The sequence below is a fragment of the Rhinolophus sinicus genome, chromosome 15, assembly GCF_057876585.1.
Source record: "Rhinolophus sinicus isolate RSI-liver-muscle chromosome 15, RSI-T2T, whole genome shotgun sequence".
In the NCBI taxonomy this organism is placed as follows: Eukaryota; Metazoa; Chordata; class Mammalia; order Chiroptera; family Rhinolophidae; genus Rhinolophus; species Rhinolophus sinicus.
This window is the reverse complement of record NC_142515.1, coordinates 74,775,563-74,832,297: the sequence shown is the minus strand read 5'-3', so window position 1 is coordinate 74,832,297 and position 56,735 is coordinate 74,775,563. Positions and strand designations below refer to the sequence as shown.

The window sequence follows — 56,735 nt, the reverse complement described above, 5'->3', positions numbered from 1 at the left end:
AGTGGCTGGGAAGCAGGGCTCTCTGGGCATCTTGATTCATAGCCCTCCAAGGTCACTTCATCCTTGTCTGCGCGGACTCTGCCATTAGAAGCAGTGGAGTCATGGCTGGGGTCCAGGCCCAGTGCGTGGCCATTCAGTGCTCATCCAGCTGTCCTCTGTGGCGAGGCCCGTGTTGCCCAGCCCTTCAAAGGAGGAAACGGAGGTCAAGAGTGGGGCAGTACTGACTCTGGCACAGCTGGGTTGGCTCCCGCCTCAGGACCCACCATTATTCTCCAAAGGAGGGCTGCTCCGCCAGGAGGCTTCCAGTTCCACACGATTTTTTCCCTTGTGGCCCCAATTTTCCCTTAATGATAATGATGACGATACTGGCAGCGGTTGACATTTTGGGGGTGTTTTCTTTGTGCCAGGCACCAACAGCCCTCTACAGCAACAGGTAATTAAATGAGCTCCCGTTGGCAGAGGAGGTGACAGGACGTTGGAATGGCAGAGTCCGAAGGGCCCACTTTGTCGTCTGGGCTCTGCCGCCTGCTTATCTACCCGACCGGCAGCTCATTCACTCCACTCCGCGCGCGCGCGCGCGGTGTGGCACCTGCTCCACACTCCAAGGCCTCCGCTTCTCCGGATGAGCTCGGGTACGCGCCCCGCAGCACCAGGCCAGGGAGAGGCGTGGAGCCGGTGAGAGCCTCCAGCGCCCCCCGCGTCGCGCGGGAGGTGCCGGGGACCGCGGAGGCAGGGCGGGGAGGGACCCGCGGCGGCGCGCAGAGCAGACCGCAGTGCAGCCGGCGCTAGGACCCGCGGGATCCTCCCTGGCCGCGGCACCTCCCGCTTCGCCGCCACCCTACCTCTCCGCCACCCCAAAAATGAGGAAACGGAGGAACTTGCTCCAAGTTGTGCAGCGGGGCCCGCCTTGGGGGTGCGCAGCTGGCACGCGGGGGCCCTCCTGGGGGCGGGGGCGGGGCGCGTCCCGGGGACGCCCCCTGAGCAGGTGAGCGCGGCGACGGGATTGGGGGTAGACACCGCAAGGGCAGTGGAAGCGAACCAGAGGGCTCCATGGGGGCCCGGGCGTTCGCGGGAGGGGCCGGTGTGCGCTCGAGTGTGCACGTCCGGGACGCGCGACGGGTACGCTGCTGAGGTGGGGGTGGTTAGAGGCGATCAAGCGTGGGGTGGGGAGTATTCTGGGTGGGGGTGTGCGCGTCTGCGAGTCCCCAGGTGTGTGTATCAGCGCGTCCACGTGGAGGCATGTGCGCGTGTGGCGGAGATGCGTGTGCGCGGCCCTATGTGTGGCTCTGCGTGCCTGGGTGGCCCAGCGTTTGGCGCCCAGCTGTTCAAGTGTGGGTCTGTGTGTGTTAGTGGGTGGGCAGATACACACGTTTCCAGATGTCCCAGCACCTGTGCATGTGTACACACATGTAGAGGCGTGTGCACACCTGTCTCTGGGGGGCATGCCTTTGCTTACACACCTGGGTGCCTGTGGGTACCTGTGTCCACCTGTGTCCAAGCCCTGTGTGTTTCTGTGTATGCTCGTGTGTACATGGATCAGTATAGGTGTGAGTACACATAGGGTGAAGATTTATGGGGGTGCACATTGGAGGAACCAAGATTCACCCCCCAACTTGCCCCACTGTCCAGCCAGTTGCGGTAGGGTAGATGGGGGTGGCAAGGGGTGGAAAAGTCCCCAACCAAGCAGCAATGAAGGAGTGTGTGTGTCAGTCCTGGGTTGGGGTGGGGCAGTCAGAGAGGTTCGGCTGGTGGCCAGAGGAGCCCAGCAGGGCTGCACAGCCTCCGCCCCACCTCCGGGTCAGAGTTTCTTAGGAATGACCTTGAATCATTCTGTATTTGCCTGCCCTGTTCCTGCCCACTCACAAGAAAAGAGGAAGAACCAGGGTCGATTAGGTGGCACCAAGCTCCCCATGTGCTGTGTGGGCTGCTGGGGCCTGAGCTAGGCACCTGTCCCCTCCCCAGCCCGTGGCCACTAGCTCTGTGCCCACCTTGTGCCTGTTTCCCTTCGGGAACCATGGTGGGACGTGGTGCCACGGTTTCCTTGCTGGTGTTTCATGGCTGTGACTCTGCTAAGGAACTCCCCTGGGTAAAGGCCACCTTCCCAAAGGGCCTTCGGGAACCCATACCTGAGCCCCCTGCCCCCGGCTGTCCTTCCGACCTGGCTTGGGCTGGAAGTGGTAGTGATGGGTTGAATCTGGGCTCTCCAGCTGGTCTTTGCTTCCTCCCCAGGTGAGCCCTCGCTTCCTCTGTGCCTAGCACTCCTCTACCCATCTTAGCCAGGATGCCCACGGTGAGTACCCTCGACCTGGGTGCCTGTGGCCTCGGCCCTTCCTCAGCTCAGTCCATGCCCACAGGACCTGAGCTCCACAGGGAGGAGGACTATACTCTGACCTGCGTCCCTGTAGCTGCTGTCTCCCAGGCTTTCTGTTGTTTGGTGTTGCATTTCTTTCAGCTTTTCTTCCTGACCTGTGCTGAGCACCTGGTGTTTGGGACGCTAATAAATCTCTGTTGGCAGCTCCCTTGTCCTTTCTCCTCCTCTCGCTCTTTCTTTCTGTTTTCTCTGTCTCGATCCAATCTTTCTCTCTCCGGGGCATCTCCCTCATCTCCCCTTTGCCCCTCTCCCTCACCCCCTCACCCAGAGGCGCTGGGCCCCAGGTACCCAATGCATCACCAAGTGTGAGCACATGCGCCCCAAGCCTGGAGAGCTGGCCTTTCGCAAGGGTGACGTGGTCACCATCCTGGAGGCTTGTGAGGTGAGCAGTAGCTGGAGGGCCTGGGTGTGTTTGGGGACAGGACCCACAAACACACACATACGGACCCCTGGCTCCCTCCCTGGCAGAGCAAGAGCTGGTACCGCGCCAAGCACCACAGCAGCGGGCAGGAGGGGCTGCTGGCAGCCGGCGCACTACGGGAGCGTGAGGCCCTCTCCACTGACCCCAAGCTCAGCCTCATGCCGTGAGTTGTGGGGCGTCCTGGCATGGGGGGCCAGGAGGGCCTGGCCAGCCCAGTCCAGCCTGCCCTTCTGCCCCCACAGGTGGTTCCATGGGAAGATCTCAGGCCAGGAGGCGGTGCAGCTGCTGCAGCCGCCTGAGGACGGGCTGTTCCTGGTGCGTGAGTCAGTGCGACATCCAGGTGACTACGTGCTATGTGTGAGCTTCGGCCGAGATGTCATCCACTATCGCGTGCTGCACCGCGATGGCCACCTGACCATTGACGAGGCCGTCTGCTTCTGCAACCTCATGGATATGGTGGAGGTGCGCCCCACACCCCAGAGCCACATGCTCCCCAGTGCAGAGAAGCAGCTGGTCCCCATGGACCACCAACTCTCTAGGGGGTCTAAGTCCTCTAGGTCCCACCTCCAAGGACTGGGGTGGCTCCTTCGGGGACCTTCAGGAACCTCCAAGTTGACACCAATCCAGAGACCTCCCCATCTTCCCTGTTTCCCCCCTAGCCTCCATCCTTTTCTGTTTCCATGCAAACCAGCCCAACACATCCTGTGAGACCCAAACCCCTCTCCTTCTCATCAGCTCCTGCCCACCCCATCCAGACCACCCCTCAGGAAGGGGACAGGATGCAGGGGTTCCCCACACCCCAGGGTTGGACTCACGACCACCTCTGCCCTGTCCTGCCCTGCAGCATTACAGCAGGGACAAGGGGGCCATTTGCACAAAACTCGTGAAACCCAAGAGGAAGCCGGGGGCCAAATCTGCGGAGGAGGAGCTGGCCAAGGGTAGGTGTCTGCGCCCTCTCCACCCACATTCTCCCCCCTGGGGAGTCAGGGCCCTGGGGCCTGGCATGGGGCCAATGCCACAGCACTTGAGTATGGCGCCGTGCCTGGCACTGCGGGTGGAAGGCCTGGGCTGCCCCGGGGTTGGGCAAAGGGCACTCACAGACACTGATCATCTCAAGATTGAGCGGGTTCCCACACCTGCTGCTTCCCACACCCATGTCCTTATCACGCTCTGTCATCTGAGCTGGAAACTTGGCCCGAAATCTCAACCCACCGACCCTCCCACATCCCCTTCATGGTCAGGTTCTAACATCACTTAACACCCTGCCTGACCTCACACCTTTCCATCAGACCACATTCTTCCAGGTGGGCAGTCCCCCTTACTCCCAACTCTTACGTTTGTACCCCCAGAGGCAGCTTTCTACCATGATAGCCCACCCACATTGCTCCCCTGCTTAAAGGAGGGAGGCCCTGCAGCTCTTCCGCCTTCTAGAACATTCTCTTGTGGCTGAGCCTTCTTTCCTGCCTCATCTACAGGACCCTTCCTCCATTCACAAGCTCCCCCCCCCCCCCCGGCTGTGACTCATTTCCTCTCATGCCTCTGTGCTGTTGTGCGTTCTGTTACCTTCATCCGAAATGCTTTTTCAGCCTCTGTGTAGTGAAATCATCAATATTCAAGGCCCAAAGCAAATGCCCCCAACCACAGCCACCCCTACAGTCTGTGGAACCTGACACCCGTGGCTGTCTCCTTGAAAACACGAGTATCTCCTGGGGAGATCTGGCCGCCTTGGGGATGGCACGGCGTGGAGGCGGTGTCACCATTCCTGATGTACCTAAGGGGCTCCTGGTTTGGACGGGGTGCGGGGGGGACGCCCACAGAAGCTGCTAGGGGGGGAGGCGGGGAGGACACTGGCCTGCTTGTGACAAGGGTCAGGGAGGCGAGCACAGACCATGACGTACAGCACTGGAAGGGTCTAGAAGCTTTGCTGGTCTCCCTGTCTGTTGTGTTTTTTTGCTCTGTGTATATTCCTGGGTGGCCAGAGGTAAAGGACGATAAGGTGAAGAGCATTTGGGGTATTTGGAGGGACACAGTCTCCAGGTAGAAGAGAGATAGGCAGCCCTGAATCGGAGGCTCTGTTGCCTTCAACCACATGATAAAATGGTACCAGGAGTGGGTACATCAGACATGCCCTTGGACCATTGCTGGGAAAAGCGGCCACCTGAATGTGTGCCCGGGTGTGTCTCACCAGGTAGTACCCCCGAGGGGAGGGACTTGGGGAGCTTGTTACCCCTCTGACCAGGTCTTCATCCCACAGCCGGCTGGTTACTAAACCTGCAGCATTTGACTCTGGGAGCGCAGATTGGAGAGGGGGAGTTTGGAGGTGAGTGGGGGTGTGGCCTGAGGGGCATGTTCAGGTTTTGGGGTCACAGAGATGATTCACATCCATATTTAATACCTACTTGCTGGGTGTCTAAAGACAAACCACACCTCTCTATGCCTCAGTTTCCCCCTCTATGAAAGGGGGTTGACAACAGCTGTCGTGAGGAGTAAATTAACTCAGGCAGGTACCCAGGGAACGTAAATGAGTCCCTCACACCTCTAGGCTCTTGCACACGCTCGTCCCTCTACTCGGAATGCCATTCCCTGAAATGATTATTCTGGAAGGCTCTGTGGCTTAGGTCAGGGGTCTGCAGACCTTCTCTGGAAAGGGCCAGAGTGCAAATATTTTGTGGGCCAGATGGTCCCTGTCACATCTGCTCAGCTCTGCGTTTGTAGCAGGAAAGCAGCCCCAGATGACAGGTAAACCGATGGGCCTGACCATGTGCCAATAAAACTTTATTTATGGACACTGAATTTTGAATTTTGTATAATTTTCACATGTCACAAAAAAGCATTCTTTCGGTTTTTTTAAACCGTTGTAAGAATGTAAAAACCACTCTGAGATTGTGGGCCTTGCAAAAACATGACGGGACTGGATTTGGCTCAAGGGATTTTGGGTTTTGCTGACTCCTGGCTTAGATGATTCTCCTTGAGCAGGAGGTGTGGAGCTTGTAGGGGGAGGGGTTTTCCAGTCCTGGGGACCCGAGGCTCTGTGGGTGTACGTGGGGGTCAATGGGAGTGGTGTGTCCCGTGTCTGTCCCCACCTCTGTGGGTCCTGATCTCTGTCCCACCTGCCAGCCGTCCTGCAGGGTGAGTACCTGGGCCAGAAAGTGGCCGTGAAGAACATCAAGTGTGACGTGACGGCCCAGGCATTCCTGGATGAGACGGCGGTCATGACGTGAGTCCCAGCTGGGGCTCAGGCACCTGGGCTGGGGGTTCTGGCTGCACTCTCACCCCAGGCCCACCGCCCCACCACATCCTACCCCCAGGAAAATGCAGCATAAGAACCTAGTGCGTCTGCTGGGCGTGATTCTGCACCAGGGGCTCTATATCGTCATGGAGCACGTGAGCAAGGTGCAGTGGGGCCCAGGTGCAGCAGGGCGGGGGGTGGGGGAGCCAAGAGGCCTGGAACCCAACCCCCCGTCCTCCCCACAGGGCAACCTGGTGAACTTTCTACGGACTCGGGGCCGGGCCCTTGTGAACACCCCTCAGCTCCTGCAGTTTTCCCTGTGAGTGGGGACCCCTGGGGGACAGGGAGGAGGCTCTTCAAGGTCAAGGGGAAAGCGAGGCACAGAGAGGGAGGAGCCCCAGCCCCGGTGCCCCTGCTCTTCCCCAGGCATGTGGCCGAGGGCATGGAATACCTGGAGAGCAAGAAGCTGGTGCACCGAGACCTCGCCGCCCGCAACATCCTTGTCTCTGAAGACCTCGTGGCCAAGGTCAGTGACTTCGGCCTGGCCAAAGCTGAGCGAAAGGGACTGGACTCCAGCCGGCTGCCCGTCAAGTGGACGGCACCTGAGGCACTCAAACACGGGGTGAGCGCTCCTCTGTCTCCGGGTCCCTTGGAGCCCCAGCTCCACTGTGTGACCCTGGGCAGGTGTCTTGATCTCTCTGAACCTCCAAGGGAAATGGCTCTGCCTCCCCAGTGAACACTTGCCCTTAGTTGTTTTTTTTAGCCCCTATGTGGCCTCTCCTGTGTGTGACCCTGTCTGGGCCTCAGTTTCCCCATTTCTGGGCTCAGTGCTGAGGGCACGAATAGTCAACCTCCTTCCTGCACTGACTCTGACCTCCACTTGGTTGAGGGTGGGGGAACTCAGGGAGGAAAAAACCGGAGAGTAAAAATCAATCTAGGGGGACTTTTTTGAGGAAGCATGGGCTGGAGCAGACACCCTGAGGGGTCCTCCCTCACCCTAGTCTTGGGCCCACAGAAATTCTCCAGCAAGTCCGATGTCTGGAGTTTCGGGGTACTGCTGTGGGAGGTCTTCTCATATGGCCGGGCTCCATACCCCAAGATGGTGAGCATGGTCTGGGGGTGCGGAGGTACTGGGTTCCATGCGGGTCTGGGGCTGTGGCCCTGACCTCCAGCCCACATCGGTGTGTCCTCTCCCACAGTCGCTGAAGGAGGTGACAGAGGCCGTGGAGAAGGGGTACCGCATGGAGCCCCCTGAGGGCTGCCCAGGCCCTGTCCACACCCTCATGGGCAGCTGCTGGGAGGCGGAGCCCGCCCGCCGGCCACCCTTTCGAAAACTGGCTGAGAAGCTGGCCCGGGAGCTGCGCAGTGTGGGAGCCACTGGCCCTGTTGACGGACAGGACGCTGATGGCCCCACCTTGCCCTGTGGCCAGGACCCCTGACACTACCCAGCGGGGCTGTAGGCCCCAGAGAACCGAGGGGGGGGGGCTCCGGGTGGGTGGGGCATGGGCCAGGCCTGTGGAAGGTCAGGGCAAGCAAGCTGCCCACCTGGCTCAGAGCACAGACGCAGGCCCACATGGGTGCTTGGGGCAGCCCCTGGATACCACGGACCCAGGGAAGAGAAGGATTGGTGCCTGGATAAAGACTGGTTCCAAGGACTGTGGCCGTCTAAGTCTCTCTGCGTCCCCCGGCGTCCCCTCAGCCCAGGGCATTCGTACCACCCCCCCCACCCCCCACCCCCGATCACTCAGCCTGGAGTGATCCACCTGCCAGTCATCTGCCCACTGAGGGGTGTGCCCAGCTGGGACCCACTGACAGCCACTGTGGGAATACAGACCTCTGGGATGGAGCCACTCCATGGAACCACTTGCCATCACCCATAGGTCCCCACTGTGGTCCATCTGTGGGTGCCATATTCAACCCTCGAAGTCCCAACCCTTGGGTCGGTGCCCAATCCTCTGAGTTCTGGGCTCATGGGATCATGGGAGACTTGCCCCTCAGAGCTGCAGCAGGCATACAGGAGCCCAGGGAGGGTCTGCCACTGCGGCTGTGTCCCTACCTGGGGATGCTCCTGTGGGGCCACCCACATCCTCCACCTGTCACAATCCAACAGCCTAACCCAGTGACTTCAGGGAAGACTCAAGAAAAACTGACTGAGCAGCCTGTCCCGAAGCCCTGCCCCTCTTGTTCATTCTGGGGAGGGGTCGATCTCCAGGCTTCCTTCCCTGGGTCAAATCCCGACTTACCCCTAGCTGTGTAACCCCAGTGCAGTCCCAGACAAACTGGAGGGTTGGCATCTTTTGGGGGTATAAGGACCTTGAGGGCTCATATCAGTGAAGGGCTGAGCATACACAGTTGGTGCTGTTATTGCTGTGTCAACCACCCAATCTCAGTTGACGTTCCCATCCAGACAGCCTCTAGGCTGCCTGGAAGGGGTCTTGGGCCAGTCTGGGCTCCGTCCTACTCCAGGACTCCCCAAGTGGGGGAAGGGACACCAGGCCCGAGCATACATTCCCACCTCAGCCGACCCACCCCTTCCTGAGTTGAGCCTGGCTAAGAAATACTCCCAGGTCATGCTGACCTCCTGAGGTGCCCAGTGAAGCCCGGCCCACCTCCTAGCCTCAGTTTCCTCACCAGCACCTGAAGGGGTTTAGTGATTCTTCCTAGGGGAGAAGTGAAGGGTGGGAGGCCAGGGGGCAGAGTGGCCTGTCCTGTCCCTGCCTAATTCAGCTAAAGGGCACCACCTGTCCCTGCTCCCCCCCCCCCCCCAATCCGGCCTCTAAGCTGACTCAGTGTCTGCACTGTCAGCCACATCCCGCTAACTCTCCGAAAGCCCCTGCACCTGATGCTGGAGCCCTGCTGCAGCCTCTTCACCCACCCTGCCGATGAGCTAACTGGGGCCTGAGACCAGAGTCACTCGTTAGTGTTTTAAAGTGATGGAGCAATTAAGGGAATCATCTGCCCACCCCACAGGCCTGGCCCTCCCTGGCCACATATCTCACCTTACAGATGGGGCAGCTGAGGCCTGGAAGGGCCCCAGGAAGCACTAGCTGCCCCTCTGGCCTGCGCTCAGGGCACCTGGGGCCTCCCTTTGCCTCCCTACGTCAGCCCTCCCTCCTGGGACAATGGGAGCCACAGCTGGCTCCTTGTCTAAGGCTGCTTGGCCCTGAAATTGGCCCTAACTCCTCCAGGGCCTGGTCACCCCTTTTCTGGGTGTGCATGTACCTATGCCTTACTGTGTCTATCTCTCCATGTGTGTCTCTCTCCCTGCAAAGCCAACATTCCAGAAGGATCTATCTCTAATTTCTCTCATACTCCATGGTCCTTCCAAGTGCCTGGGTCTCCTCCAGGGAGACCACCGCCCTCCATTAAATCCAGCAGTCTGTTTTCAGGCCTCACCTTGGCCCCTCATCCCCAGCCCCTTCCTCTCGGTTTTCAGGGTACCCCCAGCCCACAGCCCCAGGCTTCTTGAATTGGGAGGGTTGTCAAACCAGTCTCAGGGGCTACCCCTGGATCCTGCTCCAGCTCTCAGACCGTCGTCTCTGTGACAATCCCATCATCCACCTGTCCCCAATGTCTCCCTCCCTTTCTGTTCCCCAAACTTTCTCCCCACAGAATTGCTCTCCTGTTCCCCATCCCCCCACTCCTCACCATCCCCATGACCTTTGCTCTTGCCTCTAGCCTCCTCCTGGCTTCCCATCTTGCCTACAATAGATACTCATCCCAACTACCATCTGACTGTGTCCTTTCCCTGCTCTACACCTCCCATGGCTCCCCAGTACCCTCTCCTTCACATCCAATCTTGTCCAGAATTTGCAGCCTTGCCTTCCATCTTCCATTCTGATTACTTTCCTTAAAAGAACAACCCAACCTACCCCCTTTCCTCCCTGTTGGAGTTTTCTCACTAAACCTCAGACCAACTGACATACTATATTTTACTTACATAGTTGCTGATTGTCTCAACTACTGTGTTTCCCCGGAAAATAAGACGTAGCCAGACCATCAGCTCTAATGCATCTTTTGGAGCAAAAATTAATATAAGACCCAGTCTTATATAACATAATATAAGACTTTATTATATTATATATGATATTATATTATACAAGATCTAGTCTTATATTATATTAAAATAAGACCGTGTCTTATATTAATTTTTGCTCCAAAAGACATATTAGAGCTGATGGTCCGGCTATGTCTTATTTTCAGGGAAACATGGAACATGGTAGGATGTCAGCTCCAAGACTTGTGTCTGTTTTGTTCACTGGTATACAGCAAGTGCTCAATAAATGTTTGAGTATGCGAAGAGTGAACTTCTATTCATACTTCAAAACCCAGCTAAAATGCCCCTTATGCCATGCCCTGTTCAGTAACCAGAAGAGCAAACTAAAATTGCCTTCACCTCTCAGAACCTCTGCTTCCCCAGCTCTGTTGACATCCATGAGTCTAAGAGGGCCTTTTTCTGGCCTCGCTGATAAAAACAGTAACAGCAGACATTCACTGAGTAGTCACTGCAAGCCAATCACTGTGCGATGCTCTTTCATCACCTCATTGAGTCCCGTGAGAGCCCTATGGGGTAGGTCCTGGTGCCGCCCGTTTTACATCCAGGAAAACAAGCCCAGAGACAGGGAGACCTTTGGTGTCCTGCTGCGAGGGGAGGTGGACCAAGGCGGGCAGTCCCCTCTACCCCCAGCCCTCCACCTGCCGGGCTCTCCCTTGTAGCTCAGGGCAGCTAGTGCTGGGCAGGAGGGGCCATCTCAATTAATCACCTTGTGCTAATCCTCCCCCACTCGACCCCACCCCCTCGGGTCTGGCTGGGGCAGGCCAGCAGCAGAGAAGGCGCTGAGCCTGCTGGGGCAGAAGCCCTGTGGCTACCTGGCTGACAAGGGCTGTTGGGGGTGGTGAGCACTGGGCAGGGGGGCCAAGGTGGGCATGCGGGGGAAGCTAGAGGTGCAGAGTCCCCCAGGGCAGAGGACTTGGGGGTAAGGAAGCATTCCAGGGGGCAGTGTCCCAACCTCCCTCCTGGGAAGTCCTAGATACAGAGACAGCCAGACAGAAAGACAGAGATGTAAGGAGAAAGAGGTGGCCAGGGAGAGCTGGAGAGGGAAAGAGAAAATCAAGGTGGGGGACAGAGACAGAGAAACGCACACAGAAAAAGAATCAGAGAAGGAAGTGGAAACAGAGACAGAGTGAGATAATCTGAGACTGACAGAGACAGACTGGGAAGGCAGAACGAATGCAGGACCCCATGGAGGGAAAAGCCCCTCCACATCTTATCCCAGACCCAGTCTGTGCTGGGAGCTCCCCTGCCCTCCCCAGCCTGCAGTCTCACTGCTAACTGTCCTGCTGCTGTCCCGCCAGGTGGAGGTAAGGAGGAGCCATGTTCCTGAGTCCTGGTGAGGGTCCAGTGGCTGAGGTGGGGGGGCCAGCACCCTGCGAGGAGGCCCCCAAGAAGAAACACCGGAGGAACCGCACCACCTTCACCACGTACCAGCTGCACCAGCTGGAGCGGGCATTCGAGGACTCCCACTACCCAGACATTTACAGCCGCGAGGAGCTGGCAGCCCAGGTGTACCTGCCAGAGGTGCGCGTGCAGGTGAGGGCACCCCCAAGGACCCAGGGAGGGAGCTGTATCCAGATAGGCACCCTCCCAGTGCGTGGGTGGAAGAGAAACTGGGAAGGCCTCCCGGAGGAGGGGTGTGTGGGACTGGGGCTGTGACATCTGAGTAGGAGTTTGCCAGATAGAAAGGAGAAAGGGCGTTTTTCTAGAAATCCAAACAGCGTGTACGAGGATGTGCAAGGGTTAAGTCAGAGGCGTTTCCATTGAGCTAGGTGTCAGTTAGGTGGAAGGGGAAGCAGAAAATGGAGCTGAGAAAAACCTTTGAAGGTTCTTGAGTGCTGAGCTGAGCGGCTTGGACTTCATGATCAAGGGCCAGAAGAGATAAGGGAGGAGGCTGAGGAGCCTGAGGCCCTGGGCAAAGAGAATGGCGAGGAGGGATTAGATTTCGGGGCAATGCAATGGGTGCCACGAAGCAGGGCTCCTTCTCTCAGTACAGCCTTGAGGCAGAATAACAAAACCTGTTGGTACCACAGCAGACTGGGAAGTCCAGAGAGGGGTGCTATGGATTGGGGGGGGGAGTGGGCTGTCCTTCCCACCAGCTCTGGGCTGGGAGCACCCTCTCGCTGCCTCCAGGTGTGGTTCCAGAACCGCCGGGCCAAGTGGCGGCGCCAGGAGCGTCTGGAGTCGGGCTCAGGGGCCATGGCAGCCTCGAGGCTCCCTGAGGCCCCAGCACTGCCGTTTGCCCGCCCTCCGGCCATGCCACTGCCCCTGGATCCCTGGCTGGGCCCCAGGCCCCCCACATTGCCCGCCCTCCCTCGCCTCCTGGGCCCTGGCCCAGGGCTGCAGGCGTCCTTCGGGCCCCATGCCTTTGGTTCAGCCTTTGCGGATGGCTTCACCCTGGAGGAGACATCCTTGCGGCTGCTGGCCAAGGAGCACGCACAGGCTCTGGACAGGGCCTGGCCATCGGCTTAGCCAGGTGCCCACCCAGCCCTCCCTCCTCCACCTGTCCCGAGGGCCTGGGACGTGCTGGGTGACAGATCTGGGCAAGGTCACAGAGCAACCCAACCAGCAGGCCAGGCCATCACTGAAGAGCAAGACTTGAGACCCCTGCCATCCCTACCCTCCCTGTCCATGGCCACCTATGCGGACCTCACCCTGCCTTTCAGGGAGACTGCTACCATCTTGGGAAGAAGGTGGCCACAGGGTTTCCAGGGTAGGGCCATGGGTGGCCTGAGGGGGGAGTCTCTACCCCTCTTGGGGCTTCAGTGCCCCCATCTGTCAAATGGGGGGTGGTGGATGGATTTGGAGGCCCTGGGACGGTAAGGCTGTAATCGGGAGCCACCAGGACCTTAATTCTGCGAGTCGATGACTCTAAATCCCTCCTAATCTTTCAGCCTGGCTCTCAGGGCCTCTCTCTCCGAGAAATAACTAGTAACAGCAGAGCAGCTCCTGTCCAGAGGCTTCCTTTCACAGCGTGCTTCTGTATGAGGCGGCACAGCCCTCAGCCCCATTGTACAGGGTGGTAACTAAGGCCCAGAGTTGGGAAGCCAGTTTACTGAAGCCACACAGCCAGTAGGGGGTGCAGCTGTTTTTCAAACTCATGCCTGACTCTGTTGCCCCAGGTGTACACTGGGTCCTTACTAGCGTGGGAAGCAGTGGCACCCAGGTGGGACCCAGGCCAGGGCTAATGGGGGATGATGGGAGAATATTGTCCATCCCTGCTCACTCCATGTTTCAATGTGCGGCTTATGTCCCCACTGACCACAGATCCCATCACATCTCCTAGCCCAGCCAGGCTGGGAGGGGGCCCTGGGGGCAAAGCCAGCATTTGTTCTGTTCAACCCTATGTGTCCGTCCGTCCGTCCGTCCAATAAGTGATGGGGACACAACAGTAAACAAAACAAAATCCCTACCCTAATGGAGCTATCATTCCAGTGGAAGAGACAAGATGCATGATTAAAAAATAACTAAAATATAAAACGCCAGCTGGTGGTAAATACAAGGGAGAAAAATAAAGCTAGGAAGGGCGAATGGAAGTGCATGGCAGGTGCTGCAGTTGAGTATGGTGGTTAGGGTAGGCTTCACAGTGACCTGAGCGCAGAGACCTGGAGGAAGTGAAGGAGGGAGCCATGGGGACCGCAGGAGAAAAGCAACCCAGGCGGCTCATAGGTGCAAAGGCCCTGGGGCACAGCCCAGCCGCGTGAGTTGGAGGAACAGCAAGGAGCCCATGTGTCACATGGAGCAGTGAGTGAGGGGGGGAGAGGTGAGGGCAAGGAGGTGACAGGGCAGGTCAGGCAGGGCCATGTTGCAATTACAACTTGGTTTTTCCCCTGAGATCCTGGGAGAGTTGGGATGCTCCATCTGCCCAGGGCAGGCCTCCAGGGAGAGGATGTTCCTGGTGCTCCCCTCAAGTCCTCCTAAGCGGATAAGGGCTCTCATCTTCCTGGGACCAGGCAGAATTAGCTGTGGGAACCCTGCCCTGCCCCTCCAGTGTGGACTCTGGGGCATGGAGGAAGGCACCCACCCACACACACAGATGCCTGTTGGAGAGAGTGGGGCCATAGCAAGGGGTGGGTCCCCACCCCAGCCTCCTCCAATCGGGTGGGTTCCGGCCTTGTGCCTGGGCCACTGTCCTTGAGACCCCTTCCTCACAGCCACACAGGGCACGAGTTAGGACTGCCCAGAGCTGGGATGCGCATTAGGGCTGTGGATGAGGTTCAGGGTGCCTCCTACATGCTCCAGGACGCATTTCCTGGTGAGGGGGGTGACAGTGAGAGCTAGGCACTAGTTGGAGCGGACAGGACAGTTGGTAGGCCCATGTTCCTAGGCTCAAGTGGTTGGCCCATAAAGATAACCTGTGATCCTGGCAGGAAGTAAAGGGAAGTCTTTTCCATCCGGCTGCGCTTACTGAACTGGGTGGGTGGGTGGGCTCTAGAAGCCGTGGAGCCACCCTGTCCTACAAAACTACCAAGTGGGTGTCAAAGGGACCCAGAGATGGAGGGAGCCACAAAGCTGAATACTGAAGCATCTGGATCCAGCTATGCCTGAAGCGAACCCTATCCCTGGACATTTCAGTTCCAGAAGCTTGTAAACTCTGTTCTGCTTCACGCGGCTTAAGTCGGGTTTGAGTCCTTTGCAACCAAGAGAGGCTTTGCTAGAAAAACCTCCCGCTTGAGGAGTGGGGTTTGGGCCTCTTGGGCAGTGCTAGGAATTCCAGGAATCGGGGTGAGGTCTGGAGGTGAAGATGGACCTGCAGAAACCCAGCCGATCACCAGGAGTGGAGGCTGGGGCCATGGAACCACTGTGTCTGAGGAGGTGCCACCTCCCTCCCACCCACCCCACTTCCCTCCGGCACATCAGACAACACTCGGCAGCATCCAGGGTCTGCCAATGACATCCCCAAGAGGTCTTTATTGGTCCCCAGGACCCTGATCCAGCCTTGAAGTGGGGGCCACACAGGAACACAAGTAAGGAAAAGTCTGTTTTCTCCAGGAAAATAAAAACTCTTCTGTGAGGCAGGATGGGGAAGATGTTGTACCCCTCTGGGGTCCTCCTTTTGGGCCTATCAAGGTCCTTTGGTGGGTCACTGTGCTCAGTTCCTTCCCCTCTAGAACTTTCGGTTCTTGCTTAGCCGGTTGTGGCGCCAGATGTTGTGTTTCCGCAGCAGCCGCCAGTACTCCCGGGTCTCAGGGTCCAGCTCCTCCAGCTTCTTGGGGGGACCCACATTCATCTGGAACAGCCTGATGGAGTATGGGCAGGAATCAGGGCTGCCCAGCAAACCCCCCCCAACTCCCAGGCCCCAGGCACCTTGGAAAGAGGCAGTGCAGAGGCAGTGGCAGGATTGGGTCTGGGGGCTGCATGATCTCAGGGTGGTTCCTCCCCCTCTCTGAACTGGGTTCCTGGCTGTGGAACAAGGGGGCACCCCCATCCCAAAAGCACTATCTGAGGTAGGCATATGCCAAGCCTTCTGCGGTCCTGCCTGCCTGTAATGCCTTCCCTCCCACCCATCTTTCTGAACCTTCCCCAGCTTTAAGGATCAACACATGTCAATGGCTTCCATGTCCTGCCACTGTTCTCAGGGCCAAGAGTAAAATCCAAATCCTCCCTGCAGCCCCCAGGCCCTGCCAGGACTGGGCTCTGTGACGTCCCTGCTGTCCCACTTGTAAACCTGGTGGTTCTGCCCCAGAGCCTTTGCACTGGCTGTTCCTTCCACCTTTGAATCTCCTTCCACCCACTCAGGTCTAGACTCATGCATCACCTCCCCAGGGAAGCCCTCCCAGAAACCTCTGATACGATCAGCCAGGTTCCTCCTCACCCTATCACCCGTTCTCCCCGCTCTCCAGCCTGGCCCACTCACCACTCGGGGTACTCAGCATCGGGCTTCAGGACCACATCCTGGCCCTCCTTGTAGATGTTGACACCCATGGCGTGTGTGGTGAGGCGGTTGGGGTCTGTGCACACCTCTGGGTCCTTCAGGCTATCACTGCCCACACCGGCTTTGCTGCCTTTGCCACCCTTAATGACTGGGGTGGGGGGGAGTCAGTTCAGCCCAGCTCTGCGCTCGGGTCAGCCTTCCTTTCCTGCTCCCTGTCTCTCTGGGTGACCCCTGGCCTTGGCTGCAGCGTGTCTGCTGCACTCAAAATGATTTTAAGTTGGACACGGATACTGCATTAAATAACAGATGCTCAGAATGACCAAGTCATTCCTTTTAAATTCTATTTTGATCCTTACTGTTTATCTCAGGGAGAAAGTGCTGCTATGTCTCTTTAAGGCCTAACATTAACTTGCCAATTTCCTTCTCTCAAAAAGGAAATCAGGCAAGGCTATATCCAGTTAAAATTCAAATACTGCAACCTTGTTTTGTTTTTGCTTACGTGGTTAATACTGAGATGGGTCTCATGGCATCCTCGAATTTCTGGCAATGACTTGCCAAAGGTCACAGTGACCTCGGGGCAGAAACAGGAATGGGACTCCAGTTCCTAACTTCCTCCCAACCACCCACTACCCAAAAAGAACCAAACCCACGCTTGCGCAGTGAAGCGCGTTTGATCAAGTAACAGCCGGGTCACTGCCCGCTCAGCTTCAGGCTGGCGCCTGCGCAGTGAATCCTGACTCCTATCGCGCTCTACACCCCTCAAACTGCGCTTGCGCCTAAAACCTAGCCATCTGCTCTTTATGCTTGCGTGTGGATTCTAAGAACCTCCCCAAACAGCGCCTGCGCAGTCCCACGTTGGTTCCTCTTAACTCTACCCGATGTCCCCACCGTCCCCATGTTGGTTCCTCTTAACTCAATTTACCCGGTTTCTTGGCATAATCCCGTACAAGGAGTCTTCCAGGAGCGGCAGGGTCCGGGAGCTCCCGAGCCCGGAAGCCAGCCCAGGTCCGGGTAGCCCCGAATACCCGTCTAGCCGCCATGACGTATACCGGCTGCCTGTCAGTGCGTGTTTCCGGAGACGTCAGCGGCCAAAGGGTGCTTGGGAGTGAGAAGCTCCTACTAGAGATTCTTGGGAAATGTATGCCAGCCTTAGGCATACATTCACTGACTTCTTTAAACTTTTATAGATACCCCAGTTACTGTATGAGGAAATTTTTCAAAGGATGTTTCATTGACTTATTGCCCTTCTTCGGTTACTTATTTACTGTAAATAGCGCCTTATATATTCCTGATTCTATCCAATGAGCAATTACTTAAAGCCTAAAAGTCATTAAAAAGCTAACACTTATTAGACTCTACATTTCGGACCAATTGGTAAGTCCTTAACCGGCTTGATCTCGTTTAATCCTCACAATTACGAGGTATTATCCCCAGTTTATAATTGAGGAAACCGAGACTCAGGGAGAAAAAGTTCTCCCTCTCTCCTAAGCCAAGACGCGCCAGTCTGTCCCCCTACTGTGAGCCAAACAACCGTAAGTCTGTTTGCAATAGGCTCCCCGCGCTGCTTCCTGTCCCCGTAGTTGAAAGAGACCACCTTTCATTCTCCTTTAGTATTTTCCAGTCCCGTATCTTCCCATCTACCATCCCTTGGAATAATGACCACAAACGTAGGAGGCAGGCAGTGGTTACTGACCCCATTTTGCAGTTGAGGAAACAGGCCCAGAGGACAACCCGGGTTCCCACGCTGCATGAATGGAAACCCGGGATTCGAACCTGAGGGTCCGAAACTAGCACCCCCGCGCGGCGATGCTGACTGGGAGAACTACATTTCCCAGCATGCCCGAAAGGATGCGCATGCCCAGTTGGCCGGGAGCCCTGCGCGGATTAATCGGCCGGCGCCCTGGCCGGGAATGGCGAGCGGTGGGGTCTAGGCACACCGAATGGACTCCGGATGTGGGGTACTGGGGGGCCGCGCGGGGTGAGGCCACCTCGGTTTGGAAGTGAGTGTTCCGGCGGGGCAGAGCAGGGCCTGGGGCCAGTGCCTGAGGTCACGGGGACTGAAGTCTTGAGTCTGGGGTCTGCATAAGGACTGGGGTCTTAACTCGTAGCTTTAGGTTCGAGATGTGTCTTCAGACTGGGTTTGAGGTCCGGGTCTGTGTCTGGGGTCCTGGGTCTAAAGTCTTGGGCTGGGGTCTTACGTCCGGGGTCTCGGGGACCTGCCCCTGTTGGGTTTGTATAGTCAGGGTGTATTTCAAACTTGGATTCCACGTCGCGGGGAAGGAAGACTTGGAAGAGTAAGGGTTGGGTGAACAGGATCCCCGGGTGGGCAGAGGTCTTGGGTAACAGGTATAGAGGACTCCTCCCCATCCCCCCTGGGTTTGGAGCCCAAGATGCCACTGCTTTACAACAGCCCATTCTATGCTTCAGTTTCCTCAACTGTAAAATGGGGTGCGTAGCCGTCCCTTCCTTGCAGGGTATGGTGGAGATTAAATTATGTGTCCTGTATAAACGGTTAGAGCCTGGCACCAAGGTGGTACTCAGACAATCTAATCTTTGAATCTCTTTTAGATACTGGCCCTAGCCTGGGGCATGGAATTCCTGACAACCCCCGGGCCCCCTCCAGGGTCTCCAGCCATGGACTTGGAGGAGCCCAGGGACACGCTTGTGCCCTCACAGGACCTCACCTCTGACTCCCAGTGGGACCTGGTGCCAGGAGGGCCCAGCAGCCTCAATCAGATGGAGCTCGACGGGCCAAATATTCAGGACCTTGTACAACAGTTTGAGGCTCTGCCAGGTGATCTGGTGGGTCTGGCCCCAGATGGATCCCCTTGCCCCCTGCACATTGCCACCGGCCACGGCCTGGCCCCCCAGGACCAGGCTGATGCCCATGGGCTCTTGTCTGCTGAGGCTGGCCGGGATGACCTGCTGAACCTTTTGCACCTCGAGGAGTCCCCTCCTTCCCAGTCTTGTCCCAAGGAGCCTCCAGACCCTGTTCCTCGCCTGTTGCAGCCCCCTGAGGACCCAGATGGGGATACTGGCCCCCAGGAATGGGCAGAGGGAGCCTCTGCCGAGCGACGTGGCAGCAGAAGTTCAAGCAGCTCCACGGAACCCTGGTTGGAGACGGTCCCTCTGATTACTCCTAAAGAGCAGCCTGCCAATACTGAGGTAGTGCCTGCCCCACCCCCCAGGCCTCCTCTGCTGCCAGGAGCCAAGCTGGGGGGACTTAGTCCTGCCCCTCTTCTGTCTTCTTCTAGAGCCCCAAGACTGCGGCTTCATACCCTGCCCTCCAGGAGGGTGAGTGTCCCGCCCACCCTGGCCCCAGGGACCTAGGGGTTTCAGAACAGCCTGAATCAGGTTCCTGAAATCTGGCACAAAGTTTGCCAGTACGGAGGTGCTTCTAGAGAGGCTCTGAGGTTGGTTTTGATTTCAGGCGGCCTGAGAGAAGAGAGACAGACTTGAAAATGTTCTAAAAGGAATAGAGGTTGATAGGGCAGGCTTGGATATTTGTAGCACTCCATTGTAGAGCAGGGGTGGCAAATTACCATCTGTGGACCAACTCCGGCCCACCACCTGTTCGGGTATGTCTTGTGAGCTATGATGATGGTTTTTGCATTTGGAAATGGTTGGAAAAAATCAAAAGAAGAATAATATTTCTTGACACATGAAAATAATATGCAATTCAAATTTCAGTGTCCACAAATAAAATTTTATTGGGACACAGTCGTGCCCATTCATTTACATATGATCTGCGGTGGCTTTTGTGTTACAATGGCCAGGTTGAGTTGCAACAGAGACCATTTGGCCCACAAAATAACAAATATTTAGTGTTTGGCACTTTGCAGGAAAGTACCAACCTCTGCCCTGAAATCATGGGAAGAACCAATGGCCACCTGGAATATTCTAGACTTTCTCCCCAAATTATCTGAGGCTACATATCAAAGAGCAAAGTCTGTGATTGTGAGAAGAGGAGCTGGTTTGGACCTGTAGTTCTAAGAAGGTTCTAGAGTCACAGGTGGAGCTATGACTCACCTAGGCAGTTCTAGAACTTGGCATTTTGCCTGTATTTCTAGATTGAAGGAACCTGGGCTGATGAGAGTGTTCTGGAATGACGAACAGAGCTATCTGGGGCTACTCAGACTGGGGAGGGAGTTTTAGAACCACAGAGTGAATAGAACTTACCTCTGGTTCTAGACCAGTAGGAGGTGTTCTAGAGCTGGGCAGAGCTATCATTCTAGAGTCATCAGAAAGTTCTAGAGTGGTGCCATACAATAGGAATATAATGTGAGCCGTGTGTGACTCAAAATTTTCTAGTTATCCACATTTTTAAAAAGGTAATATTAATAACACAACCAAATATATTTAAAATAATATTTCAACACGTAATTAGCGTTTCACAATTATTTGATTTTTTTGTTTGTATTAGAGCTTCAAGATCCAGTGTGCATTTTGTATTTATAACACACCTCAATCTAGACCAGCCACATTTCAAGTGCATAATACTTGCATGTGCTGGTGGCTGCCGTATTGGATGGTACAGTCCTGGAACCCCAGAGCAGAGTTGTCTATTGTTCCAGAATGCTTAGATCATGATGGAGAGCGAGCACAGCTTGCGTGTGGTTTAAGTTCATAGGAATGTGCCTTAATTCACTGGGACCTATATCTATAATTCCAAACCAAAAAGCAGTAACTGTTGGCTAGAACATTGTAGAACTGCTGCTGGCAGATCTGTCTGGTTCTATGTTGCTTGGGATTCTGGAGCCATGGGGGCAAAGCGTTACATGGTTCTGGGCTTGTTTGGGGGAATTCTAGAACCATGAGCAGAGTTGTTTGTGTCTGGGTGTTCAGCTAATTCTCAGGATCACTGGGTTTCTCTGTAGTCGTGAATTATTGAGGGGATTCTAGAACCGTAGGAAGAGCTACCAGATGCTACCATAATTAAGAAATCATGGAATCATGAAGTGGAAAAGTCTGATTCTAGAGTGGTGTAGGTTTCTAGAATCCCTGACAGAATTCTGTGGTTTGAACCTTTTGGGGAGTTCTGGAGACATAGATCAGAGCCATGTGGGTTTCTTGACACTCTTGAGAGTTTTAGACATGTGGATAGTTTCTCTCTGGGCAGTTCTACGACCATGAAGTAGAGTTGTCTACGGTCCTGGAGCGATAGGGGAGAATTCTAGAACAATGGGCAGAGTTAACTGCCTTGAGATTGATGATGAATTCCTGAACCATTGAGTAGAGTTGATACCGTTCTATGATGTTTCAGGTTTTAGGAATGGAGTGGGACCATCTAGATCATGGAATTCTAGAAATGCGGGGTGGAGGTATCTGTGCGCACTAGTGCTGTTTTGGATTAGCCGTGGTTCAGGACTCACAGAAGCCCCTAGAAACTGAATCCTTTGACTGGGAGTCCTTGAGCCATGGACAGAGCTGGCTCTGGACTACTTGAATAGCCCTAGATTTGCAAGGGCCGAGCTGCCGCGCTTTGTCTCTGGCTGATGGGATGTCCGTGCGGGTGGACCCGTGTACCTCAACAGTACTACGTTGTAAGAGGGTAGATTTATCTGTGCTTTCAGACTATTCAGGCAGCAGAGACCCTGGGCCAAGCCCATGGGGGTCCACGAGCCTGGGGGGACTCTTGAGGGCTGATGCCTCCGCTCTTGCCCTCAGTTTCTGGTCCCTGTGACCATGAAGATCTCCTTGACGGTGTCATATTTGGGGCCAAATACCTGGGCTCCACCCAGCTGGTGTCCGAGCGGAACCCGCCCCCTAGCACGCGCATGGCACAAGCCCAGGAGGCCATGGATCGCGTCAAGGTGAAGCCAAGGACCAGTGGGCGGGTCGGGGGGCTGCAGGCTGGGTCTTTGGGGTCCTCTGCCTCCCACCCCACCCCCTACAGGCCCCCGATGGGGAGACCCAGCCCATGACAGAGGTGGACCTCTTCATCTCCACCAAGAGGGTCAAGGTTCTGATGGCTGACTCCCAGGTACAGGGCCCAGGCCTGGCCTCGGGCGTGGGGAGCTGCACCGAGGCACCTGCTGCCCACCCACGCCTGCCCTGCCCCTCCCCAGGAGGCCCTGATGGACCACACCTTGCAGACCATCTCCTATATCGCCGACATCGGCAGCGTGCTGGTGATCATGGCTCGCCGGCGGCTGCCCCGGCGGCCGGCACCCCAGGCCCATGGCCACCAGCTCTACAAGATGATCTGCCATGTTTTCCACTCAGAGGACGTGAGCAGCTGGGCTCTGGGTATCCTGGGGGAGAGAAAGACTCAAGGCAGCCCTCGCCCTCCTCCAGAGCCCATCTGGTGATACTCTCACCCCCGCATCTTTTCATTGGTCCTCAGCACTGCCCGCTGTCTTCCACCCCTCCCATAGGTTACACATGTTCCAGTTTGTACATAAGACTTTCAGCCTGGTGGCTGACTCCCGAAACCTTCCCTGCCCCAGGCTTGTCTGTCCTCCCATTCCCAATGTATTCCCCAAGACAGAAGCTATTTTCCTGAAAGCTGCCCAGGCTGTCTCATGGGAATCTTTTCCCGGGTAGGGCGGGAAGGCTGGGCCCTAAGTTTGTCAGAGGTTTTGGGGGCCTAGGAGGGGGAGGGCAGGACACTCCCAGAGAGACGCTGCCCATCCACCACAGGCCCAGCTCATTGCTCAGGCCATTGGCCAGGCCTTCGCTGTGGCCTACAGCCAGTTCCTGCGAGAAAGCGGCATTGACCCCAGCCAGGTGGGCACCCAGCAGAACCAAGGGGCCACGGGCCCTGGCCACCTCCACAACGGGGACCTCGACCACTTTTCCAACAGCGAGAACTGCAGGGAGGTGAGCAAGTGGGCGGGAGACCTCCTACCAGTCCCCCACTGAGTGGCTCTCATACCCACCTGTGTCCCCTCCCAGGTGGTCATCGAGAAGCACAAGGGTGAGGGCCTGGGAGTGGCCCTGGTGGAGTCGGGCTGGGGCTCCTTGCTGCCCACAGCTGTCATCGCCAACCTGCTGCACAGGGGCCCCGCTGAGCGCTCGGGGGCCCTTAGCATCGGGGACCGCCTTACTGCCATCAATGGGACCAGCCTAGTGGGGCTGCCCCTGGCCACTGTCCAGGCTGCCATCCGTGTGAGTTCTCCTGGGGTCGCAGGAGCCAGAGGGTCTGGCCCAAGGGTCCCCCGATGGCAGGCTCACCCCATGTATCTGGGAAGGGCCATGTATCTATGCCCAAGGCCACAGAGTTACCTTCTTTGGACAGGTGTCAGCCCAGAGGTATCAGGTAGAACTTAAAAGTCCTACTGGCTCCTGTGTACTTAAGGAAACAGGCTGGGAGAGGGGGTGTTGCCCATCCAGGGAGACCTCACCGGTGTGGGAATGGGATTGGAGTGTAGGCGGCTCGTGGCAGAGCCAGCGGCTTTTCCTGTCTTCTGTGAGGCAGCCTGTGTGTTCTTGAGTCTTGACCTTTGTTGCCCACTTGGGGAAACTGAGGCCCAGAGAGGAAAGACCTCTCTGGTCAGGTCTGGAAGGACCTCAGGTCAGAAGGGCATGTCTGACATGGTTCACATAGCATGTCCCCCTGCTAGAACCTTGCTTTTGACTATGTGGTAGACACTGCTAGAAACTTGCTTTTGACTATGCAGAAACTGAGGTCTGGGGAGTCAGGGAGGTGAGAGGCCACACAGCTCCAATGCTGACACCACCCAGCTCCCGTCTCTGTTCTTAACTGCTTCTCAAGGGCTCTTCTAGGATCTAGAAGGTCTCCTAGAGCCTTGACTCCAGATCTCCATTTTATGGGTGGGTAAACTGAGGCCCAGAGGGGGCTGCAGCTTGCCAAGAGGTCCATTAGCCCCCAGCGGCCCAGCTGGGCCAACGTCCCCCGTCCTGCACAGGAGGTGAAGTCGCAGACGTTGGTGACCCTCAGCATCGTCCACTGCCCGCCGGTAACCACGGCCATCATCCGCCGACCCCATGCCCGAGAGCAGCTGGGCTTCTGCGTGGAGGATGGCATCGTGAGGCCCCAGCCCAGGGCACCGGGTTGGGGGGCAGTCCCCAGCGTGGCCCCCTGAGCAGCATGGCCCATTCCTGTCCCCTGCCAGATTTGCAGTCTGCTCCGTGGGGGCATTGCCGAGCGCGGGGGCGTCCGTGTGGGGCACCGTATCATTGAGATCAATGGGCAAAGTGTGGTGGCCACGCCGCATGCCCGCGTCATTGAGCTGCTCACGGAGGCCCACACTGAGGTGTGCGGGCAGTGGGTGGGATCGGGGTGCCCTTCCACCAGCCCAGGCCTGCCTCCAGCCACCACCTCCTCTCCCCCCAGGTCCACATCAAGACCATGCCAGCTGCCACCTACCGCCTGCTCACGGGCCAGGAGCAGCCGGTGTACCTGTGACTGGCCACCACCCCCACCACTGTGCCTTAGCCCCACCAGCCCTGGAACTACATCCGCAGCGCCTCCTTGGCTGGCCAGGGCCCCGGAGGAGTCTTGGCTCTATATTATTTTCTGATGTAAAAAAATTAAAAGCTTATCAAATGGGTGAGGTCTCGGACTAGGGTGTGTGGGGTTGAGAGAGGAAAGACAGGACTCCGGCTCCATGTCCTTCCTGGAAGCCACTAGAAGCCAGTACTGTGAAAATATTTATTAAAGACCAGGTGGAAGGAGGCAGGGTTTGAGGTTCTATATGGGAAACTGAGTCCCAGCTCCAAGGAAGAAAAGGGAGGACGGCCCAGCTGGCCACGTGGGAGGGGATCACAGGTCAGTTGCTGGGCCCCAGTCATAGCCATCTTCATCAGAGGACTCCACGTCTCTGGCTCGTGTAAACTTTTTCCTCAGAGCTTCTCGCTCATATGTCCTGGACATCAGAAAATAGAATAGAGGCTGTGGGTGGGAAGGGCGTGGACTTAACTACCATCACCTGAAGCTGACTGCTAGGCACAGTGGGTGTGGGCAGAGATGAGCAAGGCTGGGCATTTGGGGGTTGAGCCTTATTAATGAGCTCCTACACAGCCTTCAAAGCCCTGGCTCCAGTGCCCCCTCCTTCAGGAAGTCTCTGCTCCCAGGAAGAGGATTCCTACATCCATGGCCCTGGCTACATGGGGCTTAGAATGGCTCTGTCTGTCTGTGCTGCCCACCAGGCTAGGAGCACCATGAAGGCATAGCTTGGTTCTAGGTTTCTTCTTCACCTCTACTCAAACCCTGAGTCCCAGGGAAAAGGTTGAGGGGCCCAGTCTGGAGTACAGGGACTCTTACCGCATGCTGTCTTGTCGCCACTGACCCTGTGGGTGGCGGCTCTCCTCCTTGAAGGGAGAAAGGAGGTTAACACTTCCCCCAAAAGTATGATAAATCCCTCCCTTTCCCAGCTTTACCCAGGCAATGCTGCCCACAGGCTTTCTCCTTGCCAGCACCCCCCAAGTCTGCATCTCATCTCCAATTTTAAATGAGAAAACAGGCTGGGACAGGGGAAGGCCTTGGCTGAGATTTAGCCTGTCAACAAAGGGGGAATTGGGTTTTCCATCAGTAAAATTTCTCAGAGCGATATTGTCAGCAATTCATAAATGAGTTTGCATATGTAAAACGCTTACACAGTGCCTGCCCTATAAGTCGGCCTCCATGGACAGTTGAGCAGGTCAGGCACTGTACAACCCCTGGGAGGACCACTCTAACCAGAGGCGTCACAGATTGGTACGTTTTTACATTTAACCTAGTCAGGCACTATAGGGGCTGAGGCAGCCCCACAAGAACTAAGTATTTGTTACTGTTCAATATCCAGCTACTGTGGCCAGAACTGGGCTAAGTGTGTTGACTTCAAAGAACCACCTGTGATGTCAAGACTTTTCGCATCTGTCCCCGTGGCCCAGATGAGGAAGCTTCGTGCACAGAAATGAAAATATTTGCTATAAGTGCCTCAGTGTCTAAGTCTATAGATAGCCTAAGTCTGGGTCCAGATACTGATCTGATTACTTCCTGGCAGAAAATAGGGTCCCCATGTGTCTCTGCCCTGTCCCCAGACCCTTGCTGGGGCCACCCCCACGCCCTGCTCACCTGGGCCCCTTGGTGACCTGAGGATCTTCCATGATGATCCCTCTGGCTTTGGGTCTCGTCTGCCATCACAGGCTCGGAGGACCTGGCCAGGGCTGGCATCAGGGGCCCCTCGTCCACTTCTGTGTGGGCCCCACCCTCACCGTCCGTGTAGCCCTCACCGTCCGTCTCATAGTCGCTGTTGACGCGGCTATCACAGCTCAGTTCAGCGGAGCTGTCAGCCAGGCCGTGGTGACGGAGGTCCAGGTTGTCCTCCAAGGAACCATCCAGCTGTGGGGTGGGCATGGCCTGACTGAGCTGAGACGCCTAGCCCAGGCCTTCCTGGACCGCCGACCAAACCCCAACCCAGGACACCACCTTCACACTCCAGGTAAGACCCTTGATCTTCAAGTTGAGGCTTAACCCTTGACCCCAGGGTGAGTTCTGACCACTGACTTTTCGCTTGACTCAAGGCTGAGCCCCAACCCTTGACACCAGCCCCAGCCCCCAAACTGAGTCCTCTAATCCCATCTCACCCCCAGTGTTACCAGGTCCAGACCCTAATCTGAGGTCAAATCTTGGCCTTGGCCACACCCAACCCCTGACCTTGCCCTAAATCAAGACAGAGGCCCGAAACCCTGGCCTGGTACCTGGTCCTCAGCTGTCCAGATGGGCCGTGTCTGCTGCTCACGGATGATGGCCTTGAGCTCCTGGTACCAGCTGTCATTCATGCCATGCAGATGGATGGTGGCTGTGGGGAGGGGGCATCAGTGCGGCCAAGAGACTCACTGCCTACCCTGGGTCCCCTGCTCCCTCCCTACCTGTGAAAAGGTGGTCGCTGTGCTTCCACAGCTTCTGGGCTTGAGCATAGAGGCGGCGGGTGCTGCGGTGGGAGGCAGGAGCCAGCCATTGGCGCAGGGCCTTGAGGCTCTTGCGGCTCTCGGGAGTGCAGAAGATTACAATGGGGTAGTACTGCACGTAGTTGAGGCGCTCAACTGCCGAGGGTGTCACATCTAGGAGCGCGTGCTTGTCCTAGGCGGGGGCCATGGTGGGGGAGGGAAAGAGTGGAAAAAGAAACACACCCAGAGACAGGCCAAAAAGACAGGTGAAGAATCGGAGATGAAGAGTCTGAGATCAGAATGGACCCCAGCATAGTGCATACACAGGCCAGCATGTTGTGGGTGGGGGTTGGTGATAACCCAGGCCACAGCAAATTGAGCACCAGAGCTCCAGTTTGAGTTTCTCTGCCTTTTTCCAGGACTTGCTGCTGTGTGACTGGGCAGCTTCTATCCCCTCAAGCCCCCCACATCACAAAGCCTCCAAAAGGGGGAATCCATGGGACAACATACTTGTGGGCTGTGGGGTGAGAAAAGGTTGGATGCCTGGGCCTCAGTTTCCCCACACATGAAATGGGACTCACACACAGCCGTGCTTACTTTCTCCGCGATCACCCGCACGGTGTCCAGTTTGATGATCTTGGAGGGGCTGTCATTCCTCAACACGCTCTCTGTGGAGGGAAGAGGCAATCAGCAGCTTCAGGAGGGTGGTCCCCTAACCCCTCAAATTCATGTCTACTGGCCTCTGCCCTGCTCAAGAACCCACCACGGCTCCCCACTGCCCTTTAGAGGAATCCTAACAGCAGCAGCAGCTGATCTGTTTCCCTTCTGACCTCAGTCCTCAACTCCTCCTGAGAAGGGGTGGCTGTTACTGGCCCATCTGGCAGATGGGGAAACAGCCTCAGGAACATAAGGTCACCAGCTCACGGTCACAGAGCCAATGAGTCGCAAAGTCAGGAGCCTGATGCAGAGCCTGTGCTCCAGACACTCATTCTCCCAGGCTTGGTCCCAACTCCAGGCCTTTGCTTGAGCTGTGACCCAAAAGAAGCTCCTTTTAAGTATACAGCTCAGTGGCATTAATTACACTCACATTGTGCTGCCATCCCCACCATCATCTCCAGAACTTCCCATCTTCCCAAACTGACACTCTGTCCCCATTAAACACTCACTGTCCTCCCCTCCCCCATCCCCTGGCACCACCATCTACTCTCCGTCTCTATGAATCTGACTCCTCTGGGGACCTCCTGTGAGTGGGATCACACAGTGTCTGGCTTATATCACTGAGCATCATGTCCTCCGAGTTCATCCATGTTGTGTAATAGCAGGTGTCAGAACTTCCTTTTTTTTCATTCCCCTCTTTCTTCTGCCTCCCACCTCCCCACTCGGGTTCAAGCCGTTGTTTCTCAGTCTAGTTGTGTAGGACACAGCTCCCTGGCCCATGCTGGTGTTATGAGCCTTGCGCTCCCCCCGGTCAGCCACTCACAGCAGCTCACGGCAGCTCTAGCCAGCTGCTGGCCTGCTGCCGGCCACTCACGCTGGCCACCGGCCATTCATAGCAGCACATGGGAGCCCATGGCAGCTTTCCCCAACCTCCGGCTGCTCACGCCAGCCTCTGGCTGCTCACAGCAGCCCAGCTCCAGGGAGAGCTGTTGTTCACAATCTTAGCTGTAGAGGGCGCAGCTCACTGGCCCATGTGAGAATCGAACCAGTGACCTCAGCGTTAGGAGCATGGTGCTCCACCCAACGGAGCCACCGGGCTGGCCTCAGAACTTCCTTTTTAAGGCTGAATGATATTCCGTTGTCTGGATGGACCACACTGTGTTTAACCATCATCCGTCCATGGACACTTGGGTTGTTTCCACCTCTTGGCTGTTGTGAATAAGGCTGCTGTGAAACTTCATGTTCAAATTGCAGCTTTCAGTTCTTTTCATGTGTCACAAGGAAATTATTTTTAACTTCTTTCAACCATTTAAAATATGTAAATAGCATTCTTAGTTAGCAAGCTGTGTAAAAATAGCTGGTGGACCAGATTTGGCCTGGGAGCTGTAATTTGCTGACCCCTACTTTAGTTTATTTCTGTAGTTGTTAATTTTTGGTCTCCTTGCTGGGCCTTGTGTATTTTGTTCCATGCTGTGTCCATAGCTCAATAGACAAATTTCGAACCAAGGAACAGCTGGTACATTGGCTCAATTGGCAGTGGCTGCCTGGTGAACTGTCTTAAGGACTCTGAGGCTCTATCCAGCCAGAGTGCCATGATTGCTTGAGGATGTCTGGCCCAGGCATTGGAAGGGGTGCTGGTGGTTCATGTTCTACCTCTTACCCCCAAACAGTGTCATTAGCAGCCCCTCTCAAGCTGCCTCAGCCTCAAGGGCTGGGAAAGGGTTGTGACATAATTCACCAACAAGGTTGCCAAGGGACCTGGTTTCTCACCTGCAATTTCAAACTGGTCAGGCATCTCAGCACTCAGCTTCTGCATAGCAATGTCTGCCACTGGTCCCAGGATCACCACTGGGCGCTTGAAATTGGCTGAGGAGCAGAGAAATGATAGAAATCAGGATCCCATTTGAGGCAGGTTCTTGCACAACTACCCTCCACTTCCTCTACAGTAGTAGTATATCGAGCCAGGCCCATGGCTGCCCAGCTGAAGACTACATCTCCCAGCCTCTCTTGCAGCTAGGGATGGCCATGTAACTAAGTTCTGGCCAATGGGGTACAAGCAGAATTGTGTCCAATTTTGGGTTGCATACTTCAAGGAAAGGGGTGGGCCCTCCCCGCCCTCTTTCCCCTTCCTGCTGGCTTGAATGTGGGTATGGACATGCCATCTTGGACCACACAGTAAGGCAGAAAAACAAGACAAGTAGCCTGGGTCCCTGAAACTGTGAAGCAGCCAGACCACATTAAATTATTTACACTGGTTCTGTTACTTGAAAAAGAAACTTTTGTAATGCAGCTGTCACTACAGCAGTTGAACCTAGCCAACTCAGTGGTCAGCAAACTACAACTTGAGGGCCACATCTGGCCTAGTGCTTGTTTGTGTAAATAAAGTTTTATTGGCACACAGTCATGTCCATTTGTTTATGTTCTGTCTCTGACTGCCTTCCTGAAGAATAATTTTGAAAGAAACCATCAGGCTCACAAAGCCTAAAACAGTTACTGTCCGGCTCTTTGCAGGAAGAGTTTGCCGACCTCTAGACTAACTTGACATATTTTCATCAATGAGGAAACAGGTGCAAAAATCATCTTGCTGTGAAGAAAGTAGCCAGCCCTCTCTTGTACATTCTCTTTTTCTCCTCTCCTAGACCTATCTCTCTTAAAAGCTCAATTCATTCAGATTTCTAAACTTTCATTGGCTGGGGGTAGAAATTAAGTACATGGACTTTGATTTTAAGTTTTTCTTCTGGACATTGGTGCAGCAGCTGAAGAGCAGCTCAATCCTGCCGCATCCTGGGTGACTAGCTCTTCCCATCCTCCTGCAGTATTTTTTTCTAAAGGCCTCTGCCCCTGGTTTTAATCCCTTCACACCTGAGGCTATGGGCAGAAGCTTAATCTCTTCCCTTCCTGAAATCTGGATGAGGCTGTTTCCCCACCACCCTTCTCAAGTAGGGAAAGGCTCTATGTGCTGGTTTTGTGTGTGTGTATGTATTTTTTAATTGCGGTAAAATAGAGATAACGTGAAATTCAAATTGTGGTAAAATACAGGTAACATGACATTTACTTTAACCTGTACATTGTAAAGTGTATAATTCAGTGGCACTTGGTACATTCACAATGTTGTACAACCTCCACCGCCATCTAGTTCCAGAACATTCTCATCTCTCCAAAAATAAACCCCATGCCCATGAGTAGTTACTCCCCACCCAGCCCCCAACAACAACCAACCCACTGCCTGTCTCTGTGGACGTGCCTGTTCTGGACATTTTATGTAAATGGAATCACACACTGTGTGGCCTTGTGTGTCCGGCTTCTCTCACTGAGCACCGTGTGTTCAAGGTCCATCCACGTGTAGCGACTGTCAGCGCCTCCCTCCTTTTATGGCTGAGTGACAGCCCATTGTATGGATGGACCACATTGTGTTTATCTATTCACCAGCTGATGGACACTTGGGTTGTTCCCACCTTTTGGCTGTTACAAATATGCTGCTGTGAACATACAGGGACACGTTTAGGTCTGAACACCTGTTCACAGCAGGCATGTATTTTTAAGAGCATCAGTTTACCTCAAGCAGACAGCCTCAAAGCAGCAGCACCCACTAACTGAGTAACCCCTATTGCTGTGCTGTCTAGTGCGGTAGCCGCTGGCCACGTGTGGCTCGTCTAAACCGAGATGTGCTGAGCCAAAACGCACACCAGATCTCTAAGACTTAGTACAAAAGAAAAGATTTGAAATAGCTCATTAATAATTTTTATATGAAAATTTTTTTATAGATTATTTCTTGAAATAATATTTTGGATATAGCATGTTAAAACTAAATTATTAAAATTATTTTCAACCATTTCTTCTTACAAATTGTATATATGTGGCTCATCTATTTCTATTGGAAATAGCAATTAGTTTTTAAGGAATGAAGCCCTTTCCAGTGCCCTAAAATAACCAAAAGTGCGTATTTTTGGTGGAAGGAGAGAGGTGAGCATTGTGGCTTCTGATGGCTGCACTACAATTTCCTAATACTCTTATTTGAGGCTCCGCGGCCCCTCCAGCCTGGGTCCCACCTTCTCGCAGCACCACGCGTTCATACGGCGGGTAGTGACCCTGCCTGGTCAGATCCGACAGGTCCTCACGGCTCCGATGAGTGGTCTTCTTGGCTCCCTGACGAAGACCCCGCAGCCGCCAGAACTCAGCCCGCCGGCTGGAGCCCGCTGAGGCGCCAGGCCCAGCCCCCACGGCCCGCTGGGCAGCCTCCAGACTGGCCAGCTGCTCCGCCCTGGGGAGAAGGGAGATTACTGAGTGCTGGGATCAGCACAATAACAGCCCCAAAGGCATCCCGTCCTCATCCCGGGACCTGTGGACATGTCACTTCACATGGTAAAGGGGCTTTGCAGGTGGGATTAAGTCGAGGCCCCTGAGATGGGGATGACCCTGGATTCCCCGGGGGGCCCAGTGTCATCACAGGGTCCTCATAAGAGGGAGGCAGGAGGCTCAGAGTCAGAGACATGGAAGAGGCTGCACTGCTGGCTGTGGCGATGGAGGAGGGGCCACGAGCCAGGGACGCGGTACCTCTAGAAGCCGGAAACAGTTCTCCCGGGGCCTCTGGAAGGACTGGCTCTGTCCACATCTGGGTTTAGCCCCAGAAGGTTCATTTTGGACTTCTGACCTCCAGAATATGAGAAAATAAATGTGTGTGGTGTGAAGCCACTAAGTTTGTGGTGACTTAAGGTGCCCCGGGAAACCCATACCAGTGCTGACTATAATGCCCCGAGCTTTTCACATGTCTTCTCGGGTTGAACCATCAACACTGTTAGGAAGTAACATTGCGGGGAAACTGATACTGAGGGGGGCGGCGAGGCTGAGGGTGGGGAGAGGTCCCACCTCCTCTGGTTGGGAATGATGCCGCGCTCCTGCTTCCGGAGGTCACGACCCATGCGCACCGCCAGCCAGTGGCCTTCACGGGCTTGGCTCTGCCCTGGGCCTGGGTACAGCGTGTCCAGAACATGGAAGACGTCGCCGCGGGTGAAGCCCAGGCCGTAGGGTGGGCTGGGCTCCAGCTCAAAGTGTGTGCGGATGTAGAAGGAGTCACCCACGCGGGACTGCACCATTTTCCGGAAGACTGTGGACAGGTGGAGGCTCCATGAGGCTGCTGGGAGTGAGCCTCAGCACCGGGCCACACACAGCCCACTCCCCCCACACTCACTGTCCTGCTTTCGCTGCGTCACCAGCTCCACGTCCTTGCCCAGTGGCAGCCCCAGGAGGACCTGCACAGCCTCCTCGCGAGTCAGGTTCCGGAAGGGCATGTTGTTCACCTGCAAGGAAGGGTGTGTGAGATGGACAAAGTTCCGGGCATGAGACCCCAGCTCTCCCTCTGGACGTCCCACCCCCAACTGCTGCCAGAGCTGCTGCCAAGGATCCCAGCAATTGGGGACAGCTTTCTGACTGGAGGACCAGCCCGGGCATCACAAACACATTAAGGTCCTGATCCAGAACCTGGGCCATGGGAACTGTGATCAGTACACGAATAACCAAGGCACAGTGGGTTGTCAGCATCAAGGCATGCAAATGGGGGTCACAGCAGTGACAAGATCATGACACTGGTGCGAATTTTGTCACACTCCAGAGTCAAGACGTAGTCACAGGGTTGTGACAAGGACAATGACATATAGACATGGACAGCGGGTCACAGACAACACTTGCTCTCAAGGTCATGACAAGGTCAACAATATACAGATACAGACAGTGGGTCACAGACACCTGCTCTCAGGGTCATGACAGGGACAACAATATATGGACACAGACAGTGGGTCACACCCACTCCCAGCGGACCCAGGGGAGAACTACACAAGCTGTAACAGACTGAGTGTCACCCAGCACGCCAACATGCCCACCAACAGACACCTCCGTGTCACCTGCAGAATCTGATCTCCCTCCTGGATGCCCTGTTCCTCAGCTGGGCTGCCCGCCTGTACCCCTGACACAAAGATGCCCACGTCATTGCCTCCGGCTAGCCGCAGCCCAATGCTGGTGGTGCTCTTACAGAAGCGGACAACCCGTGAGTCAGGGCTGTATCTGCAGGGGAGGTGGAGGCAGTTCAGGTCGGAGTGGGCGGAGAGGGGAATGGGTATCTTTGGGAGAGCCCCACCCTCTCTGGGCCTCAGGTTTCCAAACACCCCCATGGGACCTGTGGCTGTCCCATCAACAAACTGGTGCGGGAAGGAGGGAATATGGTGACTGGGAAGGGATGTGGGAGTCTCGAGTTGGTAGGATTTTTTCTGGGGCACATACCCACGGTCCTCCATGCTCTGACTGCTGGGTACCCTGTAGATGTCATAGCTGCTTTGCCTGGGGGTGTCTGAAAGGGAACAACTAGTCCATTTCCCAAGCACACTGGCTGGTCCAGCCTGCAAACCTTTGCTATAGAGTGTCCCTGTCCCATGAAATGCCGTCACCCAGCCCTCATTCCCTCCCAGGGAACCATCCCTGACTTTTTAGGACCAGTTCAACCTCTCCTACTCTGCCTGGCAAAATCTCACTAGCTGGAATCAGAACAATCGGAGGAGGGGTGCTCAGACTCGCCACCCACCCACCCTCTGCTCACCTGGTTCCGAGACAGTTCTGGAATCCACTGAACTTTCCCGCCGAAGCTGAGGGCTCTCCCTGCCAGGGGACAGGTTTGGGGTGAGATGGGGGGTGGATGTTGAGGTATGATTTTTAGAATTTTCATTTATCTGGACTCAGATTCAAATCTTGGTTCTGTCCTTCTGTAGCCGTGTGATCACAAGCTCATTGCTCTCCCCCTCCAAGCCTCAGTTTCCCCCTCTTCGCCCTGGGCGTGGCTGAGTCTAGTCAAGGCTTCAGTGAAGGCTAGGTCAAGATGAAGTAAATGAGCCTGGGACAAATAGTCATTTTATTGTTTGAATATTAGTGAAAAGTTTTAGAGATTGCTATGGACTGAATGTTTACGTCCCCTGCAAACTCATATGCAGAAGCCCTAACCCACAATGGAATAGTGTTAGGAGGTGGGGCCTTTGGGAGGTGACTCGATTTAGATGAGGTCACGAGGGTGGGGTCCCCTGATGGGCTTAGTGTCCTCATAAGGACACACCAGAGATCACTCTCTCCACCAGGTGAGGGCACAGCTAGAAGAGAGCCATCTGCATCTGCAGGCCAGGAAGAACCTGGCAGGGGACGCAGAGGACGGTCGGGCCAGAATGGGCAGAGAGGAAACTGGGAGTCCCTGGGAGACCCCCCCGCCACCTCCTCTGGGCCTCAGTTTCCCAAACAGAACCTCACCAGAACCTGACCATGCTGGCACCCTGATGTGGACTCCCAGCCTGCAGACTGTGAGAAATAATTGTGTGTCAGCTCCCCAGTCTGTGGTACTGTTATAGCAGCCAAAGCTAAGAGGTAAACAACATGAAGAAAAGAAAGCCCCCTGCAAAGCAGCCTGTGCTTTCAAATAAACGTGTAGGGAAATATGTACTTAAATCTAGATGGGCCATATGTTAGCGTTTCCGACATTCATCCTGTGAAACCCCAGTGCTGAGTGTGCGGGAGGTGGGGAAAGACATGGGAAAATACCATATTCCCCACCCCATGCCTCTTGGAACAGATAAGCAGAGTAAGGAATACGCATCAGAGAAACCCGGCAAGCTACTTGGATCCCTCTGTCCAGAGACCCTTCTTTATGCAAATGCAATGCCCAGTAAGATCGTGCAAAAGTCCCTCAAAACCCTTTGAGAAATGCCACCCTGTGTCATTCTACCATCTGGTTCATTCACCCCACATGATGCCAAATGCATTTTTCCCTGGTCTTTCAAATATACGCTCCAAGACATCCTTTTTCGTGGCTGTCTAGTATTCCCAAGCAAGGATATAGTGTAACGATCATAGTTATTAGTAGAAGAGAAACTCACTTAGTGAACATTCGCGATGGGCTAAGCACACGCATGCATCGTCTCCTTTTGTCTTTGTTAATTAGCACCCTAATGAGGCAACAGTGGACTAAGAGTTGGGGCCCTGGGTGGGCCCTCCTCTGGCCTCTGAGATGGCCCTCAGTGACCCCCACCTCCTGGTAGTTATGGCCCTCTGTAGTACCCCTTCCACGATGAACCAGGGTTGGCCTGTGTGACCAAAGGAATCCAGTGGGCCTGAAAGTTTGACACGTCTGAGATTAGATGGTGAAAAAGACTGTGGCTTCCATCTCAGATCACCCCTCACCTGCATGTGCTCTTAGATCATTCACTCTGGGGAGCCGTAAGGACAGGCCCACCTGCTGACGAGCTGAGTCCTCCTGCCAAAGCCAGGGGGGTGAGCTTGGAACGGGATTACCCACCCCCCAAAGCCTACAGCCCTAGACAATGTCCTGGCTGTGACCTTGACTGTGACTTCATGAGATTGCGAATCAGAACCACTCAGCTAAGCCGCCCCCTGATTCCTGACTCTCAGAAATGTTGGGGGATAATAAGTATTTACTGTTGTTTTGAGCTTCCAGATTTGGGTGTGATTTGTTACGCAGATATAGGTAATAGATACAACCCCCACACACACACTTCACAGGGTGCTGAAAGCTGAAGTGAGGTGCCCATCATCTAAATAAACCCCAAGTATTAAACGTTTATGTTTTTTAGGCACTGAATTGTGTCCCCTCAAAAATTTATCTGTTGAAGTCCTAACCTCCAGTATTTCAGAATGTGCTGGCGTTTGGAAATAGGGTTGTTGTAAATGTAATTAGTCAAGAAGAGGTCACACTGGGGCCCCTAACCCAACATGACTGGTGTCCTTATAAAACAGGAAGTTTGGGACACACAGACGCACACAGTGTGAAGACACATAGGGAAGAGACAGCCGGCTAGGAGCCAAGGAATGCCGGAGGCCACCGAAAGCTAGGAGAGAGGCATGGAACAGATTCTTCTCTGGAGCTTTCAGAGGGAGCACAGTCCTGCCACACATCCTGATTTGGAATTTCCGGCCTCCAAAACTGAGAGAATGAATTTCTGTTGTCCTAAGCCACCCAGTTTGTGGCACTTTGTTACAGCAGCCACAAGAGACCAATACAAGGTAGTTGCCCATTTTTCCCTTTTATAAACATCATTATAATGAACCAACATCTTCCAGTCCCCACATACATCCATGGCTATTTTGCCCCCAAGAGAAGTCCCTAAAAGGGCCTTGCTGAGTCAAAGGGTTTATGCATTTTGAAGTCTTCTATTAATAGGATGCATTATAAAATTCCATCCCTTCTGCTTTAAGTTGATCTATATCTGGTTCTCCCAGTACCCCAGAACTGAAAGCCACATACCGGGGTCAAGAAAGACTATGTGGATAGGGTTGGCCTCTTCCAGGCAGGCTGCCAGGACTGCACCCTCAAGCCTACCCCCAAGTAGAAAAGGTATGCCCATTTTCCCCTTCTGCTCAACCATTCTGGCCAACAGGGTTACATACGCAGGAGAGTTGGTGCGGCTGTCATCAGGACTCTGCTGCCTGTGCCGGGGTGGTGGTGGGACATGGGATGGTGGTGCCTGAGACAGCTCTGAGCCGAGGTCTGAGATGTCTGCAGGGGAGAGGGCATCCCATCAGCCATGGTTACACCTTCCAGATTGGACCCATTTCACAGAGAACATCAAGGCCCCTTTAAGCAAAGAGGCCTAGAACAGCTTCAGGCTCAGACAAGTAACTCTAGCCCTGACTTGCTATGTGGCCTCAAGCACATTTCTGTCCCTCTCTGAGCCTCTTAGGGACCGGCTCACCAATTCCTGCTTGGCCCTGCCTCGTACTCACCGCCTCCCTGCTCTCCACTCACCACCCCCCAGGGCCTGCCAGCCGCTCCTCACCCTCCAGGAGGGAGCTGTCGCTGTCGCTGACGGCCGGCGGGATGTTCACCAGGAACTGCCTGCGGTCCCTGAGCACGAGCAGAGTCAGCTTCCCTTCCGACTTCTCGATCAGCTGCCGCGTGTCGCTCAGCGACAGATCCTTGCTAGATACCCCGTTGATCTAAGAGACCAAGAAGAAAGAGAGGACGTGCGTTAATGAGAGATAGGGGATACTGGACAGTTTGGTTGGGGGCTAGAAACACAATCCCCAGGGGTTACTGAAAACAGACATTCCCAAGAGAAAATGATAGAACTGGATTCCTGCTAGGAGAGGAAACTACACTAAGAATTGACTTCCACAAGAATTCTAGAAATAGGCAATTTTCTAAGGAGGGAACACTAAGGGAAAATTAGAAACAGGCTGACTCGCACATCTCCTAGAAATTTCTCATGAGACACTAGGAACAAATACCATGTTTCCCCGAAAATAAGACCTAACCGGAAGACAAGCCCTAGCATGATTTTTCAGGATGACATCCCCTGAACATAAGCCCTAATGCGTCTTTTGGAGCAAAAATTCATATAAGACCCGGTCTTATTTTCGGGGAAACATGGTATTAGAAATGAGTCTAATTAGGCCGGCCCGGTGGCTCAGGCAGTTGGAGCTCTGTGCTCCTAACTCCGAAGGCTGCCGGTTCAACTCCCACATGGGCCACTGGGCTCTCAACCACAAGGTTGCCGGCTCAACTCTAGTCCCACAAGGGATGGTGGGCTCCGCCCCCTGCAACTCAGATTGAACACGGCACCTTGAGCTGAGCTGCCTCCCGGATGGCTCAGTTGGTTGGAGCGCGTCCTCTCAACCACAAGGTTGCGGGTTTGACTCCCATAAGGGATGGTGGGCTGTGCCCCCTGCAACTAGCAACGGCAACTGGACCTGGAGCTGAGCTGTGCCCTCCACAACACAGACTGAAAGGACAACAACTTGAAGCTGAATGGCACCCTCCACAACTAAGATTGAAAGGACAACAACTTGATTTGGAAAAAAAGGCCTGGAAGTACACACTGTTCCCCAATAAAGTCCTGTAAAAAAAAAAAAGAAAAGAAAAGAAAAGAAATGAGTCTAATTGGAAGAGAGGGAGATTGGAAGAGAGGGAGAGATACTTAAAGATACTAGAAACAGACTCTAGAGGTGGATTAGAAACAATTCCTGGGAATAATTTACGTCATCTCCACTCACACCAGGAATCCCTTTTCCTTTCTAACATTCGCGCTCGGGAGTGTCTGTTTTCAGTAAACCTGGGGATTGTGAGTTCTAGTCCCTCACCAAACCATGTTTCTAGTGTCGGCCCGAAGCCACTAGAAACAGACAATTCCTCTGGGTCACTAGAAACAGATAACTCTGAGGAGACTCTAGAAGCAGTCAACTGGAGATGGTTTGGAAATCAAACACTAGGAATAACTAGAAACAGATTTTCCGCAGCGGAGTCTAGAAAGAAACCAGCTCTTAAGGCAGACCTGCTCCTCTAAACCTGGACTCCCATTAGCACCAACCACAACCACCTAGGGCAGGTCTGGGAATCAGAGCTGTAGCCAGCTGGCCGCGTGATTCTGACATTAGAAACAGACAACCCAAAGGGGATACTAGAAACCGACATTTGGCAGTAAATTAGCAGCAGATGGAGGGAAAAAGGGGAAAGCTATTTCCAAACTTTTGGGAATTGGCAACCATGCAGAAGACAAACGGTTCAGCACCAGCTCTGCTGACTTTGACCTATAACTTGATCACACTGACCTCCTTTGGCCTCAGTCTTCCTGTCCTGCCCCTGACAGGAAGTCTCAGCTCACCTGTAGGATGAGGTCTCCTTCCTGTAGCCCCCGGTTCCGGGCAGCGAGGCCTGAATCTGTGATGTGCTTGATGAAGATCTGACTGCCCAGTTTGACCCCGAACTCTGCGGGAAGATGAGTGAAACTGAGGCAGGGCCTGGGGTCTGGGCTGCCAGATCCTCTTGGAGTTTAGCCTTCTCACCTGCCCTTGCCCCTGCTGCTATCAGAGTCACTGCCCCACAGAGAGAGGGAGGGGTCAGGCTTGGCTCCCTCCCAGTCACACTGACAGCCTGATAGGACACACACTGTCACCAAGGGATTCTGATGTCAGTGCATGGAGGCTCCAGGGAGAACCGTTTCCGGCCTGTTCCAGCTTCTAGAGGCACCGCGTCCCTGGTTTGTGGCCCCTCCTCCATCGTCAGAGCCAGCAGCGCAGCCTCTTCCACGTCTCTGACTCTGAGCCTCCTCCTTCCTTCTTATGAGGACTCGGTGATGACACTGGGCCCCCGGGGGAATCCAGGGTCGTCCCCATCTCATTTCTTTAACTTAATCCACCTGCAAAGTCCCCTTTGCCACATGATCTGACATGTCCACAGGTCCTGGGACTAGGATGGGGACGTCTTTGGGGCCATTATCCTGCCGACCACACACCATATGGGACCACATGTCAGGGCATCCACCACTGCCCCTTTGTGGGGACCCCAAGTCCCGCGGCCACCACACGCCCGCTGGCGGCCTCACCTTCACTCTCCCTCCTCCGTACCAGCACCGACTTAGTTGGCCTCATGTGCACGTCCTGCTGTGGCAGCCGCTTGAAGCCAGACACCAGGGCCAGCCCGTTGGCCTGGGAGCTGCCGCCCGGGCTCCTGCGCCCATGGCTGCTGGCCCAGCTCCGGCGGCCTGCCCTAGGCCGGTGAGAGCGCTCGCTCAAGGAGTGGCCGGAGCCACTGGATGTGTCACCCTCATAGCCCCGGCCGTGGTCAGCCTCCTCGAGCCTCCAGGGCCCATCCTCCTCATCTGAGTCTTGGTGTCCTGGGCCATGGGGGCTGGCCTTGGTGGCAGGCAGCTGGATTTTTCGGGGACGTTTCACTGTCTGTTGGGGGATGGAGGGGCGACCAGCTCAAGGTTCTCTCCCATCCACTGGGTGGCCCTGGGGGACCCCAGTCCCTCCGGTGGCCTAACTGTCCAAGCTGTGACATGGGAACAAGAACCCTCTTGCTTGCACTCATACCACTTGTGGGCCGCAGGACCAGTGGGTCTCAGCCGGGGGCAGAAGTTGCCCTCCCACCCAGCCCCCACTCACAATGTTGGCCATCTTGGCGCAGGTCTTCAGGATCTGAATGGCGAAGGTGGAATTGACGTTCTCCATGGACACCCCGTTCACCATGACGATCTGGTCCCCTGTCCTGAGGCAGGAGGCCAGGTCTCAGGGAGGCCTTGACCGGGAGCCCCTCTCTTCAGGCCTGCCGTGAGGACCGCTGGCACCTCCCCAGCACCCACCTTCGGGACAGGCACCCCCTGGTCTAATTCACTGGTGACCCCAGGCTCATGAAGACATTTATCCTTCTGGGCCTCAGTTTCCTCATCTGCAAAATGAGGCTGCTCGTAGGACCCACTATAATAACATAATGCAACATAGAAGGGAAGCTGTGATTACAACTGGCGTGTCTATACCTCCTACTTTTTTCTCTCAGCTCCACCCCTTCACGCTTTTCTCCCCCTCTCTCTCCCCATCCATGTTTCATACTCTTTCTCTCTCTGAAACTGGTCCTCTATCCTGGGCTAAGCCATATTCCCCATCAGCCACTTGAATCCTGGAACCACTTTTCCACATATCTCCCAGGAGCCTCCCCACCACCCCTCATGGACTCAGAACACTGGTCCTCCTTCCCTCTGGCCAAAAAGAGGTTTCCAGGACTTTTCAGTCCAGGAGTGCCCTGGGGTCACTAGGATCCTGGAACTGCAGCCAGGACCAGGAAGTGCCTCAGGGAGAGTGAGGGCCAAATCGCTGACTCTCCTGCTGCCAGCTCCAAGGCTTGTGTTGACAGAGTGGGAGGCGCCAGGCACTTTTCAGCCTCCTAGCTTTGGCCCACACAGATCCCTCCTCTTGACGTGCCCTCCCTGTTTCCGAACCATGGCTGCCTTGATACTCACTGCAACCTGCCCTCAGCCGGCCCTCCAGGCACCACATCAGACACAACCACAGAACCGCTGGGCCGGTCTCGGCCGCCAGAGATTGCAATGCCGAAGCCCCGACGGGGGTCCTGAAGGGGGATCAGAGACAGGATGAACTTTTGCTTCCCTCCGGGATGCAGGTTCTCCCATGGGACCAAACTGCCATTCCTTTCGGCACCCACTCAGAAGGTGGGGGGCCTCACCTTGCAGAGGGTGGCTGTGTGCTGTTCCCAGATGGTCAGCTCCTCCATGTCCAACACCTAGCAGGAGGGGAACAGGAAAGGTGGGTGTGAGATCACGGCACATCCATCGGAGAATTTGGGCATCCCCATCCCTGGTGGGGAACCCCATTCTGATACTCTCATGGTTTAAGTCTGTGGGCAAGTTGCTGCCACTCTTGAGACCTCAGTGTTTTCATCTGCAAAATGGATTTAAGTCTGGTTTTCAACTGGAAATGATTCTTCTCTTCAAAGAATATTCAGCAATGTCTGGAGACATTAGTGGTTGTCACAACTGGGGATACTCCTGGCATAGAATATATGACGGCCAAGGATGCTGCTCAACACCCCTGTAGAGCCCAGGATGGCCCCCCCATGGAGAATGGTCCAGCCTCAAATGTTGATAGCGCCAAAGCTGAGAAACCCCCGGTTAAGTGAATCAAATTATATTGGGAGTAGAGTAAAGGTGAGGTCTTGGTTCCTTTCCCTCTGGAAGGTCTGGCTCAGTCCCTGGTGGGGGTGAAGGGTGTCTAACCAGGCATGCCAGGCAGAGGGAGCTCACTCTGCTCCAGCCACAGGGGCCTCTTTGTGGTTCTTCCAACAACTCCAGGCACGGTCCTGTCCCAGAGCCATTGCACATGCTGTTCCCACCACCTAGAGCTGTCTTCTTACAAATGTCCACCTCACTCCTTCCCTCATCTCCTTGAGATCTCAGCTTAAATGTCACCTCCTTGGTGAGGCCTCCCAACTACTCTGTTTAGAACTGTAACTCCTACTGCCCCACAAAAGACGACGTTCTATGCCTTTCCCTGATACACTATCCTATTTCATAGAACTTGTAACTCCTTGACAGGCCCTAGATTTATTTTTATCTGTTCACTGTCCCATCTCCCCCTCTAGAGAATATCAGCTCCAGAGAGCAGAGATTTTTGTCTTGTTCACAGTGAAGTCCTGAATGCCTGGATCACAGCAGAAATTCAATAGCTATTTACTGAATGAAGGAATGAATGAATGAAGTGCTTCCTTTGTGCCTGGCACTTTACCATCTCATTTAATCCACTCATTGAAGGGAGCATTCTATTATCCTATATTACAGATGGGGAAACCGAGTCACAGAGAGGTTAAAATCACATGCCAAGGGGTGGGCCCTGTGTCTCAGGCGGTTAGAGCTCCGTGCTCCTAACTCCGAAGGCTGCCGGTTCGATCTCCACATGGGCCAGTGGGCTCTCAACCACAAGGTTGCCAGTTCAATTCCTCGAGTCCTGAAAGGGATGGTGGGCTCCGCCCCCTGCAACTAAGATTGAACACGGCACCTTGAGCTGAGCTGCCTCCCGGATGGCTCAGTTGGTTGGAGCGCATCCACTCAACCACAAGGTTGCGGGTTTGACTCCCATAAGGGATGGTGGGCTGTGCCCCCTGCAACTAGCAATGGCAACTGGACCTGGAGCTGAGCTGTGCCCTCCACAACACAGACTGAAAGGACAACAACTTGAAGCTGAATGGCACCCTCCACAATTAAGATTGAAAGGACAACAACTTGACTTGGAAAAAAGTCCTGGAAGTGCACACTGTTCCCCAATAAAGCCCTGTTCCCCTTCCCCAATAAAATCTTAAATAAAAAAAAAAAATCACATGCCAAGACAACAGAGCTAAGGGAGGGTGGGGATGCGGGGTATGGATTCTGTTATTTTCATGCATATGCTATAGATGAGAACACGGATCTAGGAGTGCGAGGCCCCAGACCAGGACACCCTGGGAGAAGGAGGGTCATGGAGTCCACCCGGAAGCAAGCCTCCACACATCCCTTACGTTCTGCTAGGCTGGCCTGCTCCCTGGGGCCTTGTAAAAATGGCTCCTCTCCCCAGCCTGTTTCCCCAGATTGGCAAAGAGCAGTAGGGATGATCTTCTTGGCCTAAGACCCCTTCACGGGCACATTCCAGTGCCTTTTCTTATAGGTTCCCAGGAGATCAGTCTTCCAGGCTCCCAGGTGGGGGAGGGGGGGGAGGAGAGAGAAACAAAGACTAGGGCAGGGCCAGGGCAGTGCCTCACTCTGGCCCTGCAGTTAGCAGGGAGCAGGTCAGTGCTCACAACAAGGCTCAAACCCCATTTTGCCCTTTGCTAGCTGTACTGCTGGCTCTCCCAGCCTCAGCTTCCTTATCTGCAAAATGGGTACCCCCACCCCTGCCTCCATCACGCAGGGCTGAGGTGTGGGAATAGGGCATGGAGTCAGAGTGAGCCTCGGGCCTCATGAAGTGGCAGGTGTTGTGAGAAGTCATAATAATGGCCTTTCTCTGCATCGTTTTAATGAGCAATACTATTCAGTGCTGGGTGCCAGCGAGTGCCGTCAGTGTACCATTCATTTCATCCTGAGTGACCTTAGAAAGTGGTATCGCTATTCTTCCTACCTGACAAGGAAGGAAAGGGAGGCCCAGAGTTCAGCAACGTGCCTGAGGTCACAGAGAACAGCAGTAACCTGGGCAGCCTGTCCCACACCCTAGCTCTTAACTCCTGGGACACAGCATCCTTCTTTTTTTTAATTCTGAACTTGTTTTTCAAAACAGAATCTTTTTACTTTTTTTTTTTTAAACAACACCCATTTATTATCTCCCAGTTTCCTTGTGTCAGAGGTCTAGGCATGGCTTAGCTGGATTCTCTGCTCAGGGTCTCACGGGCTAAAACCAAGGATCTTTTGGGGCTGAGGTCTCATCTGAGGCTCAGGTCCCGTCTAAGCTCACATGGTTGTTGACAGAATTCATGTCCTGTGGCTGTGGAACTCATGGTGACAAACTTCTGAGAGAGTCTCTGTTGCTTCGAGTCCCCGATCTTTTTCCATGTTTTGATTTTATACTTCGCGTTGTTAAATGTCCCCCCAGAATTTTGATTTCTTGGCCTTACTATAAGAAACAGCCCCCAGGGAACAAGAGCCCCCAGAGAAATAGGTGCACGTGACCCAGGCCTGTCCCAGGTTGTGTAGGTTCACTTTCAAGGATACTGGAGGCCTTCAGGGCTCCCCCACAGCCCTGGAGTCAAACCCAGCCCCCCAGCCCACCTCAGCTCAGTTCACCTCCAAAACCTTTGCCCTGTCTATCCCTTATGCCTGGGACACACTCCCAGGATTGGTCCCTGCCACTTGAGTCTCAGATCAAATGCCACCTCCTCAGGGGGCCTTCCTGGTCAGCAGATCTTCCCTGATACCCTTTCACTCCTCCCTGTTTTATTTATTATGTTTTAATCACAGCATCCCAAAACACCTTAAATTATCCTGTTCAATCATCAGTTTGAGAGTGTCTGATCTTTCCTCCTGGGCTGTCTCTCTGGGTACTCTGGTCATGGCCATCCACAGCACCTGGGCCCTACTTTCCAGGCCTTTGCACATGCTGTGCTACCTGGCAAACTCCTATTCATCCTTCACAGCCCAAGTGCCACTGTCTCTTCCTCCAGAAAATGAGTCCTCAATGCCCCCATACATACATCCCTGATTATTGGAACTTGGGATGTCCCAATCGACCTGTCTCCCCTACACCCCTCCAGTCTGGGGACTCTTGGTGGGCCGAAATGGGGACCCTGGGACCCCAGCCTTGTCCCCATAAGTCCAGGCACTGGAGAGTTTGAGGAATGGGTGAATGGTGGAATAAAACGCATGTTCTGCCAGGAACCCAACCAGGTGTGTCCAGAGTTCTTAGCCCCCTCAGCCCCGCCCCCGCCAAGGTGAGCTCCCAGGGGGCGGGGCCGGGTCATTGGCCCCGCCCCCTGCCACACGCTGTATGCAAACACTGGAGAGGAGTCCAGAGGGACAGGTTGTACCCAGTCAAACAGCCCCAGGCACGTGGCTCCCAGGTTGTGGTCCTGTCTCCACATTCCCGCCCCTATCTCCGGAAACAATGGCGGGGTGGAGGCTGGTAGCACAAATACTCGAGTTGGGGAAGGGATTCTGGCAGCTGTTCCTGAAGCCTGGAAGAAGGTGGCGGGAACCTGAACAGCCCGGCCCTAAAGTCTTGGGCAGTGTAGCCTGGTGTGAGTCACGTATACCCTACGGCCTCAGTTTACCCCTCCAGGCCCGATCTGAAACCCAGAAACCCAGTTACAGTGCGTGTGAGTCAGTTCAAACTCCACCTCAGAGGATGAAGTCCCCCCAAATAAAGACACTGGGATCCCGTCACCCCAACCCGGCCAATTTATTCGAGTGTAAAAGGGGCTCTCGAACCCTATCTCTGCCGGGTCACGCAAGTTAAGGGCTCTATATACAGTGGACACCCAATAAATTGTGGTTTCCTTTCCAGCAGCCTCGCAGCGTTTACCAAAGCCACCCAGCCCACACATGAAGTCACTGCCAACAGTTTCACCATTAATGCTCAAGTTTAACTGGGCCGAATAGCCCTGGAAACCAGCTGTAAACATTTTACTGAGCACCTACTACATGCCAGGCGCTTAAAACACATTTTCCTCTTAGAATCTTCCCTCCACCCTTCTTTAAAATGAAGATCACCCATTTTATTGATGAGGTACGGAGAGGAATTGGCTTACTGGCCCGAAGTTACACAGAAAAGTCGGGATTTGAACCCAGGTCAACCGGGTAAAGGAGGCAGCTTTTGGGGCCAAGAGGCGCGGACGCGTGTCGCAGTACAGCTTCAGGATAGCCACCGGGTTCCTCTGGGCCTCAGTTTCCCCATCTGTTATATGGGCAAAGAGCGATCAGGGGTCCTGGGTCCAGGTCCCAGCCCCACCCCAGCTCGATTCCCTCCCCCTTCCGCCTTCGGCGGGTTTACTCGCCTGGAATCTCACCGCCATGGTCCACCCGGGTGCTCCCCAGCGCCCCTACTCAGGGGGACCTGGAAACAGTCAATCGGTCCCCACCCTGGGGTGAGGGAGGAGGCTGGGAGGGTCGCGGCTGAGTGAGCGCCCGGCTCTCGTCCTCCTCCCTCCCGCTCCTCCGCTCCGGGCTGCACCTGCTGGCCTTCCTCCTCCGCGTCCCCTATCGGCCCCGCCCTCGCCCCGACACGCCTTCGGGACGCGGTAGAGGCCGTCTTCGCCCCCAACATCACAAAATCCAGGCCCTGGGTGTGAACTCCGAAACGGGTTTTCCATCTAGCCGAGCACTAGCCAGCGGCCGAGGCTGGAGACTGGCCAGGCAAGGCTGCAAGAAAGACCCGGCAGGAATAGAGGCCGCTTTCGGAACGGAGCTGCGATTCGGCAGATATTCTACCCGTGAAACGAGCACATTTTGAGGTTCAGTTGGGAGACCTAACAGATCAGAAGTTAGTTGAGAGCCAGAGACCTCTGGAGCATAGGTTGTTCTCCAGTCACCCCATGTCCGGAGGGTTTATCCCATTTCACATAGGAGAAACTGAGGCCCAGGGAGGCCATCAGCATGGACTTTCAGAACATGCACAGCTGTCTGGGGCCTGGCTCTGACTTCACACCCAGCGCTGGGCTGGGCCTCCAACAGAGGAGGGCAGGGCAAGAGGAAATTCCTCAGGTTCCTGGGAGTAAAGGTCAGGCTTCCTTGTCATCACCCAGCCTTGCCTCAACCTCAGAAGCCCAGGTTCCTAAGGTAAGACCTAGGAAAGACACACCAGGGCAGGAAACCCTCTACCTGGGGGTGAGTGAGGAAATCACCTGGATGGGTGGAGCTGACAGTGGCTCCATCCACATTCCTTTCAGAGAGAGAGAGAGAGAGAGAGAGAGAGAGAGAGAGAGAGAGGAAAGAAGGAAGGAAGGAAGGAAAGAAAGAAAGAAAGAAAGAAAGAAAGAAAGAAAGAAAGAAAGAAAGAAAGAAAGAAAGAAAGAGAAAACAAAAGCTCCCTAACACCCAGCTGTTTTTGTGCTCCACCTCACCACAAGGCTGAAGTGGCAGATGTGGACATAGACACCCCTTCCCAGTCTCATCCAGTCAAGACTATGCAGAGAGAAACCCCAGGCTGTGGGAAGAATGGAGGCAGAGAGGAAACTGGGAGATCAGGGAAGGCTTCCTGGAAGAGGAGGCATTGCAGCATTGCAGCTGGGGTTTTGAAGGTTGGATAAGAATTTGACAAATGAAAAAGACAATATAATCAAAGTCTTTGAGGCCCCCAAAGCTGACTTCTCACTCCTTCCCAAAACACTAATCTGGAGACCCCAGTCAGCCAGAATTGGCCCCTCAAGGGTCCCCAAAGGCCACCAAGGCAATAAACCTTTGCAAGAGCCTCTTCTAAGGACCTACTTGGAACCTCAGGGCTGGAGAGGACAGCTCAGCCTTTCCCAATGTGATGTTCAGCTATCTGCAGGTGACACACAAAATGATTTTAGGTAGAACAAGGTCCAACATTTTAAAAATAGCTGTATGTTTCTTTTAATGGATCATAGGAAAAACATAAGTTCCCCACTGGCACACACACAGGGGTTTGTGGGAGAACCTACTGATTGGGACACAAGTTTGGCAAACAGGTGGCCTGCAGGTGACTGAAGCTGGGGGAACATCCTGAATTTCTGCACTCAACACCCCCTGATCTCAATACCATTATCTATAGAATGAATGGGTTGACTCTGTGGTAATGAGGCTGCTGGCTCACATTTATTGTTTGCTTCAGTCTAGCCACTGTTACACGTGATAGTCAGGTGCCCAGTTTGCAGCTGAGAAAATTGAGGCCAGATGGGTCAAGTGGAAACCTAACCAGAAAGAGCTGGATTTGGCTATTTGACCCCACACCCTCCACTATCAGTACTTCTCACTGTAGAGGGATTCTGCCTCCAGGGGACACAGGGCAATGTCTGGGGACATCTGTGGTTGTTTCGACTGGAGGTGCTTCTGGCATTGAATGGGTGGGGGCCAGGAATTCTGCTGCACACCGTACAGTGCTAAGAACAGCCCCACACAGAGAATGAACCAACCCCAAATGTCAATAGCACTGGGGTAGAGAAACCCCACTCTAAACCCCTCTTGGAAAGGGGGCAACTGCCCAGGACACATGGTCTTCTGTCCAGCCACCCACCACTCTGATCGCCACATTTTTATGCTCTGCTCAAAACACTCAATGGCTTTCTAGCACCCATAAGATGACCCTGTACTCAAATCCCAGGCTTTGGAGAAGGGCACTGTCCTTGAGCGCCCCCCATTTTCCCCACCTCTGACTTCCAGATCACTTTAAGGAATTAAAAATCTGCTTTTCATCACTCCACTTCATGCATGCCTTCATTTTCCCATTCAGTCATTCATTCAACAAAAACGTTTCAAGCCCCTACTACGCACTAAGTGCATGAAGGAGAAATAATGGGGACCTACTTCCCACCTGAAAGTGCAGTGCCAACTTCAACCAGGAGAGGGCAGTGTTGGTGTGGCATAGGGGTGGGGGAAGAATGCAGGGGAAAGTGACATCCTGGAAGTTTGCAGGGTGAACCTGTTTGGCACCTTCTGAGCGCCTATGGGGAAACTGAGGCCCAGAGAGGTCAGAGACTGGGCTGAGGTCCCCCAGAGTGTCAGCGCCAGCATGGGTGGAAGTGTGGGGGCTTCACTCCCAGGGTTGGGGTCTCCCTGGTGAAGGTTGCTTTGCTGTGCTTAAGGAGGCTGAGGTCATCTGTGGCCTAACAGGTTGAACTGGAACCCAAGAATGTCCTGAAGCAGCTCTGCAGCCTGTCGGGACTCTGGCTCAATCACCAGCATCTGTTGGACGCCCACTATGTACACACAGGATTGACGAGAGACGTGGTCCCTGCACTAAAGGAAGCCCAGAATCCTCAGGGGAAGATAGACAATAATGGAATCATAACAAAACAAGTTTAAAAGTACAACCTACCGTGTTTCCCTGAAAATAAGACCTAGCCAATCAGCTCTAACGCGTCTTTTGGAGCAAAAATTAATATAAGACCGGGTCTTATATATTATATATTATATATTATATTATATTATAATTATATTATATTATATTGTATTAAAGACTCAGTCTTACAGTAAAATAAGATCGTGTCTTATATTATTTTTTGCTCCAAAAGATGCATTAGAGCTGATTGTCCAGCTAGGTCTTATTTTCGGGGAAACACGGTAGACTTCTGAGAAAATCGCCAGGGAGACATGACCTGGGCTGGGGGCTCAAGCAGGGCTTCTCTGAGGAGGTGGCACTCGAAATGAAAACTGAGTTTAGTAGGAGTGACCTAGGTGAGAGGGACCAGGGCAGAGAAACAATTAGACTTGAAGGAGGTGAGGGAGGAGCCAAGGGGAGATCTATGAGAAAGTGTTCTAGGTGGCGTGAACAGCACTTGCAAAGGCCCTTGGGCAGGGCTGTGCTTAGCGTGTTGGAGGAACAGAGAAGAGGCCCGTGGGGCTGGAGCAGAGTGAGCAAGGAGGAGAGAGGTTGGAGGTGAGGGCAGGGATGGCAGGGAGGGGACGGGGACAGGTCCTGCAGGGATGTGCGGACCGCGAGGAGGACTTGGGCTTTTACCCTGAGGAAGATGGGAGTCCTCGAGGGTTGCAGGCAGAAGAGGGACCTGATTCAGGTGACCACAGACACCCTCTGGTGGCTGCTTCCGGGAAGACAGATTGTGGGGCGCCAAGGTAGGAACTCATTCAGGCGCTCACAGGCGCCCTCTTGTGGCTGCTGGGGGAGGACAGAGTGAGAGGGGTGAGGATGGGAAGTGGACCAGGGAGGCGAAAACTGGAGGCCTTGCAAGATGTTGTCCCTTTAAAAAAAAATAAACGTTTTATTTTGGAATCATTTAAAATTTACAGAAAAGTTGTAGACAGAATTCGGAGAGTCCCCATAAGCTCCTCACCTGGTTTTCCCTAATATTAACATTGTACATGACTTTGGTATATTTGTCAAAACTAAGAAACCAACATCGCTACGTCACCATTAAGTAACCTCCAGGTTGTAATCAGATTCTACTAATGTCCCTTTTTTGCCCCAGGATCCCCCAGTGCGTTTGGTCAGCATAGCATGTCTCCTTAGGTTCTACTCCCCTGTTCCATGACCTTCGCCTTCTGGAGACCAGTCGGGGGTACTGTAGAATGCCCCCAGTTGGGTTTGTCTGATGCTTTCCTCATAACTGGACTGGGTCATGGGTTTGAGGAAAGGGTGTAGAAGAGAAGAAAGGCGCTGGGGGTTGAGAAACGGCATATTCTGGGTGTGGCAGGCTCCCCAACAGCACGTGAGGACTGAGGAATGTCCCAGGGGTTGGCAACGTGGGATCCTGGAGCAATTTAGTGACAGCACTTTGATATAGATGGAAAGGGAAAGTGAGGGGCGTTAGAGCCTTCTAGAAGCTTGGAGTGTGGGATGCAGCTGGAGGGAGGGGGCTCAGGGAGGGTGCTCCCACCCAGGTGGGAGGAAGCTGGCTCTCTAGAAGGAATCTGTGTGTGGGGGGGCATGAATTCCATCTCACCTCTGTTTCCCCATCTGTATAATTGGGGGCCCAGTTACTATTTTGAGGAGTGGCCTTAAGAAGTTTCACAAGTTTATGCGACAGGCACGTAGCAGGCACGCAGGAAGTTTTGCCTGAGTGCTCCTCTGCTTCCTTTTCCGCTCTGGGCCAAGAGCAGGGAGACAAGCCCCAGTGGGAAAAAACAAAAGTGTATATGGTGTCTCCAGGCTGGAGGAGGACCCCTCCCCCTGAAACTGTCTATATCAATGTTCTGTCCTGTGCAGCAGCAGGGGCCCTGCCACCCGGCCCCTGACGCCTTCCTTACAGTCCCTGTTTTCAGTCTGGCCTCCGAACCTGTGCCCCAGGCCAGCCCCCCCCAACTACTCCCATGGGGGTCCCTCATGACCCCCACATTGACAGTCCCTGTCTGCTTTGTGGCTGAGCCTGCCACACCCGGAACCTGTCCTTCTAGAATACACAGCACTGGCCTTTCTACTCTTTCAGAATCTTAGCTTGCTGCCCACGAGCTATTTATTCATTTATTTAGTGCCTACTACATACCAGGCACTGCTCTAGATATTGGGGATACTAGCTGTGGTAGAACTTACAGACCAGCAAGGAGAGCAGACATTCAATAAATAGTCCGACCAATGACGATATAAGGAGTGAGCTGTGGCTTTAGCTCAAGAACATTCAATAACTCCCAAGCATTCGCTCAAGGCACATTTATTGAGCATCTGATCAATGCCAGGCTCTGGCGCACCCTCCCAAGTCACTTGTGCTGCTCATCACCTCTGAACTATTTTACAGCCCTGTAAGTGATTGGAAACTGGTGGTATTGCAAATGACTCTTGTCCATAGAAATGCAAATGAATTTTGTCCTGTGGAGACCACAGATTATTGCCCTCTGGCTATTTTTTTTTATTCCCCGCCCACCCCGCGGACTCCGCGGACCCCTCCGCTCCAGATGACCCTCCCACCCCCGGCGACAAACCCTCCAAGCAGCCTGGCAAGTGGGCGCTCGCGCTATGGCTATTGACCACTTTTGCATTTATTTGTAAATTCATTTCAGCATTCCTGATGCCCGTGTGTGTGTGTGTGTGTGTGTGTGTGTGTGTGTGTGTGTTATTTCTTTACACTCTTCCTTGAACAGACTGTAAAATCTTACTGGTTCCCACATTAATTAATGAGTTAAGTAAACTCATAAAGCACCCATTTGTTTTATATTAGTATGAATCATGCTTTTACCTATTTGAAAAAAAAATCCTTTAACACCATAATATAAAAAAGCTTCAAACCAGCATCAAAGCCTCTTCCCTCAGATTTCTACCTACCTCCCAGTTACCTGTCTCACTCACCTATTACAAACGTCAAGCCCCAGAACATTCTTCCCACTTTTCTTCCTCATCATCCTGAACCCCAATCTGTCTGTCATACATGAGCAAATGCTGCTGGTTCTACCAAAATCTTTCCAGAATCTGCCCACTTCTTCCCTCTACTCTGCCTCCACCTGGTCCAGTCCGATTATCGCCCACCTGGACCTGCGCAGTCAACTCAGCCCTGGTCGTCGGGGTCTTGCCCTCTCCTCTCACGGTCTGTCTTCCCTGCAGCAGCCACGAGAGGGCGCCTCTGAGCTCCTGAGTCAGGTCCCGTGTCTCCTCGGCCCACAGCCCTCCAGGGCTCCCACCTCCTTCTGGGTAAAAGCTCAAGTCCTCCTTGAGACCACACGGCCGTGCACTTCCCTGCCTTCACCTCCTCCTCTTTCCCCCCTCACTCACTCTGCTCCAGCCACTCAGCCACCTCGCTATTCCTCCACCCAGCAGGCATGATCCTGCCCCAGAGCCTTTGCACATACTGTTTCCTCTGCCTGAATGCCTCAAGTACTCACTTCCTTCAAGTCTGCTCAAATGTTGCCTTCTCAATGATCTCTGTCTGATCTTTATTTAAGATTGTTAAACACCTTCCCACCTGTTTCATTCCTGTCTTTTGTACCACTTTCACTTCTTTTTTTCCTGTGAGGCTGACCACCCTCTAACCCAGGATACAATTTACTTCTTTATTACCTCTCTTTTTTCTCTCTGTCTTCCTCCATCAAATACAAGCCCACAAGAGCAGGAACCTTTGCTGAATCCCCAAAGCCCAGAACAGCACCCGGCACACAGTAGGTGCTCCATAAATGCAGGTTCACTCCCTAAACAGTCCCTCCTCCCAGTCATGTCTCCCACTAACCTCAACCCATTCCAAAGGGTGTCAGGCTCCACCCTGAGCAAACACTGCTCCCTGGCGCTGGGCCAGGCCAAGGAGGAAGAACAGGAACCCACACTCCCTACTGTGGACTTTCCCCAGAACTCAGCGCCTCGCGGAAGAACTGAACCAGGGAGGCAGGACTTTTACAAGATGCTGAGCCTGGGGCATCGGTAGGGGGACGTGGGCAGCTCCCAGACCTCCCTGCTCTCTGCATTTTGACTCCTAGCTGGCTGTCCTGCCTAACAGCCCTACTTTACTGTGCAGTCCTGGGAAAATGGCTGCCACTCTCTGAGCAGGGATTCAACCTCTGTAAAACAGGAAGACGGATGGAACATGGTGACTGGCTCAGCATTCCAAGATCTGATTTTGGGTGGGACACCTTATCCTTCAACCCCTGCATGACCGAGGCCTATGACCTGCCCTAGTGTGTGCTGCTCACAGCAGCTCTGCGACATGGTGACTCTTATACCCACTTTACAGATTCAGACAGGAGAAGCAGCTGGAGGCCATCTCAGTTGAGACATTTACCCCCAACCGCATGGCCCCCCAAATCTCAAGTCTCCCTGCTCCCTCAGAGCTCTGTGGCCACGCTACCCCAGGGTGACCCCAAATGCCAGGCTTGCTATATGCTCTGAATCTCAGACACCCATGCCTCCTCAACCTCAGGGGACCCACTTGGTCTTAGACAAAGAGACTTGAGGTGCAATTGGATACTTGGCTCCCCAGGAAGCTCCTTTTGTCCTGCACTTTTGGGAGCAAATGACCCAGAAAAAACTATTGCCACCTGACCCCTCTCCTCTCCAGGTTCTAGGTTTCCTTTGCCCAGAGACCAGCCCAGATCCTTGCCCTCAGTCGGCTCTGGAGAGTGTTGTGACAACCGTCTGCCTGCCCCCACCCCTCCTGCATTTTTCCACTAGGAGATTTTGCGCAGAGAAGGAATCAAGAGGCGTGAGGTAAGGCGACCCCAGGAGCTGCTCCCCCAGCTCCTGCAGGTTGCAGTGTGGGGAGGCCCATGCAATTATCAGAAACCTCAGGGGCCGCTTCAGAAGTTCCAGGAGGCTCCAACACTCACCAGGTGCCAGGCTGACCCACCTGCCATCTCCCGGCCCAGCCTCCCAGCCTCCGTTTGGGGGGTCAGAGAGACCAAGCTGTGCCCTTGTGGCCCCCTGCCACTACCTGGACCAACAATGACCCTTTTAGATCTCTGCCTCTGGCGTCCTGGGCTGGCTGCCAGCAGCAGTAACTGCCAGCCAGATAATCCTTTAGAAACTATGTCAAATGCCCACACAGGAGTGTCAGTTTCTTGCTTTCTGGGTAGCTGGGGGGAGGTGATCTGGGGTCCCAGGACCCCATGTGGGGGACTCTGGTCCCGGCAATGGCCTCGGGATGGCGGACAGAGCAGGGACTTACCTGTCTAGGAGGCTTGGTGGCCTCTGGGCAGGCAGCAGGAGCCAGGGCCTGAGTGCCCGCCTGGCATGAGGGTGGGGAGGGAACCTGAGGTTTGAGCTCTGGTCTCCCCACCTGTTTGCCCAACTTTTCTTCTCTTGTGGCGGCAACAGGCTAGCAGGTCCTGTGCCAAGTGGAACCAGCGCGGTGACATGCAACATGCACAGGCAGGCGGACGGCAGTGTGAGAGAGACTGGGAGGCTGGTTGGGTGTGTGGCTCTGTCGTAAGGTGCTCTCACGTGGGAGCAGCTGGCCTTAACCCCTGCTCGCCCAGAGCCCAGGGGTGCTGAGTCCTGCCTGCATATGTGCTTCACTGCTGAACCCTTGACACCACTCAGCACTGGGACCAGTACAGACAGGCAGGTCCTCAGGAAATGTGTGTTGACCAAATTAAGGAATGAATGAATGAAACTCCTCCTGGCTCCCCCTTTTCCCCTCCACTCCCTTTGCAGCTGGAACTGCCTCGCTTTTGCACTTGTGTACCTTCCACCAAGTGTGCCATCCTGTAAATTGTGGCAGGGCTGGCTCCTTCCCACCCTACAGATCTGAGAGCTTCTGTACTACAGAGGGACTGCCAGCTTCCTGTGCCAAGAGTCTTCAGTTATTTCCCAGCTGGGTAGCTTTGGATCTCCTTGGTTTCCTTATCTAAAAAATGGAAAAACACCAGTATCTACTTCCTGGGGGAGTTTCAAAGGGTGACTAAATGAATGAATGTCTATAAAGTGCTTAGAACTGGATCAGCTCACAGTAGGTTCGCACCTTCTAGCCACTACCCACAGGTACCGTGTTTCCCTGAAAATAAGACTGGCTCTTATATTAATTTTTGCTCCAAAAGACACATTAGGGCATATTTTCCGGGGCTGTCTCATTTTTTCATGTACAACAATCTACATTTATTCAAATACAGTCATGTCGTCTTCTACTGGAAAATCGTCATAATGTACGAAATGTGTCCATCTGGCTGACGATCTTAACTGGGGTTTATTTTCGGGGTAAGTCGTATTTTCCGGGAAATACAGTTGCTGGCCTGAATGAATGAGATACCGTTAAGTGTAAAATACACACTGGATTTGGAAGACGTGGTAACCCCCCCCCAAAAAAAAAAAAGAATGTAAAATATCTCATTATTTTTAATATTGATTCCATGTTGAAATGATATTAGGTTGGTGCAAAAGTAATTGCGGTTTAAAAGCTTAAAAATAATTGCAAGAACCACAATTACTTTTGCACCAACTTAATATTTTGGATGTTTTTGTTAAATGAAAAATATATTTTTAAATTAATCTCACCTATTTCTTTTTTACTTTTTCAATTGTGGTTACCAAAAAAAAATTAAATAACGTTTAAGATTTTAAATTTAGATTAGCTTGCTTTGTAATTCTCTTAGACAGTGCTGGCATGGGCACTTTATGCATATTAACTATTGAGCCTGTCTTTTCTGATCACATTCTATTGCTGTTGCATCACACCTGTGTTATTTTCAAAGTGCTCATTTTTTTCACCCTTCCCCCGCCTTTCCCTACCCGTTTTGGTTCAATCCTTGTTTCTCAGTCTAGTTGTGTAGGACACAGCTCCCTGGCCCATGCTGGTGCTCCCCGCAGCTGAGGCTGTCGGTCGGCGGCTCCCAGCAGCTCATGGCAGCTCTATCCGGCTGCCAGCCGCTCACGCTGGCCACAGGCTGCTCATGGCAGCCCTCAGCAGCCCACAGCAGCCCACAGCAGTTCATGCTGAACTCGGGCTGCTCCAGGGAAAGCTGTTGTTCACAATCTTAGCTGTACAGGGAGCAGCTCACTGACCCATGTGGGAATCGAACCAGCGACCTCGGCGGTAGGAGCCCGCGCTCCAACCACCTGAGCCACTGGGCTGGCCTTTCAAAGTGTTTGTTAGCAGCAGAAACTACCTTCTGTCTTGTGCTTATTTGTCTGTCTATTCTAGAATGTCTCCTTAATTTGAGGTCAGAGGTTTTTTCTTGCTCATTCCTGTGTCCCCGTAGCCTAGAACAGAGCCTGGTACACAGTAGGTGCCCAATAAATATTTGAGGCATGAGGAAGTTAGGAAGGAAGGAAGGAAGGAAGGAAGGAAAGGAGGAAGGGAATGTGGGTTGGGGTACAGATGATGTATGGGTCCCTCCTACCCGGTACGTAGTACTGATGGTAATAGCCATTATGGTCGCAAGGGGGCGCCAGAAACAAGACAACGGCCCCCAGCTGGGCAGCCTCAGTTTTCCAGCCTGTAAAATGGGATGGAGGGAG

The 56,735-nt window shown here is 54.1% G+C and overlaps 5 protein-coding genes across 17 annotated transcripts; 3 read left to right on the top strand and 2 right to left on the bottom strand.

Annotated features, from left to right (window-relative positions):
* The first annotated feature begins 531 nt into the window (after positions 1-531).
* Positions 532-7,677, top strand: MATK (megakaryocyte-associated tyrosine kinase). Of its 7 annotated transcripts, none has more exons than XM_074337589.2 (13): positions 532-675; positions 2,230-2,290; positions 2,640-2,753; positions 2,840-2,955; positions 3,035-3,254; positions 3,637-3,730; positions 5,047-5,112; positions 5,910-6,009; positions 6,101-6,185; positions 6,267-6,340; positions 6,448-6,643; positions 7,037-7,123; positions 7,221-7,677. In XM_074337589.2, exons 2-13 carry the CDS (start codon positions 2,282-2,284, stop codon positions 7,458-7,460), a joined length of 1,401 nt encoding a protein of 466 aa, XP_074193690.1. In that variant the 5' UTR covers positions 532-675; positions 2,230-2,281; the 3' UTR covers positions 7,461-7,677. The 7 variants fall into 7 exon arrangements, with proteins under 7 accessions (XP_074193690.1, XP_088648410.1, XP_074193688.1 ...); XM_088792284.1 differs by lacking the exon at positions 532-675 and adding an exon at positions 724-913 and having other exon boundaries at positions 2,257-2,290; XM_074337587.2 differs by lacking the exon at positions 532-675 and adding an exon at positions 898-985.
* Positions 7,678-10,109: 2,432 nt separating this feature from the next.
* RAX2 (retina and anterior neural fold homeobox 2) lies at positions 10,110-13,642 on the top strand. The gene is made up of 2 exons (XM_019744054.3): positions 10,110-11,611; positions 12,209-13,642. Exons 1-2 carry the CDS (start codon positions 11,396-11,398, stop codon positions 12,545-12,547), a joined length of 555 nt encoding a protein of 184 aa, XP_019599613.2. The 5' UTR covers positions 10,110-11,395; the 3' UTR covers positions 12,548-13,642.
* A 1,318-nt stretch (positions 13,643-14,960) lies between these two features.
* On the bottom strand, positions 14,961-17,035 carry MRPL54 (mitochondrial ribosomal protein L54). The gene is made up of 3 exons (XM_019743927.3): positions 16,873-17,035; positions 15,933-16,098; positions 14,961-15,315 (listed from the first exon to the last, which is right to left on the bottom strand). The coding sequence occupies exons 1-3, from the start codon at positions 16,988-16,990 to the stop codon at positions 15,183-15,185; spliced, it is 417 nt and encodes a 138-aa protein (XP_019599486.2). The 5' UTR covers positions 16,991-17,035; the 3' UTR covers positions 14,961-15,182.
* A 775-nt stretch (positions 17,036-17,810) lies between these two features.
* Positions 17,811-24,466, top strand: APBA3 (amyloid beta precursor protein binding family A member 3). 2 transcript variants are annotated; one of them, XM_019744217.3, is made up of 11 exons: positions 17,811-17,950; positions 18,519-19,115; positions 19,205-19,244; positions 21,618-21,763; positions 21,847-21,933; positions 22,019-22,180; positions 22,593-22,772; positions 22,848-23,060; positions 23,822-23,941; positions 24,029-24,169; positions 24,250-24,466. In XM_019744217.3, exons 2-11 carry the CDS (start codon positions 18,540-18,542, stop codon positions 24,319-24,321), a joined length of 1,737 nt encoding a protein of 578 aa, XP_019599776.1. In that variant the 5' UTR covers positions 17,811-17,950; positions 18,519-18,539; the 3' UTR covers positions 24,322-24,466. The 2 variants fall into 2 exon arrangements, with proteins under 2 accessions (XP_019599776.1, XP_074193686.1); XM_074337585.2 differs by lacking the exon at positions 24,029-24,169 and having other exon boundaries at positions 17,812-17,950.
* An 87-nt stretch (positions 24,467-24,553) lies between these two features.
* TJP3 (tight junction protein 3) lies at positions 24,554-54,666 on the bottom strand. Of its 6 annotated transcripts, none has more exons than XM_074337583.2 (21): positions 54,448-54,666; positions 41,446-41,502; positions 41,222-41,331; positions 40,371-40,473; positions 39,809-40,160; positions 39,089-39,192; positions 37,265-37,424; positions 36,876-36,984; positions 34,030-34,088; positions 33,717-33,783; positions 33,341-33,500; positions 32,632-32,740; positions 32,310-32,547; positions 31,493-31,704; positions 29,214-29,309; positions 27,384-27,454; positions 26,769-26,979; positions 26,598-26,698; positions 25,972-26,238; positions 25,180-25,226; positions 24,554-24,781 (listed from the first exon to the last, which is right to left on the bottom strand). In XM_074337583.2, the coding sequence occupies exons 2-21, from the start codon at positions 41,491-41,493 to the stop codon at positions 24,679-24,681; spliced, it is 2,727 nt and encodes a 908-aa protein (XP_074193684.1). In that variant the 5' UTR covers positions 41,494-41,502; positions 54,448-54,666; the 3' UTR covers positions 24,554-24,678. The 6 variants fall into 6 exon arrangements, with proteins under 6 accessions (XP_074193684.1, XP_019599775.2, XP_019599774.2 ...); XM_019744216.3 differs by lacking the exon at positions 54,448-54,666 and adding an exon at positions 46,231-46,443; XM_019744215.3 differs by lacking the exons at positions 24,554-24,781; positions 25,180-25,226 and having other exon boundaries at positions 25,590-26,238; positions 54,448-54,594.
* Positions 54,667-56,735: the final 2,069 nt, after the last annotated feature.

Coding starts and splice junctions, on each gene's coding strand:
- MATK (XM_088792284.1), top strand. CDS start 861: ATGAGGAAACGGAGGAACTTGCTCCAAGTTGTGCAGCGGGGCCCGCCT. Junction 914..2,256: donor CAGCGGGGCCCGCCTTGGGG/GTGCGCAGCTGG, acceptor CTCTGTGCCTAG/CACTCCTCTACCCATCTTAG. Junction 5,113..5,909: donor TGGAGAGGGGGAGTTTGGAG/GTGAGTGGGGGT, acceptor CCCACCTGCCAG/CCGTCCTGCAGGGTGAGTAC.
- RAX2 (XM_019744054.3), top strand. CDS start 11,396: ATGTTCCTGAGTCCTGGTGAGGGTCCAGTGGCTGAGGTGGGGGGGCCA. Junction 11,612..12,208: donor TGCCAGAGGTGCGCGTGCAG/GTGAGGGCACCC, acceptor CGCTGCCTCCAG/GTGTGGTTCCAGAACCGCCG.
- MRPL54 (XM_019743927.3), bottom strand. CDS start 16,990: ATGGCGGCTAGACGGGTATTCGGGGCTACCCGGACCTGGGCTGGCTTC. Junction 16,099..16,872: donor GGATTATGCCAAGAAACCGG/GTAAATTGAGTT, acceptor CCCCCACCCCAG/TCATTAAGGGTGGCAAAGGC. Junction 15,316..15,932: donor GATGCTGAGTACCCCGAGTG/GTGAGTGGGCCA, acceptor ATACTCCATCAG/GCTGTTCCAGATGAATGTGG.
- APBA3 (XM_019744217.3), top strand. CDS start 18,540: ATGGAATTCCTGACAACCCCCGGGCCCCCTCCAGGGTCTCCAGCCATG. Junction 21,764..21,846: donor AGGCCATGGATCGCGTCAAG/GTGAAGCCAAGG, acceptor CACCCCCTACAG/GCCCCCGATGGGGAGACCCA. Junction 22,181..22,592: donor ATGTTTTCCACTCAGAGGAC/GTGAGCAGCTGG, acceptor CATCCACCACAG/GCCCAGCTCATTGCTCAGGC.
- TJP3 (XM_088792280.1), bottom strand. Junction 41,332..41,445: donor ACACAGCCACCCTCTGCAAG/GTGAGGCCCCCC, acceptor ATCCCCCTTCAG/GACCCCCGTCGGGGCTTCGG. Junction 31,705..32,309: donor ATCATTCCCAACCAGAGGAG/GTGGGACCTCTC, acceptor CCTTCTCCCCAG/GGCGGAGCAGCTGGCCAGTC.